We start from the raw sequence: 60,976 nt of genomic DNA, 5'->3' as shown, positions 1-60,976 counted from the left end.
GCTTCACAGAACTGCATCCGCCACTGAAGCAACGCAAGCAGTAGTTTCGCAAATATCTCAACATAATGAACTGAATAGAAAAGTCCGGTGTCGAACGAGTACAAATGCATGCTTTGTAGAAAACCTTAGGCTATAAAACCCGCTCGATTCCCGCTGTCACCACATTTATATCATCTCCGGACGTTAGCAAGCAGATCTCCCAGTTTACCTACATATGTCTCCTTCAGAAGGCGGTCACCAAGAGCACAGGAAGATCGGCGTATAGTCCAAAAGCCACGTGGTCCTCGTCTTCACGCAGGTGTCTCAGTTAAATCCTCGGACGCGCTGTCTCACCAATGGCCCACGGTCGCCCGCGGTTTTATACCACCAGGGGAAAGGGGAGTGGGCGGGGCCGAGAGTAGCACACACGCGTATCTCTGCGTGCCGTATGAATGCCGCCGCAATGCGCGGCGCCGATACATCCACGGCGCGACGACGGCAGCTCTGCTGGCACGGAACGGGCCAACGGAGCGCGGAGCGCCTCCGCCAGCCGACGTCAATGGCAGGCATCCCCATAAAGAAGGGACGACGGCGTGCGACAGGCACACACACGGGCGAGATCCGGACCCCGAAATGCAAACACGGGGCTATGTGGGACGGCACGCACCAGCGGCTGTCGCTCTTGTTCAGCGACGATGCGGCTGCTCACATTTCGACGCTCTTTTGAGCAGATCAGGCGCCATCCACGAGAGAGCTCCTGCTTGCCAGCCGTGAGTCGTGCGAGACATCTAAGAAAAGTCTTTGCTACAGTTCTGCGCACGTTGTGAGTCATTGTCACAGATTTGCGTCTGAAAGAGGGCGGAGGAGCTGGAAGAGCGCCGTTAAGGGAACGCTCAGTGAAACGGTTCCCTAGATTATGCGTGTCCGGCACGTAATCGGCAGAGGCGCCTCCGAAGAGCTGCCAGCTTTCCTCGCGCGCTTCTCTTATGCAGAGGCAGCACATAATGATGCGTAAGGTGTGGCGCTCGGTGTCTATTCGACGGTGGGTGCAGCGAGACGCCTGCTCGCTTTTCTCTTTCGTGTTCCGCTTCGATCTCTCTGCGCGTGCCTTACTGATGCCAACCGTAACGCGTCGGGAGAGCGGCAGCGACAGCGGTGAAGACTGCGCGAAAAATGCGAGGGGCAGCCTCGAAAGCCACGACACTGGAAAAAAGTGTTACGACTCTGTGTTCGATGTGCCTACGCATGCAATCGTACCGGAGCCCAGTTTGAAAAAATTCTCACCTTTTATGCACATTATGCACTCATCTTTGTCATCCTCATCACTCAAGGTTCCTCCGACGCCCTTCAATATTACATTTTTTACTCCAGCTGAGGTTTGTTGTTTGAGCAAATTTCAGTGAATTCATCTTCATTCTAAATTTCCACTCATTCCATCCGAGCTTCGGTTACTGCTTGTCACGTTTTATTTACCTTGGTACCCACTCCGACTCCCTGATAGATTTTATGTGTAAGGTCACAGACATGGCGTGGAAACAGGTTATGCCGTTTACTCCTGTCCGCATCTGTCGAAATGGCATAAAAACGGAGCGGGGTTCGCCTTTGTATGACCACACTGGCGGGGTCAGTGCATTCTGACGTTTGATGTGGTCATGCGTGACCACGCCACTGACATTGCCACGCACTACCCCCCATATTTCCTGGCTCCAGTTAAGACTGCAACTATACTGTAGAATATGTACTTAGTTCTCGAGCAAATCAGAGATACAATCGTCCGAAGTCAAAACTCTCCAAGAAGACATCGTAAATGGAACACAACGGAGCAAGAAAACGGGGACAGGAACACGCAAAACACAGGGAAGGCGCCAACTACGAACGGAATGTATAACCTAGGAAGAGCCGCCTATAACCACCGGAGAGTAAAAAAATATACAAAACCCAGACGGCTTGGGAAATGAGAAGATAAAAAGTCTGGCATAGAACCGCGCAGGAAGGCAATCTCTTCGTCTGTTAAGGACACAGACGACTTACTCACGCACACGGGGCCCGCTGCTTAATGAGGTATGTCTCTATTATTTCTCTTTCCAGCCTATCTTTCTACCGACAGGTGAATCTGGTTCTATTGAAAGCAGGATATCATTTGCACGCACTGCAGTGTGTCGCCATGTGGTTACCATATCCAGCTTTCAGCTGCGTTCTGGGCTGTCTCACCCCATCCATCATTGATTGAATGCGCTGATTGTCCAATATACGTAAATATATGGAAATGTTATCCTGCTTTCAATAGAACTAGATTTACCGGTCAGTCGAAAGATAGGCTGGAAAGGGAAACAATATATGCTTACCTGATTAAGCAGCAGGTCCTCGTGTGCGTGAGTAATCGATCTGTGTCCTTAACAGACGAATAGATTGCCTTCGTCGTGGTTCTATGTCAGATTTTATATTTTCTTCTTTCCCACGCCGTCTGTGTTTTGTATATTTTTGTGCCTCACCTGTGGTTATAGGCGGTTCTTTCGGGATAATAAAATCAATTGGTAGTTGGGGCCTGTCCTGTGTTTTGCGTGTTCCTGTCCCCGTTTTCTTGCGTCGGTATATTACATTTACAATGTCTATTCACCAACTAGCTCAAACTGAAGTGTTGCTGTCCGAGAAGCATGCAAACCTATCTTAAAATTGAGTGCTCGTTTCGATGTTGCATGGGCGCATGCCGTAAAGTTCCAGAAAAGTACATAAACGCCTGCCCCTGGTGTGTAGAGACCCTCATACTCATACCATACAATTCTGGACAAAAGCATTTTTGAGCGGGAAACAGTTTATGGATATAATTGTTTCATATAACGTAAGGTTCCAGTTTAACAATCAATACATCCGCAGGCCACCCGACACGCCGTCTTGCATTTTTTTGCTATTAATGTTTTTGCTATTGTGGAAAACGTTCCCCGTTTATTTCCTATGGCAGTCTTAACTCCTCGATGTGATCGATGGAAAACACTTTAAAAGAAAGATTTTGTTACACATCAGAAAATGGATCATTACCTTCGGTATTTACACAGCAGCATCTTACAATTTTTTAATACTCGAAATTTTTGTCGGAGAATGTTCATTATGTGGAGATGTATAGGATCAAAACCACCCATCATCAACACACACGCCTGTATGGGGCAGCGGTGGGCTTCACTGTCCAGATAGGACGTTCAGGAGCAGTGGAGCGATCGACTCAAGCCACCGCCATCTTGGAATGAGGACGCCAACCACCGAACTCTTCAACTTCATTTTTGTCGCAATAAAGTTTTTTCGTCTCTCCAAAATGAACGCCGGCATAGTTTCGTAGGCATAAAGAGCTCTGGGACGAAACAAAACTTTTGATGCGCTTCAAGTGCCTGCAATTAAGCTTTTACTATGTCGTGTTTTATTACTCTTGTCATCGCTGACACCTTCAAGCGATTGCTCGCTGTCACAGCCAGTCAGGTCTAGCTGGTCGTTCCTAAGATTCTGCGTGCTCTGATAAACTCTACAGCCTCGGTGCAGAGTGACGGTAAATGTTGGCCCAATAGACGATATGCGAAACTGCTTCGCAGTGCACACCGCGCCTAAAGCTTCCGGTTTTCATCTTGGTTCGGTCGAGCTCGTCGAGCTGGTGCGTCGTTTACTGTGCGTACTTTCTCATACCGCTGTAGCAGTCACGAAACTCGCGAGAGAAACTTCAAAAGCCAAGCTTCAGATTCTGCGCTGCTTGCACTGCTCATCTTTAACCAAATGTACATACGTCCTTTCATGCAGTGCCGACATGCTCCTACGGCGCCCTCAACGTCGCTTGAAATTTGGTTCTGATGACGGCAAGAATCGGCACTGGAAAGTGGGTTGGAAAGTCGAGTCTGGGCTGTTGTCGTTCTAATGCGCTGGTTCGAGTGTCGCGCATTATCATCGATATTTTTTATTCTTAAGTGAACTCAAATTCATCTGGTAGGGCATAGCGAGTGGTTATTTTGCGCTCAGGGCACAAAAGTGTTTACCAACTTCTGTAACAGTGCGAGCTATAGTGAGCGTCGACGCTATAAGCAGCGTGCATTGCAGTATAATCGCACAAGACAATCTGCAAGCTGCGTAATGCCATTCCTTCAACTGCAATGTGCAATGCCATTCCGGTGTTTTCAACGTCACCGTTTCAGAGCCCGGCGGTGTTGGTAGTGTTGATAGTGCAGACTCAGCGAGGCCGGCGACCCCTAGTTCAAATTGCGTCTTACGTTAGACGCAGCTGCAGGGAACATGGCGCTGTTAGCACTATATATCTACAAGATGAAAAACACATATATAATTCACAACTATTGCAAGCAAGGACGCAGTTTTTTTTTCATAATTCCTGCGTGCGATATTAAACTGAATTGTATTTTTATTTTGCAACACGATGTTGCCAGGAAAGCGACTAAGAGTGTTGTATAAACAGCTTAAGAGATCCTGAGTTCCTCTTTACACAACAGCAATAACGGCAGCGCGGATCCTTCCCTCCTGCGATGAACAGCGCACTTTATTAGAGGAAGAGTCTACAGCACTATTTGCATGCATGGACCAATAACGCTGGACAAGCTGTGCTTGCAGGTGTGAAATTTGCATGTTTGGTTGCTTCCAAAATTTAACTGACTTGCTCCCAAAGCTACACATGGCTTTGTCGCGGCGCAAGCTGTTGCAGCTTGCCACAGCGATAATAAATTCGCTTGCGCATGCTTGAGTAACACAGGCCTAGGCTGACTGAAAAAAATATATGTCTCCTCTGTTACGTTGTCCAAGTACGCGTCGATATGTTGACGTCCGACCTACTATGCGCTATCGGATCGAGTGTTTGTAAATGCGCGAGTGTTTGTAAACCGGCTCCTTATTTGGATCAGTGCGAATAGAGGCTGATCCGTATCGTAATTTAAAGGCATATCACCTATAACACTTTGCGAAAACTCAGCGCAGGAAGCGAGAACGGCGCACTTGGTCGGCGTGCTGACACACATACCTCGCGTGGCATTTCGTGTTACTAAAAGGTTGGTAGCTAGTTCCCGCACGCATCGTAGTGTCCTCGCAGAGTGCACAACGTAGCGCAGCAGCGCATCGGCATTACGCGTTTCAAACAAAGTGCAGACCCGCCGCAGTGACTCAGTGGTTAGGGCGCTCGGCTACTGATCCGAAGTTCCCGGGTTCGAACCCGACCGCGACGGCTGCGTTTTTATGGAGGAAAAACGCTAAGGCGCCCGTGTGCTGTGCGATGTCAGTGCACGTTAGAGATCCCCAGGTGGTTGAATTTATTCCGGAGCCCTCCACTACGGCACCTCTCTCTTCCTTTTTTCTTTCACTCCCTCCTTTATCCCTTCCCTTACGACGCGGTTCAGGTGTCCAACGATATATGAGACAGATACTGCGCCATTTCCTTTCCCCAAAAAACCAATTTAAAAAAAAAACGAAGTGCAGCCATTTTGACCCAACACTGGGCAGCACTTTGGTTTTCTCTACCGAACCAACATGGCGGGCCTAGTTCTTGAAGCGTCACGAAATGGCGCTGCGCATTTCGCATATCGTCTATTGCTCTCACCGGAGCTGTCAAGGCTTAGCGGAATGGCGCAGCGATCGAAGGGCAATAACACTGTGCTCTCGGACACCGGTTCTCGAGCTTCGGAGCCGAAACTGAACACCTCCTGACGCGAAATCTCCTTTCGTTTTTTTTAGCCATAGAAAGCTCCGGCAGGGAGAACTAGATTTTCCGCTCGCACTTGAAAACTTTCATCCAACAGACATTGCCTGTTTGCAGCATAGTGTGACAATAGCCAAAGCACCGTTTAAACTACAAAAGTGAAATCATTTTTTCACTCAGTTTTTTTTCTTTAACGACCATTACCTGAGCGCAAATTATTTATTGTTCCTTTTAGGACATGCGTTAGCGTTTAGGTTGCATACTGTGGTGTTTTGAATGGAAACTCCTCGTTCAAGAAGCTTTCAGTCAAGCAGGGAGGCGAAACCATTAAACTGGTGCACTGTACCATCGCGCATGCGCGTAACATAAGACCGCGTGTCAGTACATGTCAGGTGTGACGCCCCACACTGGATCAGTGCTCCTGAGTTTCCTTACAATGAACGGAAGTGAAGCTACCAGTAATGCAGGCGACGTATGTGTTTTCCTCCTAAAGAGCAAAAATGAGTTCACATACACCCCTGTTCTGTGCACAGCGTACAAAGTCCTCCTGCCGTAATCAACCATGAGCTTCTAGCTTTCATTCCTTTCCACACGCATCGGAATCTTCAAGCACTTTTTACATCAGGCTGGATCTAGGCATGAAGCTACGAACGTTCCTAGCTTCACCGTCCAAAATAGAAGGCTTGATTACGTCCTCTCTCGGTGAGACCACGCTGTATATATGTGCGCCTACGCCAGGACCTACTATTGACGTGGAATTCAAAAGACTACGCGCAGTCCGTCGGCGCGCCGAAAATAAATACAGAAGAACTAAATCCACGTATGATCTAGCCCTTTGTCGCCGAGCTCAACGACAAATAAAGCACCACCTAGCGAGATTAGGAAGACAACGTTGGAGGCAGTTCTGTTCATGGCTGGACCCTCGCAAACCGCTGTCGCGTATTTGGCATGTAGCCAGGCGCTTGCCACAAGAACGGTATCCTTTCCGTGCCATGTCCATTTACCAACGCCGTAATAATGTAGAGGTAGCAGAATGGTTGCGGGCAAAATGGTTGTGGGCACAACTCCGGCAGCATCTAACAGTTTGGAGGCTTTTGTGCCACCTTCACAAGACGACCACTACGACATGCTTTTCACGATGCCTGAACTAGAAGCTGCTCTTTCCTTGTGTAGGCGTACATCTACACCTGGTCCTGACGGGATTTCGTACGCGTCTCTTTCTCACCGTGGCATGGAAGGCCGAACTGCGCTGCTCAATTACTACAATGATACACAGGCTTCCGGAATCGTTCCAGAACACTGGAAGATCAGCCGCCTGGTTGCTCTTTTGAAGCCTGGAAATCCTCCTTATGAGCTTACCTCATACTAGCCAGTTGCACTAGCAATGTGCGTCGGTAAGTTCATGGAGCAAATGGTGCTGGCGCGGCTCGAATGGTTTTTAGAGCAGAATGCTCTATATCCGGACATGATGGCCGAGTTCCGGCGGGGACGTTCTTCGATTGACAGCGTAATCGACCTCATATCGACAGTGGAACATGAAAAACGTAGTCGCCGACAAGTCGCTGCTGTCTTCTTGGACATCAAAGGGGCCTACGACAATGTACTTAATGACGCCATCCTTGATGCCCTTGACGATATAGGCGTTGGCGACCGGATGTACTCGTGGATTGTGAGCTACCTCAACGGCCGGTCCGTTTACATGTCTACGCCTGATGGAGAGACTACCCGTCATCAGGTTTGCCGTGGAGTTCCTTAGGGAGGAGCTCTCAGCCCAACTCTAACGTGACATTGATTGGACTGGTGAGTGAACTTCCGACTCACATTCACATCAGTGCCTGTGCTTATAATATCTGCATCTGGGCTTCGGGTTCGACACGTCCGCAAATGCGCGCGAGATTACAACGTGCCGTGTCATCTACTTCAAGGTACCTGCGACGTCAGGGTTTGCACTTAGCAGCTGTAAAATGTGCCGTGGTCGCATTCACGCGCAAGTCTGTCTGCCGCTACCCGGTAACACTTCAAGGAGTTGCAATGCCATATGTCTCCCACCACAGATTTTTGGGCATTATTATTGACCGCGATCTGTCATGGTCGAGGCATATAAATATGCTAAAGAAAAGACTCACTCTTTTTTGCCATGTCCTTCACTTCGTGGCAGGCATTAAATTGGCCAAGCCCAACGGAGCGCTCCTTGCTAAGGCTTTACGATACTTTTATAGGCTACATTTGTTACAACCTTCCTGTACTCTCTACCATGAGCATTTCCTGCTTGCGGACATTAGAGAGTGTCCAAGCACAAGCGCTCAAGATATGCCTCGGATTACCACGTTGTGCCTCGAACAAAGGCACGGTTGAGGAATCTCGTGCGTGCCCAATATCGATCTACTTGTCACATGAACCACTTCGTGTATATTTACGCGCACTTACACGGCACCGCTGTCACCCGCTGACGGAGATTTTTGATGAGCGACCGGACAGCAGTTTTGCACATGCACTGCGCTCCCATCGATCCGAATTGTCATCAGACTATGCCCTGCCGCATCATCCCTTGCAGCCACCAAGGGTGATGGCTCAGCCTTCATTATGCCTGCATGTCCCTGGCATAGTCCAGAAATCTGTGATGCTGGTTAGCGGACTGAAGCAACTTGCTCTTGCCTACATCTGGTCAGAATACCAAAACTGTGTGCACATAAACACAGATGCATCTGCGTCGCCAAAGGCATCAACAGCAGCTTTCGCAATCCCCGCTCAGCAGACGACCCACAGATTCATTTTAGAACATAAGTCTACTTCAACCGCTGCAGAGCTTGCGGGCCTTCGGGAAGCGATCCGCCACATCTGCGGAGAACCGCCTCAGGAGTTGTGCATTTTCACTGACTGTAAACCTGCGCTACAAATTTTGGGATGCTTCCTATGCCACACCGCATACCAAGCTCTGGCTCTTAATATCATTAGTCCCCTGTCATTTGCTCAGGAAAAAGGCCACCGTATAGAGTTTCAGTGGATCCCTGGACACTGCGGACTCGATGGAAATAAGACCGCCGACACTGAAGCAAGGAGCGTCTTCAGCAGTGGCCTGCGTACAGCTGTGCCGTTCTCTAGACCGGACACCACTTGTTTCCTTTCGTAATCAATGAGGAGTGCGACAGCTAGGTACTGGGCCCGGCCCAGACACCCGGCACATACGCCTTAAACGGCTGGATCCGGCGATGACCTTTTCTGTTCCTCGCGGAATACCGCGCCCTATTGCATACGCAATCCATAGATTACGTTTAAACGTCGCCTTCACGCGCAAATACTTGCACTTAATAGGACAAGCGGACTCCCCGAACTGTACCACATGTGGCGTGCAAGAGACTATAGAACATGTTTTATTGATGTGCCTAGCATATACACGTGAAAGAGTTAAGCTTGCACCTGTTTTGAGGTCTATGGACACAAGGCCCCTCTCGGAGGATTTGATCCTCGGCGCTTGGCCAGATAGTTTGAAAACTGTACAGGCAACGCAAGCGCTCCCACGCATTTTAAGCGACACGGATCTTGCCTCGCGTTTGTGATGTTAGAAAGTGTGCATTTTTTAATGTATTTTTTCATCTGCCTCCTCCCGTCATCATCACCCCCCACGTGACCCTCTTCTCTTCCCGTTCCCCAGTGCAGAGTAGCAGGCCAGATTTCTTTCAGGCCAACCTCTCTGCCTTTCAAGTCAATAAACTCTCTCTCTCTATCTTCTTAGTTTCAGCTCGTCAAATTTCTTGCATTGTCTCGGAGGAGGTTGTCGCTTATAGCTTTCCGCGCCGCCTGTGCTGTCTTCAAAAACTCCATCAGCACTTCGAAAAGTTGTTCGTGCAACTACGGGTGCCCGCTACTTATTACTCTCCTATACTTGATAGTAGAGGTAGTGCTTAGGTTCTGGTGGGATTCTTGCAGTGATGGCGCCCCCGATTCCCCCCCCCCCCCTGTGTCTCATAGCATAAACGATGTGTCTCATCCGCAATGTCCTGGAATAAAAGTACTCTATAAGTGTTACAGAAGCAGCCTTGGTACAGTGCGCCTCTCAGTGGGCATTCAGGGAACACAATTCCAACGACTGTTCCGGTTGCATTGCTGTAGAAGATATTTACTCTGCCCCCTTCGTGGACCCATGTATAATGTAGCTGAAACGTCCGCCTGTCTTGTTGGCATTTCCTCCGTTCTTCTACTGTCACTGCACTGGAAGAGCGCGCTTCCAAACCACTTAATACGTACATCTCACCCAGCACCTGGACACCTGCCCCTGGTGCGGCAATCGACCAACCCTTTATCGCCGATGTGGTGGCTCAGTGCGCGGTTGCAGTGCTCAGCAGCTGAACCGAAAGACGCCGGTTCGACCCCGGCCGCGATGGTCGCTAGAGGCCAGTGTAGATGGAAGAGGCCGGGGGAAAAAAGGGAAACGCTATGCGGATAACAATGCGAGGAGGCATGAAGGAGAGTGTGCTGAATCGTGTTCTTGAGCTTTGCAATGTATAACGGAATTCGAGTGCCAGTACGTTGATACAGAGAATATATATAGTCGTCAAAATTAGAAGATGCGCAGTTTGGAGGACAACTTCACCACCCATGCGTTTCATGAAAATTATCTAAACGGAAGGCCGCCCAGCTTAAAACTGAACCTAGTTCATACTAGAAGTTTCTATGGAAAATGCGCGATATCCGACCAGCAAAATATCAAGAATGTCGGCACTGAACTCAATAGAAATATTCTAGCGGGGCCATTCCATTGTTTCGCCAAGAGCGCGTTTCTAAGGACTGTAATAATTCTCGCAATATACTCATTCTTAAAAATGCGAAGCGTCTATTGGCATACCTTTAGCGTTGCTGACAAAAACTTCATGGCCATTGTTTAAAACTCCACGAAGATGAAAGTGCAATAAAAGATGTCACACGCAGCCAGCTTTCAGCAGGTAATTGGCTGGAATCGTTGGGAGCATATTTAAGACTGAAAGGTTTTCACAGCAAAAGCAAGCGCTCAAACCAGGTCAGATACAGCGCATTACCATCTCAGACCAAGATGCCAGGCCGAATACGATCTTGTGACAAGCGCCAGTAAGGTCCTAGTGCAGACGGAGGAAATAGCGTGATTTTTGTGCGTGCGTCTCTCTGTCATGGCCACAAAGTAAAAAACACAGGCAGAATTCATATATTTTACGCACCGTTCATAAAAAAACGTCGCCGGCGGAGTGAAATATAGGTTTTAAATCGCTAAAAAAACTGATGATGACCTAGCTCTGTTAGGCTAGGATACATATAGCGAAAGCGCGGCGACATCTTTTTCGGAACAGTTAATATATGAAAGGCGCGCAATCACTACATGCGCCTTTATTCATGGTTGTACCTTGAGCCGTCTTGGCGTAATAGTAGCGTCCCCTCCTCAACGCCAAAGGCCCTAGTTCGATTCCCGGCATTCGACACAGGGTTTCTTTTTATTCAGTGAGTGTGCGGGGGGGGGGTTGACCACGTGGTTGGTGCGGAGCAGCTGCCGGCGGCGCGGCCCCGTGGCTGGTCACGCGACCAGTCACGTGGTTGGTCACGTGGTACGGTTTCCAGAGGATGCGCAGACCGGCGAGGCGAGCGCGGCGGCGGCTGCGGCGCGCCAGCAGTGCGCCATATGACGTCACTGCCCTCGCGCATGCGCAGCACGGCTCTCCAAGAGCCACGCGAAACTGCTCAACCTCGGCCAGTGTAGCTTACGCTACAAAAGCCATGGTTGAGTTTCACACTTCGACCAATTTCTGGTCGAAAGATGCCTTATTTCTAAAACATCCCCAACCTTGTTCCCACTTAATGCAACCGAAAGTGTGACAGCGCAACCCACACTTCAGCAATTCTATACGCGCGCATTACGCCGCAACTCGTCGTCTTTCGCATCATTTATTTGTCAGTATACAGCTGTATTTGTAGCGCGAGTATGCACGCGCAAAAGACGTATAATACACAGGCAGAACATATTAAATAGCGGCATCCTCCCTGGAAGCCACAGCAGTAAATGCACGCATTTTGAACCACAGAAAAGCCAAAATCTGGTCGCCTCAGCAGACAATCTCGGGTGGCGGCGGGCAGCCGAATGCGTCGCTGAAGGCCTTCGAGAAATGGACGCCTATTTTGCAAGCGTTCGTCGCCCATGCGTCCCCGCACGTCGTGGCGCAGAATCTGTAAAAGAACAGCCGGTTCCTCAGCATCACCATCTTCTCGCGATCCTTCTTCCAAGCCGCGATCTCGGTGGCGCGTACTGGCGGCTCGGGCTCCTGGAGCAAAGCTGCCGAGCGAGCAACCTCGAGCGCCCAACTGGCGGTGATCAGAAGCAGGGCTTCCTTCTTGTCTGCGGCTCGGCCCAGTGCAGACGATGCAAACTGCTGCATGCACTGCTGGTGCAGGCGGATGGGTTCCCGCAGTTCGGCGGCTCCTTCCAGCCACGCCCGGGCCCACTCCAGAAGCAGCAGGACCCCAGACGAGCCGTAGTAGAGACTGCGTTGTGGAGCAAACCGAGGACCCAAAAGGTAATTACGTTCGACAATTGATTGATTGATTGATTGTTTGTTTGATTGATTGATTGATTGATTGATTGACTTTGTTACCCCGTGAACAAAACTTCACGACTCCCATCTAAGCCGATGATTTCAAAAAGAACTTCTGAATAAAACACCTTTCATTCTAAACTTTTCTGCCTTCAAGACATGCTCTGTCAGCTATCAAACACTAATATGAATATGTAGATAATCATAACGGTTTGAACTATACATGGTCTGCGAAATTCTACGACTCTTCAGTGATCCACTGAAGCCAAACATAAAACGTCAATTAGCCATATTTCAAAATCTATCTACCTACTTTCTCAATCTAACCCTGATTCTTCCTTTCTAAGCTAATTCTAAGGTAAGTAAAACTAACAGCTTTAGCGAATGAAAATATTGTTCGATCCTTGTTATAAGCAATTTTGTAAACTTGTCTTTGACGCGTTTTTACACAGCGAAAAACATTGTATCGTTCCATTGCCTTTGCCCTTTTCTCATGGTTTTATTTTTTTATCACATTTCCCAGGTGCACCTTTTAAACATGCATATTTCATTTTCGTTTCCTTTTTCGGTGGAAGCGTTCTACAATGCTAGATGACCAGCTCTTACTGTGTTTCGTTTCAGCGTGATTGTTTTTTAGCGCCAATGTGTACTCCGTACACATGTAGGAAGGGACCCGTGGCTTCGTCAAGCTGTGAAAAGGCAGCTTTTACACCTGACCTCTGCATTATCTTGTAAGTACAAGATGGTGCAGATGATGCAAGATGATTAGAAGTACAAGATGATGCGGATGATGCATTTTGCATCAACTTGTAGAAATTACAAGATGATACAAAATTATGTAAATGATATCTTGCACGCGACATAAAATTATTCCTTAATATAATTTGTAGTATATTTGACCCTCGTTATAACAGAATTGAAGAGCATGGCTGTTGCTTTCTTATAACCATTATTTCGTTACAAACGGTTTCCTTATAACAAGGTTCGACAGTATACCTATAGTGCTATGTACCTAAGGCTAGGTAAAAAGGTTTTCCCTTCTAGACCACGCTGTGTGGCTCGTTTGCATCGCCAGCGTTCGAGAACACGTGGAGATTAGATGAACCCTCGTGCTCGGCCCTGCAAGAGTGCTTAAACATCCACGAATGCCACGCAAGCACTACTGCACGCCTAGAAGTGGCCCGTGTGATTTCGGTTTTAACCTAAAAACACCGATAAACATCCACCGTTGAAAAAAATGACTTTTATTGAAACCGAAAAGTATCCCTTTATAGGTGTCATCAGCGTAAAATGAAACGCCAGCTGAAACCATCAAAACTATTAGCGGCTGAAGTGAAAATACAGACGTGGCTTAATACTTTCCAAAGGGCGATCTTTACGCCTTCGATGCGAAAATAACCGCTCTCGTATTCTGCAGGAAGGCTTTGATTTGAGCTAGTTTGTTGTGGCATGTGCGCATATGACGCTACTTGTATATGTTTTGCTTTTATCTTTGCCTGCTCGTGTGGTTATCAAGCGGTTTTTTCTATGAATAAACTTTGTTGGAAGTTGGCGCCAGTCCTGTCTTGTGTGTGTGTTGTCTCCGTCTTTTAGAGCCAGTACGCTTTTTGCGTAAACCATGTCACAGTATTCTGCCTCCTTAGTTAAATATCTTCCAGTTTTGCATTTGACGCTTCGATTCTCTTGTTCGCATTTCAATTGACGGTGGTAGTACGTTCCTGCCTGGCGATAACCGGCTCACCCTTGGCAAGAAACCTGTCGCCGTGCCAGAGAAGTAGAATCAGGCATCAGCAGGAAGTTACGGAAGAGAGGACAGCCTAATCAGTCAGCATGGCAGACTAGGACCAGAAGATTCGGTTCCCGGCACCTTCTACTGCACACGACAAAATGCTTAAAATGCTTAAATGCATGTTTATCGACCATGCAACGGATTATCTCTCACGATTCGCAATTCATGGGTGGCTATTTCTGGTTCCTTGTCCAAATAGTTCACCCGTGTGTCCATCCGGAGCTGCCGTAAGAGCTCACGTATTATGAACAGATCTCTACAGGCCCGTAGTGGTGGACGAATTCAGTCTGAAGGATCTCGAGTGAGAGTTCCAGTTACTGCTACCTAAAAGTCAGTGCTGTCGTTGACCTTCAATTTTCTTTTTTTTTAAACGTACTTACATGTGCGCGACTAGTCCATGTCATCCAGAGCGTCTTTCAACGTTTTAGGATGTCTAATCTCAAGTATTAATGTTGAACGAGCCTTCTCGAAATTATTTTTTAATTTTTTTTTGTAACTGATAATTGCAGCGTGCACTCTCTTCTTCATAGAACTAAACGCGGCAAAACGTCCGCTATTTTTCTCAAATTTCAACACCGAAAAGTCCATCGCCTACAGGATAGAAGCAAACGCCTTGGGCTCTCTATTTTTGTCAAAACTTGTACAGGGGCACCAAAGGTAATACGGGGCACGAGAGCTGTGGGCAAACTGGAAAAAAACTGCATGCCAGCGCGCCCTATCAGCAGATGTGCAGCAAAGAGCAAGGGTATGTCGGCAAATCCGGCGGACCCATCTCGATAACTTGATGCTCGCGTTATCGCCGCCGCGAGCGAAGCTGCGCTGCTACCATCTGTGCTCACCGGGGGCGCTTTCGCAAGGGTTTGCAAGGGTTTGTTGTTTGTCCGCGCCGTGTAGAATGTTGCCGTTCGGCAGCTTGGACTTTTTGCTTTTTCAGGAATGCCACCATTCCAGCCTGCGTGACCGCGGGTGTTCGCTCTTCGCTTCGCGGCGAGTTTGTGACAAGGAAAATAGAGAAAACTTCGAGAAGGACGCAGAAATTGAAGACGAGACACAGGCGCTGACCTAAAAACTGATCGTCTTCCCTTTCTGCGTCCTTCGTGAAGTTCGCGCCGTTTTCATTGTGATGCACAACCAACTAGATCACGATGTGTTCTGCGAGTTTGTGCGCGAGCTGTAGAGTACAAAAGTTCGTCCTTCGCTTTGGCAAGTGTGGTCAACTTTTTCTTCGCTCAAGGAAGCGCATGAAAAAAAGAATAGCATGCTTGTGTTGTCTGCATTATAAGAATAGGGGCTCTACACTATAGCATTTGAGCTAATTAAGGGTCTTTTCCCTCGGCACAAATTTGCTTTCTTACACTGGAGGAAAAAAGGAACAGGAAACGAGATTGTCTCTCATTTAGTCATCCGCGATCGGCTATGTATTGCAAACATACAAGGAGAAAAGGGCAACAGTGTGGAGTCGATTAAAAAAAAAAAACTTCCGAAGGCACTTTTTTATGCAAACTCAGTTTAATGACGGGAAGCTCGCGCTCACATTAATGGCATCGGTCATACGCCGAGGAAGGGACTCATATAAAGAGTCCAAGTATCCGGGTTGCTCTCGGAGGTTGTCCCACTAAGTCTTGGCAGCCTCCAAGAGGTCATCTGGACGCGTGCTGTGATTGATACGAGACAGATTACTTTTCAAAGTTCCCCAAACGTTCTCGATGATGTCATATCGGCGCCTTTTGGAGTCCGCTCTAATAACTGCACAGTCCGTTCTTCAAGCAAGGCTTTCAGAACTCACTAAGTATAGACGGGGCTATTGTCTTGATGCAGGAGGAATAATCCATCTTTAAATTACCCGTCCAATGCGTACGGGATGACATAGTGGTCGAGGACGTCGCAGTAGCTGTCTCTGTTAAAATTTGATGGCAGTCTATTAAGAGGGCCGAGGCCTTCTGCACTGACAGCTCTCCAGACGCTCATGGCACAACGACCACTGCTGATTACTTGCGTCGTGAAGTCGGGCAGGTACATATGTGCAAAAGAATAATGCTTTGATCAGCTCCTACGTAATATATAATTTAAAAAAACGCACTTAACATAAAACCTTGATTGTCAGGCCACGGAGAAAAATAAAAACACTTTTCGGCTTACAGAACTTAAGTAACTGCTGCGAGAGGACTAGCGAAGAAAAACAGTTTCATTTCTCTACTTTTACCTGCCCATGGCTTACTCTGCTTTAAAACTCTGTGCTCTTCACCTCACACAAATCAGTTTTATTCGGAAATACCTTCATTTGCATGGACACCAAGATTGCCTTCGACCCCGGCCGCTGTGGCCGAATTTCGATGGAGGCAAAATTCTAGAGGCCCGTGTACTGTGCGATGTCAGTGCACGTTAAAGAACCCCAGGTGGTCGAAATTTCCAGAGCCCTTCACTACGCCGTCTCTCATAGCCTGAGTTGTTTTGGGACGTTAAACCCCTATAAAACCAAACCAAACACGCCGCTGCTGGTCCTATCTTGAAGAGAAAATCATTCATCTGTAAAGATGACTAGTCGCCAATCGTCCACAGTCCACTGCTCGTGGGCGCCAGCAAATGCTAGGCGCTCTGCCTTCTGTCTTTCCGTCAAATATGGCTTCTGCGCCGTCTCACATCCACTTAATCCGGCTTCCTGGAGACGATATTGTGCTCACGGTGATGTCTAGGCGGTTGGCATCTCGAATTTCTTTTGCGCTCTGAAAAGGACCCACAACGGCTGCAGCGACGATCAGTTGGTCAGCCTCAGCTGAAGTGCACCACTCGCGTCCTGGACGAGGAGCATCACCAAGGCGGCCGCCTCCATCCCTGTAAGCTTGCATTATCCGATTCACTGCAGTCATCGACCTTCCAGTCATGTGGCATACTTCTCGTTTCGGTACACCCTGCTCGCATAGAAGAACAATTTCTCGCCTAACATCCAGTGGATCTCGGGGCGGCATCCTTCGTCGAATGGGGATTTCCACAACGTTCGTTGATATACCAGTTGTTTCAGCGAACGCTTTCAAAAAATTTGAAAGATAGACTTCTTGGGGTAAAAATGAGCTTTTGCGGCATAGTATTACCAGTGTTGGCGGACACCAGAAAACCGGTGAATCATCTTAATTACTAAGATGACTAATTAATTTTTATAATTAGCTTTTAACTCTTATAGTTAGGCGCCTGATTGAAGTAAGAGGTTTGTAGCCGGTCGTTAGTAATAGCTATATCAGTCTTTAGAATTTCGAAAACTCGATTACCCTTGGCGCTGCGGCTCGACATTTGGCTTTTTTTTTTAGTAGTTACGTGCACTAAAAGGGTTGCTTTTCCTGCATGCTTTCGAAAGCGCGTGTATTTTCGTGCCATGCAGCCAAATTTTGTCGAGCCACAGCGGCGAGGGTAATCGCGTTTTCTAAATTCTAAAACTGATATGGCTATTACCAACGACCGGCTACAAATCTCTGATTTCAACCAAGCGCCTAACTATAATATTTAAAAAGTTAATTATTAAAAATTAGTTAACCAGCTTACTACTTAGGACGATTCGCTGGTTTTCTGGTGTCCTCCAACACTGATAATATTATGCCTCAAAAGCCATATTTTTACCCCAAAAAGCCTATCTTTGAGAATTTTGAAAGCGTTCGCTGAAACACCCGGTATATGTGCGTGTGGGCGTGTCTTTCAAAAGGTGTCTAGCCTTCTCATCGATTATCAAGGTGACGGCATGAACGAAGCCAGCTACTGCGACGTCCTCGACCACTATCTCTAACCATATGACTTCGACGGCCCTTTTAACGATGATGTATTCTTCCAGCAGCAAGACTATAGTCCTGTCCACATTGCGCGAGTCATGAAAGTCTTGCTGGAAGAACGGGCTGTGCTGCAGTTAGAGTGGACGCAAAGGACGCCGATATGAACACAAGTGAGGTCGTTTGGTGAACGTTGGAAAGCAATCTACCTCGTATCAGCCGCAGAATGAGTCCGGATAACCTTTGACTGGCAGGCTGCCAAGACGATGTGGGACAGCCTCTGAAGGCGACGTCGACTCCTTGTACATATCCCTTTTTCGGCACTTGGCCTATGTCGTCAACCTGCGTGGGGGCTTTACTGGTTATGAAACTGTTGAAGTTACATAAAATGGCACCTTTGAAGGTATTTCTTTTTAACTGTCTCCTTCCGGGCACCCATTTCTACCTTTATTTGTTTAACTTTTTGTTCTGCAGTGTTAAAAAGTCAATTTGTGTTTAATAAATAGGTCTTTATTAGTCCACTTGCTATGCCGTTGAGCACCTATTTTTATCAAAGACAGCACATGCATGCTATTGTTATTTTTTTTTTCATGCGTTCCCTAGACATAAGCAAAATTTTCACTCCACTTGCCACAGCGTTGCACGAGCGTTTATACTCATCAGCGCACAAACTCGCCGGCAAGTGAAGTGTAAATTTCGGCTGTCACGCAGACAAAGATGGTGCAAATTCCTGACGAAGCATAAAGCGCACAGTGCCGATGGCGAACATTTCTGCACGTCGCGGACGAACAACAAATCCGTGCATGAGGTATTGAAAGCGCCCCTGGCAGGCAGGGATGATAGCAGCGCAGCATCGCTCGTTGAGACGATTACGTGAGCATCAAGTTATCGAGATGGGTCAGCCGGGTGTGTCGACATACCCTCGCTCTTTGCTGCGCATCTGCTGATAGAGCGCGTTGGCATGCAGTTTTTTTTTCTATTTCGGCCACCGCTCGGTGCTCCGTATTACTTTTGGGGCACCTGTACATACAAACATTTTTAGGACAGAGAGCCACACACTAGTTACGGTCTGAATACGAAAAAGTTCCCTGTATAGTCAGATACAACTTAAATCTCAGTGAAGCACCGCCTATACAGAATTATAGCGTGATAAAAAGTAGACCATTCTTAAAGATTTTCTTATGTCCCCAGACAAGATGCCGGTGGCTTGTTTCATAAACCCAAACATTAAAAAAGTTGAATGACACGCTTAGCCCCCCCCCCCTTATAGCAATGACGAGGTAGCATAATGGGCCAATTCCCATTACGCAGAAGGTCATTCTATACTTTACATTCATAAATCCATGGGATTCCTCATATCCCTTTTGGCGCTGTGGGCGCCGCGGTAAAGCGATACGACAAAGCCCTGCGATGGCAGGTGCTCCTCGCGGTGAGCCTTGTGTGGCCCAGGTTGCACTTCCCGAGCGACCAATTATTAATTTAACTGCCACCTGCCACACTGTGCTGTCTTGTCGCTATCCTGTGGGCAAGTTCTGATGACGCCGCAAGATCAATTGGCCCTCGTGCCTCCTATAGGCTGCTCTCTGGGGATTTTTATGGGTTTCATAGCCCACGGTCAACGACGCCAACGACTCCGACGGCGGTTTGTCTGTGACACGAGCTCCTTAACGCTATCGCGTTAAAAGGTGCCTTTGTCGACTGTTTTTAGTGGCCAGCGAAGTAATACAGGAACCCGTGGACTGTGGTTCAGTGCTCCCCACTGCAGTTTTTAACCCGAGGGCGTTAGCACTCCCATGTCGGAAAAAATTGTGCGGAGTCGGCGTTGGCGAGCGTTTGAAGCCTCGCGGCCGGAGCAACCAGCCGCTCTTGCCAACATGTGGGGCCAGCTGTGTCACGTGACCTCGCGGGGTCATCACAACCTTCCCACCGTATTCTGATCAAAATGACCACCGTGACAGGCGGCAGTTACATTAATGAATGGTCGCGAGACGTTTCCCGCAAACAGCAATCCGAATTTCACAAGCCCCACAGGTGACACCACCTGCTATTGGGGGGTAGTGGCACATCGCTCAACCGCTGCACCGCTGTGACAGGACTGGCATGAGCACTCCCGAAGGTCTATGAATGTACAGCCGAGAGTGACAATTCCCCATATATGGGCATTAACCGTCACGGCTATCGGGACTTCCCTTTACATGAGAGATTAAGTGTCCCTGAATTTTTTTTAATTGCATTCTACTGTAGGTGCTATGCACATAACGGATTCAATAAAAGCTCAAACGATAGATACAGTACTGTAGAGAAGGTTGTTGGAGCTTCAATTTTTGCACATTTAATTTTCCAGTACAGCTTTCTGTTGTTCTGGGCGCCGTTAACTAAGATAACGCCATTTCCTGGTGTTATGAGACAAAAACAATTAGAGATCCCGCAGCAAACGAAATAACTAGAATGCGAAGTGCCAAGCAACCGCTATCACTATATTTCCCGAAGACCTTTTCCAATACCCAGTATAATAACTGGCCAATTTCATAGCAAGTCGTATGATTCGAGACGGAATTTATACTTTTATCTTTAAGCAGCCTCATGTGATTGCTTTGAGACATAAACTGAGCCTTAACATTTTTGTAATTTTCCCCTTGTCCGGAAGAAGTAGCTCTCTTTGCTGCCCGCCACAGAACTCCGCTGACATTTACAGCGTCCGTTTAAGGTAAGCTTTTTAATAAGTGAACGCAACTGATAAAGTGTACGTACGCTGGTTCGGACGCCTCAGGGATGAACAGGTCGGCAGTCACAAACGTCGGCGGCACGATTACCGCCAAGGGACGCCCTCCTTTCGTTTCTCTGGGCGGCTCGGCAAAAGTCACCGTTCCTCGTAAAGCCATGAATAGGTCGTCATCAGTGCTGCCATCTTCGGAGCCCGCTCTCTGCCGTCTCGCCCGCACGATGTTCAGCAGGAAACTGTCACCGTACTGAGCTAGCATGGAGCCTGATTCCAAGCCGCTGTTGCTCTCCACGAGTTGAGGTGCTGCAAGTCGAGCACTTGCATGGATACAACCCAAGTATTTTTCAAGCTGGTGGTCTCCATACATCCGAAAGCCACCCGCCATAGTGGCGCAAAAACTGTCGCATTAGGCTACTGGGGAATGTGTTCCTCGGTTCAATTTGGGCCACAGCGGCAGCAAACGTTTTTTGTACCGAGTTTTGTTGCATGTTAAGGAACTCCACGAAGCCTAAGCTCACCTAAAGGCGCGTTCACACTTGTCCGAAAATCCGGCGAGCGGCCAAATTCGGCCGCTTTTGACGCCGACGAAGGCGGAAAGCGGCGCGGCGAGGCCGATCGGTCTAGTGTTACTGTATATGCTCCCGCAGGGAGCAGAGTTGCGCGTCTGTTTTCTCTCGCCGCTCCGAACGCCATTCGCCGAGAGGCGGTCAAATGATTTTCGTGACGTCAGGTGTCCAACTTTCCGCGGCGAAGCTCACTTTACAGGCTCAGTGCCGAGCGACCCCTCGACAGCTCGACGCCTCACGTGAGCCCACGCTGTCGGCTACATTTCACACATTTCCCGTGCACACCTGTGGCTATGACTTCGTGCAACGCGCCAAACTGCAGCAACCGCACCGGAAACGGCAAAGCGTTTTACGAACTGCCGAACTGGAAGTTCGGGGGCTGAAGTGCGTCGGCGATTGAAGTGGCTTCGAGAATGGGCAGCATTAAGCGCGACGAAGTATAACTTAATAACAGAGATGAAAACATGTTTTTAACAAAAATTAGGTAAGCTAATAATATCAATGAGAAAAAGTACTTTCAAGGTCCTTTAAAGATTCGTCATTTCACTGCATTTAGCAAATGGGGTACATTTTGCAGAATTTTTTAGGCAAGCAATTCAGTTTGAAATTTTTTTTAGGTCAGACTCGCCTGTTCAACGCATTGGTGTTGATTTAGTCTGCTTGCCTGCAACAAGTTGCAGAATCATTTCAATGTGGTTCTAGGGAGATGCGTTTTCATATTTTCCATGCATAACTCGCACAGAACACGCGGCGGTGCTAGTTGTGAAAAAAGTAATTCACCGCAATACTCTTTTTTTTTCTTAAGATGCGCACACAGGACGGGAAAAACGCTGTCTCATCCGGAACGGGACTGCTTGTTCATTTTAAATCACTTGTTCCAGAAAAAAAAACAAACTCGCAGGCCATTTCTAGTATTTTTCGTCAATTTATCATGACTACATTTTGCTCTTAACCTATGGCGATTTTTTTTTCATCCTGTATGCGCACCCTTGGCAAATCATAGATTTGTTTATGGCGTTACGTTTAAAAAATTGCGATCGAGTGCAATTTTTACAAAAATAAAAAAAACAAGCCCAAGCGCTCTACAAAGCGAGTCCATGTACGCAGCCTCTGTGCGCACGAGCTGTGGCTTTCCCGCACAGATTGGAACATCATGGCGGACCTTCGCGCAACTCTTCTCCCTGCGGGAGCATATACAGGAACACTAGATCGGTCCGGGAGCGATTTCCGCTGCCGGAAAAATTCCGCGGCGACAAACATGGCGGCACCCTTCGAAACAGGACCCCTCGCCTCGGCATGAATTCGTCGTTGTTGCTGCCTTTTTCTACGCGTTCACTGGCCGCAAATGGGACACCGGTCCATCGCTTGGTCTCACCTCACCTATAAGTAAACGTATAAGGGATAAATGTGCCTTTTTGTTTTATTTACAGTGACGATTGTGCCGCTACTAGGCTTAAGAAAAGCGCCGGTTTTGTTTACCACGGCCGCGTGTTGGCCGTGTGCTGACAGTAATGGTTCCCGTCCTGAAAAGCAGATGGCGCCACTAGGCTGGGCTTTTAGTTGCGAGTCTGTTTGCATACGCTGAACCAAAAGTGAGAATGTGCCCGCGTTTAACGTACGTAAGCGTGCATACGGCTATGGTACACAGACAGCATTGATTTATGCTCTTTTCTGGCCATATCTGTATACGCCGCGAGCGGTGACGTGATGGCTGAGAGGTGCGTGGACGTCCGCCTCGCCCGGGCGTAAACAGATGAGAACAGACCCTAGTTTTCCCGGCGAAGCGAACCCCCTTCGCTTGCGGGATTTTTGGACAAGTGTGAATGCGCCTCTAAAGGCTGTCGTTCAAAGCGTTCGTAGCTATCTGTAATGTTGCTTTAAGATATAAACGCCACCAGTCGACCGCCCGAAACAGGTACCTCTATCTTTTTTGCCGAGATGGCATAACGCAAAGTCGGTTCAAATCGGACACTCTTTTACAAATGCCTAAAGGCGAGTCACACCTAATAGCTAAAGAAGTGATTATAGGGTAAATTGACGGTGCATTCTGCAACAGACGATGGTGCAAGTAGTCACGAACAGTAAGCTTTCTTCGGTGTTTCCACTCGCCCCATCAAGACATCGCTTCCACACAATCCCCGCCTCAGGGGACAAAACGTCAGTTTGCTTGGGCCTACTTTCACTCAAGTGGTTTCTTCAACTACTGTTCACTATTTTCAGCTTAATATCTCGTCACTGCTCTGCAGCACATGAGGGTCGACTGGCGATGGTTACATATGTTGTCTAACCGAATTAAACAATTCTTGCTCTCCATACATTACCTCAAACTATCATTAAACTCGCATATCACTCTCCGCAGCAGTTGGCTTTGCTGCTCGTTAACGTGTTCGTGAAAGTACGACTCCAGCATCATTGCTTAAATCACTTTATGACCACAATCACACGCTCTTACTTATCGAATACAATAAAACGTAGAAAGTTTTCCCTTACCTATTAGACCCGTGAACAAACGCCTGACTTGGTAGTCGTTGGCTGTTAAGTTGAGGCGCTCTGGTAAGGCCGGGAAGCGGTCAACAGCTTCCTGCAGATGAGTCACCATGACGGCGAAAGCACGGCTTCTTTCTACACCCACCAGCTTACTGGTCATCCATCTCAAGAACAGTCCTCGGAAGATCTGCGCCGTAATGCTCACACACTCGGTCGTTCTCTGCGTCTCGTCGTGCCGCCATGGGAGCACCGTGAGTGCGTATTTTTTTATTTGGGCAATCATCACGAGCAAGCTATAAGCTCGAGCGTCCGTAACGTTAGCGCCGTGCAATTCCCTGAGCATTGCGAATATGCACGATTCGCCTCGTATGGTGATGTTGCTGTCGGGCGCGTAGGGCGAGGTTCTGTTCTGAGCGTGCCCGCCGTTCAAAGCCTCTAACCAGTCTGCACCCGGAAAAGGCTCCCCTAGTTCCTTCACCATTTTAAGCGAATCTACGGGATGCTCGCAAGCGACACGTAGCTCATCCAGGTTCTTGTCCAGCTTCACCACTGACGGGACGTCGAGACCGCTCGTAAAGGACATTTGCGAGATACTGTCATCCAGATAACCTTCCACGTAGCCCTGTGGAAGCGTCGACACAAGCGTCGCCCCAACGTCGATTATGTTTAGGTACTCGTCTCCTTGGAAGTAGATCTTCTGAGTGACCCTCAGGATAGACGGCAAACCCGTTGCGGCGCTCTCGGCGACAGCCAAGGCAAAGACATCCTGAAACGTCGCTACGCGGACCGAAGTCTCGTCTATGCCCATCTCGTGGAGTATCTCTGGAACAGTGGCCTCCTTTGCCACTGACCGGCCGTCGGCCAGGAAGTCATGACAGCTACGGTAAAATAACGCCATGTTGTGCTCCGCCTGATCCAAAAGCGCAGGGCTGCTGGTCACTGCTTCGAGAGCTCTGTGGAGTTGCAACGTGTGATTAATCAGATTCTCCTGCAAGTAGCTCTGCTTCTTGCCCCGTCCTCTTGCCGGGTGGTCCCACTGGCCGCACACGTGATGATGGAAATTTGCGCAAGGGTCCACAGAAGCGTTTGCCGAGTCCAGGAGACGACCTACGAGCGACTTGCACGCCTCATTTGCGCAGAGGCGGCGCAGCGAGTTTTCATCCGGTGCCGTCGTCATGGGCTGCATTGTGGCACGTTGTGATCCGAAAAAGACCGCCAGCGCGAGTGCGGCGACGATTCCAAGAGCCAGGCACACGAGGCACACTCTTCTGTGCCGGGAGTAGCGGGCCTGCAGAGGCACCTCGTCCGGAGCGTGCACTGAAACGATGTAATGTAATGATTACACCTGTTCGCTTTAGAATACGTTTTACGATGACTTTTGAGCAAGGTAGCGCAGCCCGAAGGTACGTGTCTGAGGCATCGTAGAAGGCAGTGCAGGTACAACATTGGTCAGAGGTGTTTAAGCCGCGTGACCTATTTCTTAGCTGCGTAGTAGAGCACTTAAAAATCTTCTTAAGACCAAAGGTTTTGAGAAGAAAGGAGGTGAACTGCCCTCACTTCAAACACTCTCAGCCTGGGGGTAGCCATATGTGTTCCACTGCGCGGCAGAAAAGCAATGTGGTCTGAAGACCTTTGACCGAGGCTGTTCAGATGGTGAGCACTTTTTTTGAGCCAGACTACAAACGGTAAGCACTTAAGAGCTAGGCAACGTTAAAAATCCTGGTTGTAGCGTTTATTTGATTTTGAGCAAAGGCTGGGGAGTTCAACGCTTCAACTTAACAAGTGAGAAATTGCTATAGACAAACGCAGCTTTTACAAACAATGCAGTTGGTTTTTCGGCAGGCTGATGCGACTGGGAGAGAAAATCAGGCCTTCCGCCCATAGAAATGCATGGGAGCAAAAGCATTTAAAAGCAGTTTTATGATTTCGCAGTGCACCTATGACTTCCTCTCTTCGTGAAGAACAACCGGATTCAGACAAGGTTCTTAAATAATCAAGCATCATTTAGAAGGAGATGCATTTTTAAAACACCACGAAACATTGCGGATTTTTAAACATTTTAAACACTGCGCCTGTGAGTTCCCCACAACTGGTAATACGAGGCGGATGCGCGACTCATGTCAGCGAACTTACGAAATTGTATTTCGCGTTTGACAAAGCCCATATGGAGGCGGCCGTTCGTTAACAGTTGGCGAGTGCTTTGAAGAATTGTATGAAAACTACGCTTCGTCATTTCGAAGCTAGCTTTCGCGAACGCCACAATAAATATGCGTTGTGAAGCCGGACAACCTCAACGGCGCTTTATCCGCTGGGTGTTTCCCTAAATTGAGTAAGCTTCTCGTGTAGTCTGGCATTCCTGCCACAGACTCTACATTCCCTCACAAATACTGTCGTTGAATAGGTGCCAAGGCTTACATTGAATACACTCCTCAAACAGCACGATAAACGAACCGCTGAGTATAGCAGACGACTAATAGCATGATTGCACACAAATGTGGGGTAGACGGACGCCGGAGCAGGGGGCGATCAAAGGCATCGTCTCCTACAATGCGTGTTTCTATGTCGTGCTTTATCCATGGCGTTTGAGAAATGCTTTTTTCAGGTAATGCTCTCTAGGCCTTCTAGATTGAATAACTGTATTAGTCGGAAAATGTAGCGCACACGGCAGCATGTCGGCCACAGCGAGAAGCTTGCGCGATTTGGGTAAACTGCCAGCCGTTAAAGCGCCTTTAGGGGACATGCCCGGCTTGACAATGCGCGGTTATCGTGACATATAAAAAATATAGCATAGAAGTGACCCAGCATTCTTTCTCACACTGTTCTTCAAAACCCTCGCGAAATGTTAACAAATACCTGCCGCCATGGCCACTGTGAGGAAAGAGAAAAATATTTTGAATGTGTTGCTTAGATGTGTTTGAAAGGGCCGCGCTCCCTTTCCGTGCCCCCAACCGGGGGATCACGCTCATGCACCTTTAACGCGGTGTTTTAATCATACGTCGGTATTTAAAATGCGCTTCATACATTCCGAATCTGTTCTAGGATTAATTTGGTTGCTCTTAACGAAAGGACGGCACCCCAGGTCCACTGCCAAACCAAAAAAACTGCTTTGAAAATTTTTGCTTACAAGTATCCCTATCGACGCTAGGCCTGTTTTTCACCCACTTTCACCCAGTCGTCCCAGCCGACGAAAGCAGAGCCACTGTATTTTGCTTACGTAACAGATCACTGTTGTTCTATAAGAGGGCAAAGCATTTTCCGCGGGTCGGCAGGTCTACACATTACAGGTCATGCACACGTCGATTATTTCCTTGCGTGAAGCATTAAGCTTGGAAAGTACAAGGTTAAAGAGCTGGTATGAATCATCCGACAGCTTCCGCCACTTGCCCGTTTTCCATCGTTCTTCGCTAATGTAAAGAAATTTTCGCTATGTTCCGCCCAAAGCCGCCAAATGGCGATAAATTTCTGAATTCCGTACCCCGTTTGTCAGGCGATCCGCTCTCCTCTGGCGTCATGACGACGGCGTGCCTGTGGCTCAGTAGCTGTGCCGCTTGGCCAAAGACGGCAATACTTTTGGCGCGAGACGAAAAGGCGGGGATGGCCGGCTCAGCAGCTCCTTCGGAGCCCGTTGTGCGACGGCGCTTCAGGGATTCCGCGTCGACGGAGGACGCAGTCGAGGAGACGCGCTTCTTCTTGAGCGACTCGGAAGCCTTCTTGGAGCGGGAGGCGCGGAGTATGAGCGCTAGCAGCGGGTTCGTCTTCCACTGCGAGTCTCCGTCGGCGGTAGTGGCCGAGACACTGGCAGCCTTCGACGTCACCGTGGCCGCGGACGACCGCCTCTGCGACAAGATTGACCACACCATGGTCAAACAGCGCGCACACATTGCGGAAAGAGAAAAAGGATTTTGCACCAACACCGTTCCCACTTCCGAGTTATTGATAAATTTGCTCCCGCTCTACTATATGCTAGAAGGCATGGTTTACTCAGTTGGTAAAGTGACTGCCACGGTGAGTTTGTGTGTAAGCTGTATAGCTGCCCTTTGTAGCAGTATGGCTCCGCTTGGGTAGATGCCAACGTGTAATTGCTCCCTTATTAGACAGAGGATTAATCCTAAGAGGGGACAGCTAGGTGAGAAGAGTGCATCTCTTGCCTGCTACTCCCCATTGTAGAAGTAAAATCAGTAAGGACAAACAGGGAAAGAGAGAAAGTGGAGGGTAGGGTGATACAATGAGCTACTTGAGGAGCACGAGGTAATGAATAGTTTTATGTTTTATCACGTTTTATCGCTAACGCGCTGTCACCAGAGAATGAAGAATCATACGAATTAATTATAGGTCCCTGTTTCATGTGAAATCTAAGGTTCGACGAAATCTCGTCTGGTCGGGTGAATACATTGGCGAAAATAACGAAGCGCCGACCAAAAGGTGTTGTCAAGATGGAAGGACGTTTCGACTTCCACACGGAAGTCTTGTTCACTGATGGAAAAATTTCGCACACAAAGCTTAAGTACGTTGTGCTAATCGTCGCAGGCATCTAGCGTACGAGGGCGGTAGATTGCCGATGTTACGGTTGAGCGTCTGATCTGTTGTCTGGATAAACAAAGACTCCAGATATTGGCGTGACATCCAGTTTTTCTCACGGCCGATAATTGCCGCTTCTTCCCAAGCGGTATCATGCTTCGTGTTTTCAACGTGTTCAGCCAGTGCGTTGGAACAAGCCTTCTTTTTCTTGACATCATTCTTGTGCTCATTCAGCCGTCTTTCAAAGTTTCCGCTTTCACCTATGTAGGAGTGATCGCAGTCTGAGCAGGGGATTTTTAAAATACTCCGGGAAACTTTTCCTTTTTTTAGCTTGTCCTTTACGGACACCAACTCGTGACGAAGCTTGCACGCAGGCACGTGAGCTATATGCACATCGTAGGTGCGAAAAACGCGGGCCAATGACTCGCTCACGTCAGGCACATAGGGTATTGCAGCTCGGGCATGGCAAGGTAGGCGAACGGGCTGAGCTGGTCTCGTTGTCTGCTGTATTACAGCGTTCACGAAGTGCTGTGGGTAGCCACAATTGTTGAGCTCGCGTCGCACTTGGCGTATGTCAGAGGCTTTTTCTTCGGGTTTCGAGCATATTCTTTCCGCACGACGGACGAGGGTAGAAACGACGGAGCGCTTATGGCACGTAGGATGGACTGAATTAAAGTGAAGGTATTGGCCTGTGTGCGTGTCCTTTCTGTACACCTTGAATGATAGGCGGTCATCACGTCGCTGCACCATGACGTCCAGAAAAGGAAGACGGCCAGAAATCTCCTCCTCGACGGTAAACTGGATGGAATCTTCCATGCTGTTCAAATGGTTCGTGAAAGCAGCCAAGGCATTCTTTTTGATTATGCAAAAGCAGTCATCAATGTACCGCTGGTAGACCTTCGGGCGCGGCTCGAACGAAGCCAAAGCGCGGCTTTCCAGTGCTTCCATTGTGAGGTTTGCGGTTGTGACCGAGATAGATGCTCCCATGGCAGTGCCATGAACCTGCTTGTAGACAGTGCCCCGAAAGATGAAGTACGTGTTCTTCAAGCAAAACTGCAGAAGCTTCAACAGGTCCGATGGATCGATGGGTGTCCTAGCACTCAGTCCGTCGTCGTCCCGAAGCGCTGAACGGCATACCTCCACCGCCAGATCCACGGGGACGCTGATAAACAGTGATCTGACGTCAAATGACACCATTATCTCGTCGCTGTCAATCGTGATTTCGCGTATTTTTTTAGTAAAATCAAAGAAGTTGCGTACGGAAGTCGGTCTCTTGCCAACGAGTGGCGAAAAAACTTTTTGCAAGTAGCCTGAAAGCCGGTACAAGGGAGAGCGGGTAAAATTCACTATTGGTCGCATTGAAACGCCTGGCTTGTGGATCTTCGGGAGGCCATATAAAGCAGGGGCAGGTCCATTGTGGCAGAGGAGCGTGAAGTATAACGACCTGTGCTGTGGTGGAACAAACTGGAAGAGGTCTGTCAAAAGCCTTTTCAACTCTCGCTCTACCTTGAGTGTAGGGTCCCGCTTGAGTCGCATGTACGTGCCATCATCCTCCAGAAGCTTTGTCATTTTCTCAACGTAGTCGCTGTGGTTTAGGATGACAGTGGCGTTGCCCTTGTCAGCAGGTAGGATTACGATATCCGTATTGCTCCGCAGGCTCCTGACTGCATCACGCTCCTGAGCAAGGAGTGGGGTGGGGTGTGGCAGCCGATGTGGCAGCTTGGCGAGTATGCTGATCGCACGGGTACGAGCTTCTTCTCGGCGATTGTTTTCCACGAAGTTGCACGCGAACTTCGTAGCTAGTCTACAGTCTGGTCAGCGTGAGCACACACACAAAGAGAAGCTAATCAGACTGCTACCTGGCAGTAAAGGGAGTCCGGCCAACAGACCTACCCCCCCCCCCCCCCCCCCGCCGTCCACAATCTGTCTTCGTATAGGCCTACTCGAACAGAGCTCGCCGTTCTGGAGCTTGGTTTGAACTTCAATACGAGAGCGGCTCCGGACGCAAGAAAAATCATCTGTGCCGAGGAACAGGCTGTGGGACGTGTGGAAAACAATCGCCGAGAAGAAGCTCGTACCCGTGCGATCAGCATACTCGCCAAGCTGCCACATCGGCACCCCACCCCACTCCTTGCTCAGGAGCGTGATGCAGTCAGGGGCCTGCGGAGCAATACGGATATCGTAATCCTACCTGCTGACAAGGGCAACGCCACCGTCATCCAAAACCACAGCGACTACGTTGAGAAAATGACGAAGCTTCTGGAGGATGATGGCACGTACATGCGACTCAAGCGGGACCCTACACTCAAGGTAGAGCGAGAGTTGCAAAAGGCTTTTGACAGACGTCTTCCAGTTTGTTCCATCACAGCACAGGTCGTTATACTTCACGCTCCTCTGCCACAATGGATCTGCCCCTGCTTTATATGGCCTCCCGAAGATCCACAAGCCAAGCGTTCCAATGCGACCAATAGTGGATTTTACCCGCTCTCCCTTGTACCGGCTTTCAGGCTACTTGCACAAAGTTTTTTCGCCACTCGTTGGCAAAAGACCGACTTTCGTACGCAACTTCTTTGATTTTACTAAAACAAATACGCGAAATCACGATTGACAGCGACGAGATAATGGTGTCATTTGACGTCAGATCACTGTTTACCAGCGTCCCCGTGGATCTGGCGGTGGAGGTATGCCGTTCAGCGCTTCGGGACGACGACGGACTGAGTGCTAGGACACCCATCGATCCATCGGACCTGTTGAAGCTTCTGCAGTTTTGCTTGAAGAACACGTACTTCATCTTTCAGGGCACTGTCTACAAGCAGGTTCATGGCACTGCCATGGGAGCATCTATCTCGGTCACAACCGCGAACCTCACTATGGAAGCACTGGAAAGCCGCGCTTTGGCTTCGTTCGAGCCGCGCCCGAAGGTCTTCCTGCGGTACATTGATGACTGCTTTTGCATAATCAAAAAGAATGCCTTGGCTGCTTTCACGAACCATTTGAACAGCATGGAAGATTCCATCCAGTTTACCGTCGAGGAGGAGATTTCTGGCCGTCTTCTTTTTCTGGACGTCATGGTGGAGCGACGTGATGACCGCCTGTCATTCAAGGTGTACAGAAAGGACACGCACACAGGTTAATACCTTCACTTTAATTCAGTCCATCCTACGTGCCATAAGCGCTCCGTCGTTTCTACCCTCGTCCGTCGTGCGGAAAGAATATGCTCGAAACCCGAAAAAAAAGCCTCTGACATACGCCAAGTGCGACGCGAGGTCAACAATTGTGGCTACCCACAGCACTTCGTGAACGCTGTAATACAGCAGAAAACGAGAACAGTTCAGCCCGTTCGCCTACCTCGCCGTGCCCGAGCTGCAATACCCTATGTGCCAGGCGTGAGCGAGTCATTGGCCCGCGTTTTTCGCACCTACGATGTGCATATAGCTCACGTGCCTGCGTGCAAGCTAGGCCGTAAAGGACAAGCTAAAAAAGGAAAAGTTTCCCGGTGTAATTTATAAAATCCCCTGCTCAGACTGCGATCACTCCTACATAGGTGAAAGCGGAAACTTTGAAAGACGGCTGAATGAGCACAAGAATGATGTCAAAAAAAAGAAGGCTTGTTCCAACGCACTGGCTGAACACGTTGAAAACACGAAGCATGATATCGCTTGGGAAGAAGCGGCAATTATCGGTCGTGAGAAAAACTGGATGTCACGCCAATATCTGGAGTCTTTGTTTATCCAGACAACAGATCAGACGCTCAACCGTAACATCGGCAATCTGCCGCCCTCGTACGCTAGATGCCTGCGACGATTAGCACAACATACTTAAGCTTTGTGTGCGAAATTTTTCCATCAGTGAACAAGACTTCCGTGTGGAAGTCGAAACGACCTTCCATCTTGACAACACCTTTTGGTCGGCGCTTCGTTATTTTCGCCCTGTTTCATGTGAATTAAAGGGACTGTGCAATAAATTAAGAGAGGTTACGTAAAGCAGACGAGAGATAGCCATTCCATTACTCGTCACCACAGCGCAAGAATTTTTGAGCTAGCATCAATAACAACAAAGATATCGGCGATTAAAAATTACGCTCCTCCTCTCTCTCCTCAACTCGTACAGGAGGAAAAAATGAAGAAAACATCTCTGGGGCAGGGCCCCGGCCATAAATACGTCATTTGCTGACGTTCGGTTTGAGACTTCCGTTTGTCGCACCCCAGCAGCAGCGTCGGTCCTGACACTCTCACCCACGACCGGTCTCGAGGGGAGCGCGTGCTCTCGTCATCCTGGATTGCGGTGCGAGTCGAATTCTTTTGGTTGCCGCCTGTTATAGTATTAAGGGCCTGTCATACTAGGCCAACAGTCGGCCGATTCGGTCTGCCAAGACCGTGTCGTTGTGATGTCTCGCTCTATGTCCCACTGCGCCGGCGAACACAGTAGGCCGAGTGTCGGCGTCGGCGCCAGGTCTCCCACAAGACGGCAGTTGGCCGACGGTCCGCCGACTCCCATGTCGCACTAGCGAGGCGCCGTGCGAGACCTCCCACCGACTTGGCCCTTTCTCGTTCTCACTCTTCTTTTGTCATAACTCTTTTAAATAAATTTTCATATAGTAAAACAAACTACTCAACAATCATGATTACGAAACTAGAATGAGTGCCGCCCAGTACTGACCGGCACTGATTGTTGGGTCAGAAAGGCATGACACGAAAAATAAATCCAGTCGGTCGCAGGTAAACAAGGAAGAGTTTAATTAAGGCTAAAAAATTTAAGAAAAAACAATTGCCCAAACACGCGGACTCGAACTTCGCATCACCAGACGGAGAACCTACGACTACACCCACAATGCCACCAAGAACAGATATATTCGCTTCCTTCAGAACTGCATATCTGAAGTGTGACACTCGCGACGGGAGTAAAGCAGGCGACACATGTGCGAAAATTTGACCGGTGCGCTGCACCGGTCGCCGCTTGCGAACCGCAGCCCCACTGCAAGCAGGGACACTCGGAGTGGCAAGCATCGATGCGCCGCTTGGCCCAAGCTCAAAGCGTACGGTTTGCCACCGCGCGGCAGTGACCGACCACTTCTTGGCTTAGTGTTGAAGCTCGCACCAGCAAAGACATAATAGCCATATTATCAGGAAGACAGCCTGATATACACTCGAGCAGCGACAAAGCATGCCTGCCCAAGTAGCGAGCTTTCAGCAACGGCGCCGCCCGCGGTCGCACCGGCCGGCGAATGCGCTGCTGCCTGGCTGCCCTGGTCGTCGCTAGGCCTATAGCTTCTTTCGCATCGAAGGCGCAGCGGACGCCGCTTCGGAAGTCGCCTGCGCTATATTAAGAGGTACACTCTTAGAATCGCTTTGCTGACAACAGCATAATCTCGCAATAAACTTCCGTCAATTTCCGCGACGCCTTCGGCAGCGGAGCTAGCGGACAGCTGCGGGCGTCAGGAGAGCCGGGCAGCAACGGCGGGCCAGCGGCCGCTGCGAGTAGATTCTGGCAAGAAATTTGCTCGTGTCGCAGTTGTTACTTCTACCAGCAACTTGGTATCGATCAACGATCCTCAAAAATTATATATTTTTCACATTTCTCTATCCCAACGCTTATGATTTACGCCAAAAACCATCTAAGGCACATTTTTATGACCGCTGCCGACGGGATCCAGGCTAACCGGCCCGCCAGCTGGCTCGCTACTTCACGTTCGCAACAGAAAAGACGAAACAGCCTTTCTATCAGAAAGGCTGCCTGCTATATTCGAGCAACGATAGCATGCCTGCGCAAGAGCCTAGCTTTCGGCAACGACGCCGCCTGCGGGAGCGCCGAGCGACGAACTGCGCTGCTTCCCGGCTGCCCTGGTCGTCGCTAAGCCTAGCTGATTTCGCATCGATGCCGTAGATGAGGGCACTTCGGAACTAGCCAGAGCCGTAATAAAGGAACCACTCTAGTCATTTTGCCTTTACTGCGATCCCGTCCCATAGTAAAGTTGTGCTCGATTTCCGTGACGCCTTCAGCAGCGGATCTAGTATGCAGACGCCAGGAGAGCCGCCACCAAGCAGCAGCAGCACCAAGGGGCTGTAGGATGAAATTTCAGAAACGATACGTTTTTCACATTCATCTATTCCAGAGCACCTTATGAACGTAAATCCATTTCGTGTTTGGTGAATGTTTCTGCCCGGCTGCCAATCTTGCGAAGACATGGTCGGCAGACTGGTTTTTGTCTCCGTAGCCGGTCTCCATCCACGTCGCACTGCGAGCTTGCCCGAGGGGCTCAAGTAGCGGCACGAGCAGGCGACTTTCTCGGCTACCGGAAGTGTGCCCGTGACGTCGTGGCTACAGCGAATGGCAGCGTGTGGTGGCCGGCCGACTTCACGGAACTAGTAATGTATATGTTCACGATTTTACTTTCAAAATCAGTCACTACGAAAACACGAATCAGCCCGCGAATTTAAAAAAAAACACGGTTTATAAAAGTTCATCATTAACTGCCTGCTCACTTCCGAACAATCATACTTAGTGTGGTTGCTCCTTAGCATTATTTCTAAGCAATTAAACCATTTGCAAGCGAAGTTTAACTCATTGCATAGTCCCTTTAAGAGTGCACGACAACAGAAAGAGGAACAATAAAGAAAAAAAAGCCAACATGAGCCCCAGTTGTTGTGCCTTTCGTCTTATGTTATTCTTCTGCGCTGTTAGGTCACATGATGTATAAACACCAAGGTGTGAGCATTTCTAGAGACACCTTGCTAGCTGCTTGTCAGAAAGGATAGCAGTGCTCGTGTAACTTCCGGCATCGCCCCCTGTGGCGCACTCTCCCCCTTTTTTTTATAGAAATTTCTTCTTCTGCAGGATCTTTTGATAATATTTGAGACTACGCACCAGGCGCTGCACCAGTAGAATTAACCTCATGCAATCATCAGAGGGCTATTCTCGGTATTGCAGGGCCAACCACCTGATTTTAACGATCAGCTGTTCAACGATGCAGTGCACCTACTTTCGTATTAATATGATGATGCTGGATCTGTGCCAACATGAGCGCTAGTAGCACTCAATAGACGGAAGCATTTTGCGTCCATATCATTCTCGAGTCAAGAGAAGTTGTGGCATAGGAAATGCATTCAATCTTAGGGGGAAGCACCACACACCTGTGGGAAATGCAAACCTGCATTTCAGAAAGTATGCGTCCTATAAGCGAACGCCGATGTTTTAGAAAAAAACAGTTCCAATGTCTTAGTCCAATGCCAATACTGGAACGGAAGTTGATGCATCACGGAGTTGTCAGACCACAGAGAACTTTGACGTGAGTCGAAAGCTGATAACTACGGTGTTACTGTCGCGGCCGTTTCCTTTCTTTCGTTTAGAGCAGCATGCCAAACACGGGACGCAGTAGATGTCAATTATACAGACACAGGCGCTTGCGCCCGAATTCTTCTTTCTTGTACGAACTGGTCCGGCTATTTTCCTTTTACGCTTTTTTCTTGCTACTTTTCGTTCTCACAATGAACAAAATAGAGTGATGAATTTACTACTATACCTCGGAAAAATCACGAGCGCTCACTCAGGTTCACTCAAAGTTGGTGAACATATGGCTTCGTTCAAACTCACGCTCACATAGTCCCGGGCTCACTCGAACTCATGCACTCAGAATCATTTAGGCTTACAGCTCATGTGGACACACTGAGACTCACGACTCATCGGTGGTCAGCCATTCGTTACCACTCACGACACATTTCTACTCAAAATTGATTCGGGCTCAGTCACTCATTTTGTCTGGCGACTCATCTGGACTCACCCATTTCCCTCTCACGACACATTTGGGCTCTCAGTCATTTCAACTCAGGACTCATTTGGGCTTACACATTTGTTTCGACTCAAGACAAACATGGGCTCACTGCCCAAGGGGCACGCCCCGAGCCGACCGAGACGCGCGACAATGTACCGCACGCGGCTCATACCGCACCCGTACCCACGTAAACTAGCAATGCTGAAAGGACAAAACGCCGTCTTCCTCGCTTCCACGGAATCCTCTCTGGTCTCCCTCCGAGGTTTTCAAGCTACCTCGCCATCAAGCATGCTCGGTCGCGGCAGTAAATCATTCCTCCCCGCTGCTGCGAGCAGAGAAAAAAAAATGGCGGTGGTTTAGCTCTGGTTAAACCTGGAGAGACGCGATAGCTAGAGATGGCCGAGTGGAACTTGCTCACTTGAATTGCAAAGTCAGTCTTTCGCCGTTCCGTTTCGCTGGGCGTTCCTTCCTCTTCGTCCCACTTCACACGGCGCATGCGCATAGCTGTGGCAGCTCGGTTTCGCCGGCGCGCCGCGCCGCTGGCAGCAGCAGCTGCTCCGTACCACGTGGCAGGTCACGTGGCCAACAGGTAACGAACGACGTGATCAGCCACAGCATCGCGCTGCCGGCAGCTGCTCTGTCACAGGATGCTCACCAACCTGCTAACTTTCCAGGTCCTGACGTTCTGGATCCCGGAAAGTGCCCTCCCTTCGGCCTTCTACAAACCACCTACCGGATTCTTCCGCTCACAAGAAGCGAACGCCGCTTCAACCAGATATTTCCCGCCTCAAGTGAACACCACCAGTGATCCGCCACCCACAGTGCATTTCCGGCTCTCTGCCCGGCAACCATGGCATTCACCGACGTCATCAATCACGGGACCTGATCGCTGGGTACTTAACCGTCAGCGACCTGCCAGCTGCTTGGGGCATGACACCGCCAGTCACAGGATGCTCACCAACCTGCTAACTTTCCAGGTCCTGACGTTCTGGATCCCGGAAAGTGCCCTCCCTTCGGCCTTCTACAAACCACCTACCGGATTCTTCCGCTCACAAGAAGCGAACGCCCCTTCAACCAGATATTTCCCGCCTCAAGTGAACACCACCAGTGATCCGCCACCCACAGTGCATTTCCGGCTCTCTGCCCGGCAACCATGGCATTCACCGACGTCATCAATCACGGGACCTGATCGCTGGCTACTTAACCGTCAGCGACCTGCCAGCTGCTTGGGGCATGACACCGCCAGTCACAGGATGCTCACCAACCTGCTAACTTTCCAGGTCCTGACGTTCTGGATCCCGGAAAGTGCCCTCCCTTCGGCCTTCTACAAACCACCTACCGGATTCTTCCGCTCACAAGAAGCGAACGCCCCTTCAACCAGATATTTCCCGCCTCAAGTGAACACCACCAGTGATCCGCCACCCACAGTGCATTTCCGGCTCTCTGCCCGGCAACCATGGCATTCACCGACGTCATCAATCACGGGACCTGATCGCTGGCTACTTAACCGTCAGCAACCTGCCAGCTGCTTGGGGCATGACACCGCCAGTCACAGGAAGCTCACCAACCTGCTAACTTTCCAGGTTCGTTACCTCACATTTTGCAAAGAATTAAGGAGTGATGATAGATTCCTTGTTGCGGTGTCGTGCCCCTACGACTTGAAGCGCTTTTTTGTCAGTCTTCTCCATATTTGCTGTACCACGTTTGCCTTTGATTTGCTATGCCAGCTTATGTTATTGCTGTCCGGCGATGTCGAAGAGAACCCTGGACCTCCCTCTAATAGCGACGACATTGAAATCCAGCAAGCCATCAAGCGCTTAGAAATCAGCCTAACAGCGATACACTCTGAGCTTGAGCAAATTAAATCGATTCTAAATGCAGAAGAGAAGCGGATATCTGACTTTTTAAATAGCACAAATAATTTTGATGCAGATAAACAAAGTGTCTCGGGCAATGTATTCAACGCAGGAGTGTCACATAACCTGGAACGTGAAATAGCCGCCTTGAAAGCAGCAAGCGTTGATACCAGCAATCGAATGCGCCGGGCAAATCTTTTGTTCTTTGGGATCAACGATTCCTTCAATGAGCAATGGAAAGATTCCGAGGAAAAAGTTCTGTCGCTCTGCGAAAACAATCTAGACCTAAAACTTGATCATTCATGCATAGAGCGTGCACACCGTCTTGGTAACTTTTCATCATCAAAAAAGCGCCCTATAATCGTAAAATTCGCTCATTTCAAGACGAAAGAAACCATACTGAGTTGCGGACCTAAGCTCAAAGACACAGATTTTGCAATTAGAGAGGACTTCGCTGCTCCCACGCGGTTTGCACGCTCAAAACTGTTGGCTTTCATCCGGCCGCTGAAATGTGCATTTAAGCTCAGCTTTGACAAACTGTACGTGGGAAGCAGGTGCTACTTTTATGACCCCGCATCTGATAGTGTCAAAGAACACACCATGCCTCGCCCCACACGTCACAACGCCGCACCACCTGATAGCATCCATGTCAATGGTAATTGACGCACTGCCACACAACCCACCCGGGCTCCCTTCAGCACTCGGCCGCGCTCTTTTCTGGATTTAAACATCACATTTACTAACATACGAAGTGTAATGCCAAAACGTGAAGAACTTCTCTGCTTTATCGAGGACAGCAATACAGACATCATTCTACTCACTGAAACGCGGCTACACCAGGACATATACGACCACAAAATTTTTCCCTCCAACGCTAACTTAACACTATATCGTCGCGACAGACTGGGCAAAAGAGGAGGAGGAGTACTTATGGCCGTGAAAAGCACCGTATCATCATCGCTAATTAGCCACGACGATATCATAGAACTGACGTGGGTCTGCGTACAATGTACAGGTATCAAAACAGTTTTCGGTATCTGCTACCGTCCTCCTGGAAATAGCCCATCATTCTGCAATTCCCTTCGCCTTTCACTGACATCAATTCAGAGCAAGCTACCCAACGCGCCTATCTTTCTATTTGGTGACTTCAACTACCCGACTATCAACTGGCCTCTGCTATCAGAACCTCACAAATCACAATCAAACGAAGCAAAACAGTTCCTTGATTTAGTTCTAGATTTCAACTTACATCAAGTAATAACATGCCCAACAAGAGGCGACAATACACTGGATCTTTTACTGACATCTAATCCAGACGACATTAAAAGCATAAACATATTACCGGGCTTCAGCGATCATAGCTTCCTTCATATATGCATCTCATTACCTATCAAAAAGCGATCCCCTACCCAAAAGCTTATCACTGATTATAAGAGAGCGGACTTTGAAGCAATTAACCGGGAACTTGAACAGTTTTATGAACACTTTAGTACTATATACTCATCTCGCTCTGTCAACACGAATTGGGAATTATATAAAAACATGATACTTAATTTACAAGCTTCTTACATTCCCACCGCACTTATAAAGACTGATTTAAACAACCAATGGTTCAACAACCGTCTTAAAAGCCTCCTTAACAAGAAAAAACGGCACTACAGGCACGCGAAATAGTTAATAGCTGCACGGCATGGGAGCGATACCGTCTTAGTGCAAATATTTATGTTAAAGAATTGAAGGCGTCCAAAAAGAAGTTTTTTTCTTCTGATCTGCTATCAATATTACAGTCAAACCCGAGTAAATTCTGGCGAATTCTCTCCCCCAAAAGCCATACTAAGCAGTTCGATCTCTCAGGAGATGATGACCAACCGGTCGAGTTAGATCAATGCGCGACGGCTCTTAACAAGTATTTTTCATCAGTGTTTTCTTCCACTAACGCTATTTTTCCTTCCATGCATGACTTTCCAGTGACTTCAATGCCAGAAATAGAAATTAATGCCGATGGATTAGCCAACTTAATTAACTCCCTCAAACTATCGTCGTCAGTTGGATGTGACCAAATTAGCACCAAAATGTTAAAGAATACTACCGCAATATCAAGTAAAATACTATACCTGTTGTTCTCACAGTCCCTAAGTACCGGCGAAGTTCCTCACGATTGGAAAAAAGCAAAAATAATTCCTATTTACAAATCAGGAGATCGGTCAAAACCAAACAACTATCGACCAATTTCGCTCACCAGCATCCCGTCCAAATTCCTTGAGCACGTAATAGCATCAAAGTTAATCGCTCATCTTGAATCACTAAATTACTTTTACCCGCACCAACATGGCTTTCGAAAACTACTATCATGCGAAACAAAGCTCGCCGTATTCACTCACGACATACTTCACTACATGGACAATCGCCTACAAATTGATGCCATCTTTCTCGACTTTTCCAAGGCATTCGACCGTGTTCCGCATAATCATCTGCTAGCTAAACTTACTTTACTTGGAATCCCGCAAACATTACTTATCTGGCTCGAGCACTTTCTTAAAGGGCGCGTGCAATTTACATTCGCCAACTGTTGCAGCTCATCGCATACTGACGTCACATCAGGTGTCACTCAGGGCGCAGGGTTATCACCGTTGTTATTCTTAATCTACATAAATGATCTCCCATCTAACACAATAACCAAACTTCGACTTTTTGCGGATGACTGCGTCGTTTATAACATCATCCATGCCCCGGAAGACACCATTAAGCTACAAAATGATATAGACACAATTGCATCATGGTGTGAAAAATGGCACATGCCACTTAACCTAGACAAATGCCAACTCATGTCCTTTTCTCGTAAACAAGCCTCTATTAACTGCACATACCATATTATTTCAACTCCCATTGCCCGAACTTCCTCTTACAACTACCTTGGCGTTCACCTGACATCATCCTTATCATGGGTCACTCATATTAATTCAATATGCTCCCAGGCCTCACGCACTCTTGGTTATCTGCGACGGAACCTAACATCAGCACCACCTGAAATCGGACAACTAGCTTATCAGACATACGTACGCCCAAAGCTTGAATACGCCTCATCCATCTGGAATCCTTCACAAGCATACCTTACAAATTAATTAGAAGCCGTTCAAAATCGAGCTGCACGGTTCAGCATGTCACAGTACTCGCGTGATAGTAGTGTCACTGCACTAAAACGAGCCCTTTCCCTCCCAAGTCTCCAATCACGTCGCATCGTATCACGCCTATGCCTCCTTCATTCCTTTTTCTACCGCCCTATTAACAGGCATCCTTTGCTGCAGCCGCCATCAAGAATATCCCCTCGCCTAAACCACACTCATCCCATAGCTCCCATTAAAGGCCGCACATCAGCTATGAATGTTTCATTCTTCCCAGATGCAATAGCCCGATGGAATGCCCTGCCTGATAATATTGCTTCTTGCACAGATCGAGCAATTTTCCGCACTGAATTAGCGAATCACCTGTGTCTTACGTGATATATTCGGCTTCATCAAATAATCTGATCCTGTGTTACTATTTACTTTAATGTTTTTAATTTTAATGTTTTGCTTTGTTTCGTTTCATTGCTTTTTGTTTTTGTTGAGCTGGTACCATATGTTGTACACACTGTTCTTGCCCCCGCCTTATGTAATGCCCACGGGCCATTAAGGCTTCAATAAATGAAATGAAACATGACAGTGTGGCCACCCAGCGGCTGCGCCGCCGCCGTCACGCTGAAGGCTCGAAATGCTACCGTAATCTAGCTATAGCTACAAAACAAAAATTATGCTTACGACATCGTCGTGAAAACACAGATCACGAAGTGACCCTGAGCCCGGACTCACGACTCAGATCAAGATCTGAATGTCAGTCCGAACTCGCTCGCAGCTCACATTATGATCTGAACGTTAGCTGAGTGAGCCCTAGTGAGTCGACTTATGACTAAGTTCGCCGACCTAAGCCAAGTGGTAAGGTCTCCTGTACCCAAGAGCAAACGCGAGCGTCAGAACGCGCTGACCAGAATACTGCTGCTCTAATTACCTCACGTACCGGGGTGGCAGGCGGTGTACCCTTGTTCCGAAGAGGCGGTGACCAGTATCCTCGATGTCTGGTCTTGGACTGCTTAGTTCCATCTTGGTCCGCTTGCTCTTTTGACCCGTCTTTATCAGCTGACGGCGAACCATGAAAGCGAGGAGACTGCGCCTCAGCTGGACTTGCAAAGCTCGCAGTGCCGCCCCTACTCGCCGTTCTGTCATCGAGGGGCGGCGTTGCGAAGGTCGCTGACTTTCGCCTGCCACGCGGGCCACTTCTCTTTGGCTGCTGCGTGCCGTCGTCATGGTCTTTAATTCCCTGGGCGCTACCTATTTCCCCTTGCACTTGCCTGTCCTGGCCCGTCTCAGTAGGCTTCACGGGAACGTCTATGACCTCTTGGACATCTGTCTTCTGATCGGGGACCTCATAGTTCTTGGTTGTCTGCACAGGCATACTGGACTTCTCTCTGACCTCTTTAATGTCGTTCGGCTGATTCAAATTGTCTTTCTGTACTGTATCCACAGGGGTACTGCCCTTCTCCTTCCTTGCTTGTTTATCAGGCGCCTGTTCTTGGCCTATCTGCGGAGGCTTCTCGAGCCTCTTCTTGGGGACCTCAGTGTCTTGGCTAATCCGTGGAGTCACACTGGGCTTCCTTTCGATCCTTTTAACTTTTGTCGCCTCGTCGAACTCGTTGTCTTCCGTTGTGGTATCCGCATACATACTGCCTTTCTCCATGCTAGTTTGTTCATCAGGCTTCGGTCCTTCCTGGCCCATGTGTGGAGACTCTGGCCTCTTGCTGCTAGCGATTAGTGGCGGTTGTCCATGGTTTTCCTTAGGAATGGTATCCTGCAGGTCGCTTCGCTGCGTGCTTGTGCGTTGCCCGCTTGCGTCGTTCGGACTCTGTGAATCCGAAACGCGGTCGACCTTCGGAGCAGGCGCTAGTCCCGCTCCCGTAGCCAAAGGCGACGTTTTTGCAGCCAAAGTCTCGGGCGCTGCGGACGTCCCCTTAGATTTGTCCAAGCTCTTACGCCTGTTGGTGCGACTTCCCGACGATCTCGGGTCATTTGGGGTCTTCGAAGATGAGCGGGTTCTAGACGAGGGAGACCGTGACGCTCGGCTAGACATGTTTGCTGCTTTTTCCTTTTCTTCCTTGCTCGCGTACCAACACGTGCCGGAGGCAAGCGAAATCACACACACAAAAAGAAAGGAAAGCAGCTGCCGACTCTGGTTGTGGCCGTTGTGTGATGTCGGCCTGGATGACCGCAAGAAGTGAGTCGAGACTCCGCAAAACATGACGAATGACGTTTTATTAATTGCGGGATGGGTTTTCATAAGGAACGATCACTTGACAATCCAAAGTATAGATACACATAGACAAGGCCAAATCCAATCCAAGTAGAACGAAACTGAAACTGAAGCCCAGGACACAACATACTCCCTCCCTTTGGGGAAAAGCAAACATTGGTGAAAAACTGAAATTGAATGGGAAATTTTTTAATACGGAGCTATACAAATACAACATCAACAAATATCTGAACACAGATATTAGCTTACCCCTATGAAAGCTTTAAATCCTAAAACAAAATTTCATGCCTCATCCCGAAAGAACAATTAATTAACACTTCACTCTTCAGCAAATCAATTCAAATATCTGAAACATCCCAAAAGAATAATGAACACTTCATAGAAATTAGTAAATATACCCATCCGAAATATATCTTCTCCCTTTCGTTTTAGAAATAACGAGGGGTCTTAAATGCATGGCAAGCTGAAATCATCAAAAATGCTCAACACATGCTGCTAGGGCAGCGTCACTGAAGGCTACTAGTAACGTCAGACACTGGAGCTCACGCGATATCTTGAGGTTTGGATGAATTGCCTATTCCCTGTGCGTCCCGAGGGAATCTGTTGATGGGCGTCCCCATGAGCAGTGAATCCTTCATACAAATAAAATGATATCTTATAAAGAGCTCCTCCTTGCTGTTTTTCATGAAATCACCTTAAACATCGGCTAGTTTTAATGGGCCGGAAGAAACATCCTACTTGAATGAAAAATAAAGGTCCACATTTCCATAGAACCTCGGGGAGTTTATTCAACCGGAATATACACACATGAACATCGCCCAATTCCACTAAACCGGAATAAACATGCAAACGAACCGCAAGTCAGTTTGTAAAGAAGTCACACGAGTTTGATTACCATGACACATAATGTCTGACATTTAACAGTACTATAGGTGCATCTGCCTGCACGAAGAAAAGAAAATATGAATGGTAGCCTAAAAAATCGTGCTCATTTCAGAACAGTTGAGCATCGATCATGTTGGAATGTAACTTAGAAGAGTGTTCTTATTAAGAAATGCAACCTCATAATATTATAGAGAATAATCCTGAAAATACAATGAAAGAAATATCACAAATATCGAAACATTTCACATCGTAACATCAGTATGATATTATGCACTGAAATATATTACAGAAATATCACGTTCACTTCCCATACAATAGCTACTTGAAAGGAGAGACTGTGGACGACAGCCATGGCATTGAAATTCATTTGAAATACATTTGAAATACCGGGTCGCATTTCACGAATTATGTAACGCGAAGAATTGCAAAATGCAATGCCCCTTCTTGAACAAGGAAGAAGAATGCCAGACAAGTTACTGGGACACATAGTCCTTAAACCACCATCGCTTGCGAGTGTTCCTTCTTGGTCGCTCCGGTGCAAAACTGGATTCTTGAGGAGACGTCCGCAGTCCAGGTCCCGAAGGCTGCCGTCGACGTCGGTTCCTAGGAGGAACAGCTGGGCTGGCCCACTTTCATCAGGCAGCACTGAACACTGGCCACTCAAGGCAGGAGGCACATCTTGCCTGCCCACAGATTAATCACTTGGACACTGAGCACTTGCGCCAGAAGGCACATCACATCCGTTCATTAGTAAATCACTCACATCACTATGGAGGTGGGACGACAGGGATTGTCCGCCTAGTGGCCGTGAAGAAAAGGTGAAGCGAGTTCTAGTTCCGGAACACTGTGATACCGATGATGCATCAGGAGGCGGCCGAGGCAACACTGGGTCCGCCGAGCCTTGATCCTGTGCATAACCTTTAGAATTGTAGGGAAAAGGTAACCTAAATAAATCAAAATGTTCATCCTCGTCCCGATTCAGTTGTCTCGGTACCTTTGCCAGCTTGGAAGCATTCCATAGTTGGCCATCATCTAGCCGGTATGATGCTGGACAATGTAGTTGAATGACCTCCCGATGTGCGGAAAAACGTCTGTCTCCTTTGAACCGAATGAGGGGTTTACGCACTTTGACAATGTCCCCTGGCTGAATTCTGGGTGGTCGTGCTCCACGTTAGTTATCTATGTATTCTGTCATCATCTGCTTCTTCTCTATTCTTTTCCTCAAATCTTGAATAGCTTGATATGAATTCTCAGCAAACAATTCTCAGCAAACAATCCCAACTCATTCGAGAAGAGGGCTGGAAATCCTTTAGCAACTGCTGAATGAGCCTGGTTTGTATGTGGTTTTTCAGTCGTTTCAAGGCACTGTAATGTTGTCCCCACAATGTACAAGTCAAGTGCCCGGAGTGCATCCAGGCCGATAAGGGTTGTTCCTTCCTGAACACCTGCACAATGTAGAAAAATATTGAGGCTGTTCTTTCTTCGAATGTGGTCATTGCCATGAAACAACCGTGTACCTTGATAGGACGTTAGGAATAGTCCAGAAGTGTAATACAAGGTGGCTCTAGGGTTTTTACAAGTGGGAACATGATTACGAAAGTATTATAATTAATAAGAGATACTGCTGATCCTGTATCAACAAGAAATGTGAGATCAGCTCTAGCCATTTTCAACTGAATATGTATTCCATCCCGCTTTTGCATATTTATAACATAAAGAGTAGAAGTCTCTTCTTCCGCCACATGTAAAGTAATTTCATTCTCTTCTTCAGGCAAGTACTCTTGTACTGATCTGACAAGAGGTCGACAACGATTGCAAACTGACTGAAAATGTCCAACTCGTCCACAATGAAAACACTTTTTCTTTTGTGCAGGACATGTAGATGCCGACGCAGAATGACGATCCCATCCACATCTGTAGCAGTAGCAGTGTGGCATGTTGAGCGTTGCGCGTGTGTTCGTGTTCATTGACGGAACATTGTCAGAGAAGTGCGTTTATTCGGAACGCTGGTATTGATGCTGCTGAATTAGCGTCTACTCGTAGACGGTGTTACGATGCGTTGTTGTTCCGGACGTCTTAAAAAACGGGCGTCTTGAAACGGAGGCATGGTTTCTTGACGTCGGGGACGAGCTTGGTGAAAAGACGAAACTTGTCCTTGGCTTTGCGGAGGAACTCGTGGCAACGATGGCGTTGCCTTGCGCTATGAGCGAACTTCTTGTATTGGGGCTGCGACTTCTTGAGCGTCGCGAGTCGTTTGCTCATACCGCAAAGCAATATTCGAAGCTGCCGCGAAGGAGGTATCTGATCCTTCTAAAAAAAGACGTGCGCGAACACGTAGTGATGAGTTGCCGGTCGCGATCCTGTCTCTCATTGCTCTATCTGGAGACGCAAAACTGGACGCGTTTTCCAGATCTTAGAGTGCGGCTATGTATTCTGTGACCGACTTATTCGGCTGCTGGACGCGGTTGTGTAATTTGTCGTTCTACAACCAAATTTGTCAACACAGAAAACTCTTGGGCAAGTAGGGGTTGGCAACCTGGGGCCGAGGAGCGCGGATGTGATTCACGTCGGCTCCGGAAATTCTGTCTCGTTGTGCCAGAAACGTTTATCGGATGTTGGATTCAATGATACCTTGTGCATGGGAACACGTCAGGACCACGTGGATACCAAATTTGTTACTGTGAGTGCAACCGTTTGTCTGTTGCTATCGATTTTGTGCGGACCGCCTGGGACGCGCTAGGCGTCCGTTAGGCCTAGCCCATCTTCGGCCGGAGACGCCGGCCCGGAGGTCCCTGCGCCGCCGGTCAACCGCCGATTCTGTGGACCCACCATGTCGATGGAGGTGACCGTCGAAGGTACGGACCTGGATCCGGAACATTATGACAGCAGCTGGGTCAAAGTGCTCCAACGAAAGGTTGAAGCGAAACACCAACGGAAGCTTCTCGAAGGTTCCAAGGAGAACGCCAAGGTGGAGACGCGCCGTGTCGGACGCGGGGAAGCCGGATACAAAATTGCAGGTGGGGCCGTTTTAGGCCCTACCAAAGCGGTCCGGAGGAAAGCGGCTGAACGATCGATCGCTATGAATCTTCCGAGATTCCCGGATGAAGGCATCAAGGTGATTCTTAGGCCTCGTGAAGGTCTGGGCGTGATTAAACGCACGTCGGGCCCGCTGATCAGTCAGGCCCTCGCCAAGGCTGCCGGACTCGGCTGGTCGGAGCAGGACTCATGGTGTGTAAACGGAAAGCAAGGTACGGTGCTCTTTCATTCCTTGGACTTTAACCGAGGCGTGAAGGTAGCTGCAATCCGTTGCTTTAAACTCGACGACAACGAGCACGAAGTTGTGGCCAATATGATCGCACCGGAGGATTGCGGGCGAGGGGTAGTCCACGGGATCTCTGAGAGGTTCACGGAAGAACAGTTGCTGAAAGCACTGAGAAAGGATCCGAAGAATCCAGACGTCGCTGGAGTGCGTCGGATGGGCAAGACTTCTACTATTATTATCACCTTTCTGGAAGCTGACGTTCCAAGGTTTGTCAGGATTGAAGGCATGCTCATGCCCTGCTGGTTGTTCAAAAAGAGATATGAAGTCTGCTTCAGGTGTGGAGAACTTGGTCATCGCTCCGATGTGTGCGACAGTGAAAACCCAAAGTGTCGTGGCTGTGCGGTGGTGTCGCCGGCCGAAGATCATCAATGCGTTCCCAAGTGTCGCCTATGTGGAAAAGGCCATCTGACGGGTGACAAGCATTGCAAGGAACTCTTCCGTACGCCATACGTAATCAAGAAGAAACAGTGGGAAGCAAAGTTAGCTGCCGAGGAGGAGGCCAAGAAGCAGCAGCAAGTCCGTTTCAGTCGTAGAGATGGCCGCAGTGCGTCCCACGAGCGACCCTCGAGCCATCCGAGGTACCGTTCCGCTTCGTTTCCTCGCCTGCAGCCGCCTTCGTCCAAGACGACGACGGAGGGCTCTCGATTGAAGCAACAGCAGCAGCAGCAGCAGCAGCAGCACCAGCACCAGCAGCAGCACCAGCAGCGGCAGCACCAGCAGCGGCAGCAGCAGCAGCAGCACCAGCAGCAGCAGCAGCAGCAGCAGCGGCAGCAGCAGCAGAAACAGCAGCAGGCGTCAAAAGTGGATTGTGTAAGTAGTGTCTCTCAGGACTCAGATGAAGTCAAGGCTCTCAAAGACCAGAACCGATTATTACAAGCGAAAGTTAAGGCGCTGCAGGAACAGGTTATGGCGATAGGCAGGACTTCGCAGCCGATGAATGATGTAACGCAGCCGGGGGAGCTGCCGCGGAAGGAGCAGGCAGAGCTCCCTAGGGAAAGTCCTCCAGCAACAAAAAAGAAGAGAGGTTCAGAGGAGGATCTTGAAACCCGTATACAAGGATTAGAAAGACGACTCAATAAAAAGGAACAGGATGATCAGATTTTTCAACAGCAAGTTATGGCCGCTTTGGAGCACCTGAGGGCTGCTATGGAACAGCTGCGCGCCGATATGGCAAGCAGAGACGAGAGAATTCAGTGGGTATATCAGGAAATTATTAACCTTCAAAATGGCTCTGCGTCACCGTAGACATACCATTTGGCAGTGGAACTGTAGGGGCTTCGGTCGCAAACGCGCGGTACTCCAGACTTTTTTGATGAGCAGTGACAAACCCGAAGTAATCGCGTTGCAGGAGTGCGGTAAGCACGCCAAGCTGGCGAGTTACAAATCATACGTAGGACGAGGTGACAACACGCGAGTAGCCACTCTCGTCAAAAGGAATATAACGGTGTTGCAGCATGATACCGGGACTACAAATCTGGACCATATTCTGATTGAGATAATCTCGCAAAAGAGGAAACTCAATAGTCTGTTCATTCTAAATGTGTATAGCCCGCCACGCCAAAAAAGTCCTTGCGGCTTCGATGAGCTCTTCGCGAAAGCGCGCGTGATCTCGAAGGGAGGGCCCCTTTTGATAGTCGGGGACTTTAACGCGCATCACCCGGCATGGGGGTATAAGTACACGCAGGTAAAGGGACGCGAACTATGGACTAGTATTCAGCAGAATGGCCTAGTGCTTCTGACGGATCCCCTAAGACCTACCCGTCAGGGCAACAGTGTTTCGACAGACACGTCCCGGACTTAACTCTAACCGGAGGCCGCATCTCTGCCACCTGGTGCAACACGGACGAAAACTTGGGTAGCGATCATAAAATTATCGAAATTGTAGTCGACAACGGACCACCGGTTGCCCGCACCAAGAAGGTGGCTTCGGTGAACTGGGAGGCTTTCCGAAATGGCCGCACGGGGCAGGAGGAAGGCATAAGCAACATTGATGACTGGAGTAAAAATGTCCTTCAGTCGGTCCGCGAGGCAACCGAGGAGGTAGAGGTTGACGAAGAAGTCCAGGGAGTAGATCGTCACATGGTCTGTCTCTGGCGCAAGAAGAAGGATCTTGAAACGCGGATCGCGCACAAGAGGGGGAACAGGAACTTGCGAAGACAATTGGCCTTGCTTAACAAGGAAATCGAAGAGTACGCGCTCGTTTTAACAAGGCAAAACTGGAACAACATTTGCGACCAACTGGACCGAAACATCGGGAAGGCAGGTACGTGGCACTTGCTTCGGCATCTTCTAGATCCGGACAAGTCCAAACTGGAGGCCAGGCAACAACTTCACCGGCTAGTACATACATTTGACGGGACAACGGATACGCTCATATCCCAAGTCCGGGACCGGTACTTGAGCTGCGCGACGGGTACAGCTGAACCGCTACCAGATTACGGGGGGCAGGAAAACCCGGACTTAGATAAACCGATAACGGTTGCCGAAGTCCGGGCAGAAATAAACAGATTGAGGACCAGGACTGCCGTGGGTCCGGACAAGGTCAGCAACCGAATTATAAGAAATTTGGACGACACGTCGATCCGACATCTCGCTGCCTTTATGCAGGAGTGTTGGGAAGCCGGTCGACTGCCGACAGCATGGAAGGACGCGAACCTTGTGTTCCTCCCGAAGCCGGGAAAACAGCCGGGTTTCGAGCACCTGCGTCCCATTTCGCTCACGTCGTGCGTGGGCAAACTGATGGAACATGTGATTCAGACCCGGCTGAACCGATTTTTTGAGGACAAGTGTTTATATCCAAATACCATGATTGGATTTAGACCGCATTTGTCGGCATGTGATGTCATGCTGCAGCTAAAAGAACAGATAATAGAAAATCCAACGCTAGACACCAGGGTGATCGTTGGTCTAGACGTGTCGAAAGCTTTCGACAACGTAAAGCACTCGGCCATTCTGGAGGGTCTGGCTGCGTTAGACGTGGGTGTTCGTACCTACAACTACATACGCGATTTCCTTACAAACAGAACGGCATCATAAGCATGGGGGGAAACACACTGACGGGTATTCAACTGGGCAACAAGGGCACACCGCAGGGATCGGTGTTGTCCCCGACCCTGTTTAATATCGCCATGCTTGGCCTCCCCGCACAACTGGACAAAATTCCGGGGTTGAACCATACGTTGTACGCAGATGACCTGACTCTGTGGATGTGCAGGGGCAGTGATAGCCAAATTGAACTGACGCTTCAAAGAGCTATAGATGTAACAGAAAAATACTTAGAACCAATCGGTCTGAGGTGCTCGGCCGAGAAATCGGAAGCGCTATTTCTCGCGCCCATGCGGTCGCCACAGCGTCGGCGCATAAAGCAGGACGGACCGTATAACGCGGGAATCACACTCAGGGTCAACGGTAATGTAATTCCAGCGGTGGAAAGCATTAGGGTTCTAGGATTACGAATTCAGGCGAACGGCAGGAACTCGGAAACGATTCAGAGACTAGAGGCTAGCACCAGTCAAACTTGCCGACTCCTAAAACGAATCGCTAACAAACATGCGGGTATGAAAGAAGCTAACCTCCTTAGGCTAGTGCAATCTTTTATAATCAGCAGGATAGTCTACGTGGCACCTTATTTGCGGCTTTACCAGGCGGAAAAGGACAAACTGGATGTTTTAATCCGTAAAGGGATAAAAACAGCACTAGGTTTACCACCCTGTGCGCCAACAAAAAAGATTTTGAGTCTAGGGGTTTCGAATACCCTCGAAGAGCTCATTGAGGCTGCAAGGACCTCGCAGTATCAGAGACTTTTACGCAGTCGTACTGGTCGCAGCATTCTGGAGAAGCTGGGGCACGAGCCTCGAGCGTGCTCGAGACGTACGGACCCGGTTCCTAGACAGGTTAGGGACAAATTAAAGATACCCCCACTCCCCAAAAACATGCATCCCATCTACCATGAGAGCCGGAGGAAGGAAAGAGCAGTAGCGTTGCAAGCCCGCTTTCAGGGCAGACAGGATGTCTTGTATACGGATGCCGCACAATGCACAAACAGTTCGGGGCACATTTCGGTAGCCACTAGGGAAAACGGAGGCCCGGTAGCGTGCTGCAGCACCAGACACTCGACAGTAACGGAGGCGGAAGAGTTGGCCATTGCGCTGGCTCTAACTCAACAACAGGTTAAAATTATCGTGAGTGACTCAAAATCAGCAATTAGAAACTTTGACGCGGGCTGCATTTCAGCTACAGCAGCACGAGTGTTGGCCGGCAGTCCACCACCGGCAGAACTGGTAGCGCTCATCTGGACACCCGCGCACCAAGGGTTGAGGGGAAACGAGAAAGCGCACGCACTGGCCCGAGGATTAGCTACATTCCGGGATCCCAGTGGCGTCTTGTGCACAACCCCTTCCCCCTCGCGCGATGAGGAGCTCCTACAGTTCGAAGACGACCTTAACACGTATCAGGAAATCCTAAACCATTACAAATTAGGCCGAGCGGTACTTCCAAAAGCAAGTAATCAGCTAACCAAAAACGAAGAGGTTGCGTGGCGCAAGCTCCAAACCGGAGTATTCCCTAACCCTCAGCTTTATAGCAAGTGGCACCCTGAGATTTTCAGCCCCAGGTGCAAACGTTGCGACGGCATAGCGGACATGATCCATATGGTATGGACATGTCCGAGCTTTGGACAACTTGACCGAACAGATGAGTCCTGGGAGGCACTGCTTCACAACGAGGACGAAACTAAACAACGTGAAGTCATCCGTCTCGCCCTTGCCGCTGCTGAGATCCAAGAGATCCCGGTCGACGGCTGAGGGGGAGGACATGGCTGGGACCGAGCGGCGCCTCGGATACCCATCATCCTTTTGACGGGTGCTAATAAATGTTATTTCTCTCTCTCTCTCTTGGGCAAGTAGTGCCACTGCAGCCTAATACACATCTGGCGCAGTATCTCCCGTTTCTGTGGAGGCTGATGCTCCCGGATGCGACGGAGTACGCGCAAAATAAATTCTGCGCCCTTCGTCCCCTAAATTGTATATCAACAACGATTTCTTGCTTTCAGGTGATGCTGAGGAACCACCAGATATGTTCCAAAAAAGTTCGGATGTTTGTATCCATATTGTGCCCAAGGCACCGCCGGCAGTCCCGGTATCTGAAGGAAAGGCTCGGGCGCCTGAACGCCGTAAAACCCTTGCATCGCATTCTAGATTTTTTTCCCGTTGATAATCTTGTTCACAGCTTGTATTTCTCTAGTGCAATCGTCTCTCAATTCAACTTTCAAATGTCATCGCCAGAAATGACGCATTGGCCTCCCGAAACAATACTCAATATCGCGGTTGAAAACAGCAGCGGCCTCCCAGTCTCTCAATGGCCGGTCATGAAAACGGCAGCAGCGTCTCGGCTCCTCCAATGGCCGGCTACAAAACAACAATGACCTCCTGAATCGCTGCTAAAGAAAATGCTGACCCAGTACAACGTACTTGCGATTCTTCATTCCATCCGTATTAAATATTGAACATGAAAGTTGGCGGCCTCCCGGTCCTCGCGATTGCCGGTTACAGAAAATGGCAGCCAATGGTCTTCCTTCCTCCTCGTCTGCGCAGCAACAGGTTGCACGCAATGGCGGTAACTGCGTAGGTCCACTAGGCTAAGCGACCTCCTCAACCGGCTGAACTCGAGGCATCTCAAAACATAACATCGCTCATTTTCCCAAGAACACTCTTCACGCGTCTAAGAAGGGCCGGTGATGAACGCACTCACTCGCTTTCCAAAGCTTCAGTACTCCGGGCGACCGCAGCTCATTGGCAGCGGCCCGGTCCTCAGTGACGACGCAGGATTAGGCAAGGAAACGCCGGTCTAACGATGAAAAAGTTGAATTTGCCGCTGAAAATAGGACGTGAAGAACCGAAGACGACGGAACGTCGTCAAATTTAAACTAGTTCATGACGACCAACTCGCGTTAAGGCACTGGGCCTAATAAATCCCGTACTCGTCGCCAATGTGGTGTCGGCCTGGACGGCCGCAAGAAGTGAGTCGAGACTCAGCAAAACATGACGAAAGACGCTTTATTAATGGCGGGATGGGTTTATATGGAACGATCACATGAAAATTCAAAGTACAGATGCACGTAGACAAGGCCAAATCCAATCCAAGTAGTACTAAACTAAAACTGAAACCCAAGACACAACACTTTGTGATTATTTATATCATTCAAGATCGGTCTTTGACTCCTCATGTCTTGTATTTTTAAAAATCTTCCAGAGTTTCAGCAAAAACAACAGCCACGCCTTTTTCCTGCAGGAGGCGCAGTCAGTCTAATGATGACTTCGATCAGCAGTTTCCTACTTTCATTTATGGTGAATATATAGACCGATTTACAACACCGTTGAAGAAATGTAAGGAAAAAAATGAAAGATAAAAGCTAAGCATTGTGGAAACTGCTACCACCCCGTTTTAAACGGGACGCTCTTCCATACATTCATTCCATCCAGTTAGGGTGTCTCGAAGCGGCTTCCTTTCAACAGTTACATCCACTACTGATCTCCAAGTTACCATCGAGCGTACTAATACATCAACAGCACATCAATACCAACAAAAGCCTCAACTGTGTCTGCATTCTGCGACTCCGACAGCAAACCAGGGCCTCAAGATATGCACTCTGCAACGGGTCCCATAAACAATGAGTGCCTGAAGATTCACTCGTTTCCCACGAACAAACATCTTCGACCAACTACGAAAGTGTCACGGCAGCGTGCTTATATGGTTCAGTTCCGGGGATGAAATCTTTCGCACAGCGAGTCTCAGAAGAAGCTCGTGGGATGAAGCAGGTCTTCTTACGCCACAAGACGGTGTGCGCCTTCCTTTTCTCAGAGAATTGCAGGGGGAGTACTTGTACTGTGGCATAGTCAACACATTCAGTTGGATCTGAATACGACGACCCCGAAGCGCCGACTCTCAGCAATACGAAAGCTAGGAATGGTCCTTGTGCGCTTCCTGATTTTTAGGCTGCCTGGATTAAACGCCTTTTTACAAAATAAATCGGTCAGACCTGCATCTTTATCACTACTATCACGAGAACACTCACTTTCAAGCCAACCAGTCACGCGACTACAGATGGTTTCTTTCTGGTCCACGTCACCTGCATGGCCCTTATCATCCTTGTCGGTATTCTCACTGGCCTGAAAGTACATGCCACAGCAAAACAGGCTACGCGGCACTTTTTAGGCTGAGCCGTAACGCGTTCGAAGGAGAGAACTGTGGGCATATCACGCAATTGTCCCCCAAAATCGTGCAGTAACCGATACTGTAGTAAGGACGCCATTGAGAATGTTCTTGAAGACCTGCAGTGTTTGAGCAGCACGAACGCCGTGAAAGCAAGTGCATACAATATCGATGTATGTGTGGCGAAATTAGTTTGCATCCACATTCCGCTGCAGCGACCAATGCCTAATAGACTCTGAAGTGCGCCGCTGTTCGCAGTAGTTTTTGTTGCTCGCGTACCTCCGGGATGTCTGGGCGACGGTGGAGCTCCGTCGCGATATATCTAATGCAGACGTTTCTCCTATTCGTGTCTCCATCGTCACTTCAGCTCACAAGCCGAGCGACTCTTGCGCTCGCGTTATTCGGATGGACTTCGAACAGCGCGAGGCTGCACTGTGACCGCGAACGTCACATGATACCAGCTACAAAATCCGTACACTTTAGGCCGTGTTGCTTGTGCTTAGTACTCTTAAGAGGTCGAAAAATGTGAGTTAAAATTGCGTCGCTTCTCTATACAGCATAATATTTACTTGCTTCTTTTCTTTCATTCCGTTTTGCTATTGTTTAAAATGAGGATGAAGACGAACTTTCAATTAAGCACACGACGAATATTTCACAACGCATCAAAGCTAGACTAAGGCAAAGAACGACACCGGGTAGAATGACTGCGCTGCGCCTGAGCAGTCGTTGTTACCATGTTTTGCAGTAGAGCTCGACAACGTTAAAGTCGGTCAGTGTAGCAAAAAAAAGGGAGTCCATATCTATAATGTAATATGCAGTCTCGACAATACTGATCTCATGATCTGTGTTCGCTGATACAGACTTATGCTGTTAGCATCGAGGTTATTATCGCTTAAGAGATGGAAGACACTGCCACTCATCATATTAGAAAACATTTACAAAATTACACACACCTAATTGCATTGTGTGTTCGCGTTGCGGTAGCTTTAGGAGCTCTGGATGCATTTACATCTAATTTTATGTCATTATTTCATAGTTGTATTCGCGGATCCCTACACGTCTGTCTCACACAGCCACGCACCTGTTCGGGTCATTTAGCTGTTGGTTACAAGTTTCCCCGAAAGTGCTCAGAGCTGGCGACGCAGACGGAATGAAGATGTATCGAAACGTATAGTCGTCACTTCCAATCTGGTGACGCCACGTCCGGCCCTGGTTATAATGTCACCGACGACGCATTTTTTCTACATGAGGCTTCTAATGCAGGAAAGCAGATATGTGCGTAGAAAGACAGAGTGTCTGCTATCCAATAAACAATGTATCAGTCGAACTTCGCCGGTCAGAGAACGTGCGTACCATAACGATTGTAGTTTGGCGGCGCACCGAGACGAGATGCCGGGTAGTAGGCAGGGGACAAACGCGGCGCAACAGCGTGCTGCGTCTCAGCGCCGTGTCTGTCTCCTAGCTTCCAGTTTGGCTTTCGTCTTGGTACGCAGCGTAAGATCTATTACTAAGTGCTTACTATACTCCCAAGAGTTATGTTTTATTAATGATCGTACAATTGCTTCCTGTTCAGGCATACGAATTGTCGAGACGAGCTTTGTTCTGCGCATTTTTTTGTTTCACGTTTTTATGTTTTGCTCTTAAGTTTTCATCTACGTTTTATTTTTGCGCATAATATCGTCATCCTCATTGGTTTAACTGAATACACTGCATGACCCGCCGCGGTGGCTCAGTGGTTAGGGCGCTCGACTACTGATCCGGAGTTCCCGGGTTCGAACCCGACCGCGGCGGCTGCATTTTTATGGAGGAAAAACGCTAAGGCGCCCGTGTGCTGTGCGATGTCAGTGCACGTTAAAGATCCCCAGGTGGTCGAAATTATTCCGGAGCCCTCCACTACGGCACCTATTCTTCCTTTCTTCTTTCACTCCCTCCTTTATCCATTCCCTTACGGCGCGGTTCAGGTGTCCAACGATATATGAGACAGATACTGCGCCATTTCCTCCCTCCCCCCCAAATACCAATTATTATTATTATTACTATACACTGCATGGTTTGCTCTCTGTACAAACCATGGGAGAATAAACCATGGCTTCAATGATAGTTTCTTCAATGTGAAGTATCTAGACTGATGGAAAGATTTTTTGCATCCTTATCTCAGATACATAGAACTTTTTCCGGTAAGCTATACGAATATGTTTTGTTATCGACCCTTATCTTTTAACGAATCTGATTTCTTATGGCATGCTAGCATAACAGGCTGCTACAAGCATAAGTATATCAGGCATATATTATTTTGTTATGTTATATATACGAACAGAAGTTCCTGCTTCTTATATTCTCAGCATTGCCCTGATGGTTCTGTAATCAGTGGTCAAGTGCGCTTGTTTTTATTTTTTAACTTATGACGAAATGTTATAATAAAGAACTCCGTTAAAGCTTACTATCTTCCATATGAAATGCCCATATCTTTCATTTGTGCGAATTTGTTGCGTCGAATATAGGATGTTGGAAATATAAAATTCTCAGCCTGTACTGTCACATGCAAAACGTGACTGCTGTGATCCGTTCACTGTGTGGTTCCTGCGTAAATTGTACTGCATGAAAGGAGCCAACGTAAATAATGTCAGAGATTTCTATTGCCTTATATTTCTCAAAAGAAAAAAACTTTCATAAAACCTGCTTTTTGTGTGCTTCCTAAGTATTCCCATAATGCCCGCGCGTTTTCATGTGAACTCCCGTGAGCTGGCTGCCATCATCAAACGTATCAGTGTTCTGCGCCTTATAGCACCACATCAGCGGCCAGTCCTAGCGTGCCCGCCTCGCATGCAGCAGGTGTGGGATTTCAGTCCTTAGGGCTGCCGGGTACCTACCGTGTTCCAGTGGGTACAGCCTTGTCCCGGTGTTGTGCCAGGCTTCAGTGGGATGAAATGCTCGGGAAAAGGCCCCTTGTCCGAGTCATTGACGCGTCGGATATCAAAATACGCCATGTGCGGTGAAGCCCCTTAGGGGCCCTATTTACCGCAGAGGTAGCTTTAGGGTATAGCATCATTCCGATTTTTTTTTTTTTGAGCGGATGACTGTCTTCTAAACGTTTTGTGAACAGCCGCCGGGCCGCACTCAGCGACTCATAGCTCGTCTGCCTACGAGCTGCCGGACATGACGTCAAGCCTACCCTCAGTAGCTCCGTAGGCAATCTAACTTTGCAGTGCGCAGTTTGAGAATCCCCGCCCGCTCGTTCCTCTGCCGGGCGCGAGAGGCCGCTACCGGTACTGTCTCTGCGAAATGTTTATCTTTGGGTTCGACGTCGCTGCAGACGATGGGGATTTCCGATTAATTCTAACCGAATCAGTCTAGTACTCAACCAAAGTATACAACAGCGAGATGCAGAGAATCTTGAAACGTGGACATGAGGAAGCAGAATGAAATGGGCGGTACAACGCATCAAAACCACGACAAACGCGTTAACTTTCGTGGGGTCCATGCTGGCGATAGCTTGCTACGGGCAAGATTGACGTCACATCCCGTATTGTGGGAGCTTTTATAGGCGGCCGCTAGGTGCGGCGGTTTGAGAAATATTGATTAAAATAATTACTTGAGGCTCATTTCTGTTTCAAAAAAGCGTTGTTTCGGTCACTCTTAGTGCCACGGCTTTTCTTTAGGCAGGAAATCTCGGTGGCAGATTTTCTGTTCACTATACCTTTGAGCAAGTGGCGATAAAAGCACTGCGCTGACCTTTAAAACTTGTGAGATCCACAAATGCATTTTCAGTCTTTGCTTCTACAATCGCAGCACGATTATTTATTCCTCAGTGCACAGGACATTAACAGCCTTCTTTCGACGTTGGCGGTGGATACAAAGAAACCTAACAGATTAAGTGCTCAAAACGACGGCGAGTGTAGAACATGCGCACGCGCACCAGAAGAATGTGCAGGGTGCTTCAGCGAAGCCTGCCAGTTCACATGTAGATAGGCGCCTGGATGTATTAAGGTTGCTTTTGCGTCTTTGCTGCAGGCCGCGCTGTTCTCGTTTGATGCTGAGGAATGGCCATAATTGATTACATCACAACGCCGTACATAACGCGTTTCCGAAATTCAAATAATTCTGTAGCCAGCTACAAACATCTAGTTACAACCATGCGCCTGATTGCAAAAGTTTGAAAGTTTTAATTAAGCATCCTGTAAGTTAGCATAATTCACCTGTTTTCTGAATTATGCTTTTTTTTTAAACTGCAGGCAGGATTCGCTCCAACAGCCTGAATAAAATTTCCAGATGTTCCCTCACGTCTGAGGCCTAATGTTGCAAGAACTCTGTTGAAAGATGCAGAAAACCGTCCTTTTCTTGCACAAAAGGTAGTCATCCATGTTCCAGGTTGCACTACCTTTAAATGTCGGCAATTCGGGTCTATAAGTAGCACCCCATACCTGAAATACTCGTTAATATACTGGAGGCAGCTCTCTTTTGGCCCCTCTTCTTAGCGAGAGCGCTGAGGACCTGCCGCAACGTATAGCACTTCTCTCCAACTCTCCGGTTCCTGGTACCGGCCTTCTAATGTCTAAAGCCTCTGCATGCGCAGATGACTAATGGGAAGAGGCCCGCTACTAGACTGGTTATGTGGGAGAGACATACGAAGGGATAGGACTTCTCAGCTGTAGAGTAATACAGGTATATCACAGGGCACTGGAGTCACTGGTCTATAGACTGAGTGGGCATTCTGAAGTCGCATGCAATATTTTGAGAGCTACTTATTTTGCCATTCCCTCTGGAGCTTGCCACAGACTATCCAGCGCATTGAGACGTTCGCGGTATGACGCGTCCAGAAGTTTAAAAAAAAAAACCCTTTATTGACAGGCTTGACAAAGTCGGAGTTTTCCGGGTAAATCTGAATTCGAAAAAAACGTAATCTGTCAGTGTTTTTTATAGTTCTTAGGATTTATCCATAATGCAGACCCATGGGTATATTCCATCGAACGATGCATCAATGACAGGAGTTGCCCAGATGACTTCGGCCACCCCGTTCATTGCCCATCGCATGCATAAGCCCAGCAATGAATTACAGCACTACTCCTGTACAGTTTACTCTAGTACCAGCCTCTGTGCATCATGCAGCTCGTGTCCATCCCGTTTCTTTTTCCGTGCTATTAATGCCTAATAATTACAAAGACAGCAAAAACAGACCGGGCATTACAATGCAGAGGGCAGAACCCGTATACTTAACACAGGAGGGCTCTTCAATAGAGCCAGTAGCAACGGCGGGAAGCTGATCCTCCCAGCTACAAAGGTACGCGGCTACTCACACAGAGCCCGAGTGCATGGGCCTGACTGCGGAAATTGCAATGGATGATATAATGGGTGCCGATTGATTCAACCAGCCACTGATGTTGACGAGAGCTTTGACGTGGCATCTGCCGTTACTTCAAGAAGCATGCGCCAACCACGCTGTCGTGTTTGTTCCGTTAAAATCACTACGTCCGGTCATCAATGCTTGTTTCAGCAAAAGGGTGCTGGAATCGACTTTTTAAATAAAATAAAAATAAATCGTCACAAAGTTCACTTGGGAAAAATAACCGCAGGAATTCTGAAGTGCTGTGCGCAAACGTAGCAACGTATCGAAGAAAAGCTGTGAAGCACAAATGCTTGCATGAATAATTGAGAAAATTTCATTTTACAGAGCAAGCCACGAGCCACAATGCACGATCACTCCCCTTTTGTTCCCTCTCTGTCATTCTCATCTGTTGTGAAATCGTGCTTATACAAGCGGCTGTAGTCGCCATCATCTTCCATATTCAATTTTCAGCTACGGGCGTCAAATCCAAGTGGCTCACATCTTGCTTAAAACGACTTGAAGACGGCAGATCCATCATGTTACCTATCGTACCTAAAAAATCTCGTCGTAGGAACTCCGTGGCTCACGTACGCATTCCATTCCATTCTTCCAGTAGAATATTCCTTCTTTGGCGCAGTGACATTATTAACTCGTCTGCCTTCACACTATTACGCACGTTGTTTCGTACAAGTGGTCTTAGACGCCTATTTCGCTGAATACCGTACACGTGGAGGAACAAGGGCGACTCAGCTGGCTGGCGTGAACCGTCTTCCTCGCGGTAACCTGGAAGCAAAAAATTCCGACTGCAAGAAATAAGCTTGCTGTCAGGATGCACGGCTCTTAGTAGTAGTGCTAGAGACCCTTTCTCCACGAAATTGATCGGTTTTATTGAGTCTGAGCACTTAAACTAATAACTTGTAATATTGATGAATCTATATTTATATATTATTCAATGTTTGTAGCGAACGTCCTCTTTTGCCTTTTCCTTCATTTCATTGCCTGCATATGCTTACTTTAGTTGATTCTTATTTTTGTGTATTCTGTCTTCTATGCGTATATAAATGTACACTTTTTGTGTGTTGACGTCTGGGTACGCTATTTTGTGCACTTATTGAATGTGCCCGAACTAGCAGCTTACTAAGGGCCCAGATGCTTTCATCATTCTCCTTTGTAAAACCCTCATCCAAAGTGAATACACTGAAACTGAAACTGAATACGCGAACATGTCTCGAGAGTCT

The 60,976-nt window shown here is 48.4% G+C and overlaps 1 protein-coding gene across 1 annotated transcript; it reads right to left on the bottom strand.

The window, feature by feature from the left end:
* Positions 1-11,659: 11,659 nt before the first annotated feature.
* On the bottom strand, positions 11,660-24,137 carry LOC144123269 (uncharacterized). The gene is made up of 3 exons (XM_077656123.1): positions 23,521-24,137; positions 20,494-20,767; positions 11,660-12,151 (listed from the first exon to the last, which is right to left on the bottom strand). The coding sequence occupies exons 1-3, from the start codon at positions 24,098-24,100 to the stop codon at positions 11,716-11,718; spliced, it is 1,290 nt and encodes a 429-aa protein (XP_077512249.1). The 5' UTR covers positions 24,101-24,137; the 3' UTR covers positions 11,660-11,715.
* Positions 24,138-60,976: the final 36,839 nt, after the last annotated feature.

The sequence above is a fragment of the Amblyomma americanum genome, chromosome 3, assembly GCF_052857255.1.
Source record: "Amblyomma americanum isolate KBUSLIRL-KWMA chromosome 3, ASM5285725v1, whole genome shotgun sequence".
In the NCBI taxonomy this organism is placed as follows: Eukaryota; Metazoa; Arthropoda; class Arachnida; order Ixodida; family Ixodidae; genus Amblyomma; species Amblyomma americanum.
Note: the sequence above shows the minus strand (reverse complement) of the source record. Positions and strands in the feature narration are given on the sequence as shown.

Bases quoted from the DNA above. Each gene is read 5' to 3' on its own strand.
- LOC144123269 (XM_077656123.1), bottom strand. From the start codon at position 24,100: ATGTCCTTTACGAGCGGTCTCGACGTCCCGTCAGTGGTGAAGCTGGAC. The intron at 20,768-23,520 runs GTAAGGGAAAAC...CTCGACTTGCAG, and splicing joins TTTGTTCACGGGTCTAATAG to CACCTCAACTCGTGGAGAGC. The intron at 12,152-20,493 runs GTACGTACACTT...TCCACAACGCAG, and splicing joins CCTGAGGCGTCCGAACCAGC to TCTCTACTACGGCTCGTCTG.